The sequence below is a fragment of the Adiantum capillus-veneris genome, chromosome 4, assembly GCF_014529385.1.
Source record: "Adiantum capillus-veneris isolate H3 chromosome 4, ASM1452938v2, whole genome shotgun sequence".
In the NCBI taxonomy this organism is placed as follows: domain Eukaryota; kingdom Viridiplantae; phylum Streptophyta; class Polypodiopsida; order Polypodiales; family Pteridaceae; genus Adiantum; species Adiantum capillus-veneris.
In genome coordinates, this window is record NC_140934.1 from 174,885,569 (window position 1) to 174,957,657 (window position 72,089).

At 43.4% G+C, this 72,089-nt stretch overlaps 1 protein-coding gene across 1 annotated transcript; it reads right to left on the reverse strand.

Moving 5' to 3' along the window:
* Nucleotides 1–50,097: 50,097 nt before the first annotated feature.
* On the reverse strand, nt 50,098–52,997 carry LOC147460384 (polyphenol oxidase I, chloroplastic-like). Its single transcript, XM_086510008.1, has 2 exons — nt 51,530–52,997; nt 50,098–51,402 (listed from the first exon to the last, which is right to left on the reverse strand). The coding sequence occupies exons 1-2, from the start codon at nt 52,366–52,368 to the stop codon at nt 50,487–50,489; spliced, it is 1,755 nt and encodes a 584-aa protein (XP_086366134.1). The 5' UTR covers nt 52,369–52,997; the 3' UTR covers nt 50,098–50,486.
* Nucleotides 52,998–72,089: the final 19,092 nt, after the last annotated feature.

The window sequence follows — 72,089 nt, forward strand, 5'->3', positions numbered from 1 at the left end:
TATAGCTGATGTAGAGAGCGACGAAGAAGTAGAGTTCGATGACAAAGATGTAGAAGTATAGATTGAGATAGACATCTTTGGTGCATCAGATCTCATAGAGGATGAGAGATCAACTAATGAATTTTGCTAGGAACCCTTTTGTAAAGCTCTTTTTATTAGTCTAGAATCACTTTAGATGTTGTCATTTGTGTAGCAGTTTCGTGGATTTGTTATTTGTATTGATTAAGAATTTCCTACGTAAACTAACGTATTTTATAGGTGTTGTATGTGTATGATTAGCCATGGTCGATGATGATGAGCCATACTCTCCTAGTTTTAGTTTTCTTGTCACTCCGGCAGGCATGTCACCCGAGTAGATGGGCTCATTTTTGTCTCAGTTCACACCAGAGCAGATCTCTATGGCACGAAACCTTTGGGCAGTAGGTCCCTATAGACCAACTACGACCGACCCTACACCCAGGACTAGTGTGGTCCCTACACCGAGCGGCCCCACACCTCAGTCTAGTGTGCCCCCTACACCGATGGGTGGTTCATCCTCGAGACGAGGTAGGCATCGTTCTGGAGGTGGTGGTTGTAGTGGTAGCAGTTCTACAGATGCATCCACACCATGGAGACAGCGTCCACCACTCTCTTCAATAGATAGTTCAATGATCGGCACACCACATACACCTTGGGGATCACACGAGCATGAGCCTAGCAAGGTGTACAAGAGCATGGATGGGGCTGTTGTGGCAGATAGGGTCAGAAAGGCCATGCGACAGAGGATTCGACAGCTCTGTATGATTCAATTTGGTCACTCTATGATGGAGATTTGGGATAACCTCAATCTTGAGAGAAAGAATTACATCGTCGAGGCCATTCAAAGAGAGTACAGGCCGGCAGAGGGGCATGATCATGTCTTGAACAACTGGATTTTGAGCGTGGCGAAGTCCACAATGTCACACCATCGGTCAGAGGCGAGAGACAGGTACAATGATGGCAGTCCCAAGCCGACATGGTTGGATGCAGAGGAGTGGGCGGGGATTGCACAAGAGACACAAGACAATCTTGAGAGATTTCAGCAGTAAAGAGATGCAGCAAGAGCACATTTGGAGTCTTCTAGAGAGTCACATCTTGGGAGTGGAGGCTATGATACTCTTTGACATGAGTTTGTAAGTATTATACATATTCTTTAAACTATTGATAATATATATGTTATTTGAAGATTTAGCTAATGATTAAACCATAATTTTGCAGGAAGTTTCCGTGAAGCACCTTCCGACACGCCGAGAGAAGAAGTATGGATACAAGCATGGACTTGTGGCCCTTTTGACCCAGCCGCAGGAGGAGGAAGAGGACATCAACTGGGAGGCATTACCATGAGGGTCTTCTCACTCAGTGGTTGTTTGCATATGTACAATTTTGTAGTGCTTATGTTTATGGTTTATGATTATGTTTATGGTATGGCACATATGTTATGGTTAAGGTTTGACAGTCAACTTAAGATTATGGTTTTCCTATGATGGTATAGCAATCATGTGATGGTTGTGGTTATGGTTATAGTTATGGTTATGGTTGTACAATGATGATATGGAAATCATGTGATGGTTATGGTTTTGCTATGATGTATAGCAATCATGGGATGGTTATGGTTATGGTTGTGCAATGATGGTATGGCTGTTATGGTTATGGTATGACAAGAGAGTTATGGTATGGCAAACAGGTTATGTTTATGGTTTTATAGTTTTCGACTCATGTTTTAATTATAGTAACAGGTTATGGTGTGGCAAACAGGTTATGTTATTCTTGCAATTTTGCTAATTGCCATACACTCGCTCTTTAGCGTCAGCTTGTAGGTGGAGTGTGGTTGATTGTGCACTCTTTCTTTGGGCAGAGAGAGCTATTTTCTGTTGCTGCAAGACATGTATCATTAGTTCCCAGTCCTCTCTGCCCAAAACAAATTTACAGGTTTGGTCGTCGGTATAAAGTACGGTATGAGCGTCTGTACAGACTTCTAAAGAAGCATTGGAATATACTATAGAAATACCAGTCCTTATATCTTAGTCTATTTCGACGCGTATTTAAAGGATTATTCCGATGTTACGTATACCGATGCGCATTCGGGCGCTACGATATAGACGTCTTTTCCGAGCCCTATTTCAGTGCTTTTAATTTTTAAAACTAACTTTATTTCTTCGGTACTTGCACCGATTTCTGCACGACGTGTTGTAGTGTGTTCTCAACACAACATGCAAAAGATGGACATAATGTCAAAAGTTCAAAATTGTTGCCAGAATCACCCCTCAGACATCATACGAGTATGATGTCTGTTGATGAATTTTTGGACAGAATTCATTTGCAGGCATCCACAAGTCTCTAACACTAGTTTTCAAGCACTTCTATCAACTTTCATGCAAAAATATGCTCAGAACCACAAGTTTTCCTTTTTTTTTTGTTTCGGACACTTTGTCTTTTGTCTTTTGGGTGTCGCGGGTGGGTCAAAACACTAGTCTCGATGTGTGCCTAGGGTAAAACCCCCCTTTTGAACACTCTGGTGCAGTCATGTTTTTCAAATTTAGTCTCTAGATATCTCTTAAGACAGAATTGCAGTTTTTGTTCACAAAACCCTTGCACATGACCTCTTACATACTCAACACCAATCAGTCATGCAAAAATATCAACAGAAAGCTGTTTATTGTATTTTTTTCTCAAAAGCAGACTTTTCAAAGATTCTAAATGCAACAATCACTTCAGCAAAATAAATCAATCATGAATATCTCTAGATCACAATCAGATCACTTACCTAAATCTACTCCTACAAAGCATATAGGGTTTTGCATTTATGAGTAGAAAAACTCTTCAATGCCAAAAACGGACTAGCTAACGCTTTTATCACCTCACAAATCACTTGACCACCAACAACTACTCTAATCTACAGCTAATACTAAAAATCCTAACTAAATCTACCTAGTCGCAGATCCTCGGCAAGACACACGCTTTCTTGCTATCCACTTGATCTCGGAATAACCTCTTCCGATTCCACTTAAGAAAATAATTCTCTCTTTAGCCAAAACTAAAGTAATAAACCATCACACGAGTGTCAGTAGAAATACCTACCAAAGTCCTTGTGTCCCGGGCAACGACGCCAATGTTGCAAGAGAGAATCACACCACCCATAAAGTGCATGCAACACAACCTAGATCAACATGTCAATCAAGGACACAAATGACATGATAGGCGCACAGAGGCAATCTCTTTAGCTTGTTAGGCTGAGACCATACCATGAATACAACACTCTAGAAGGCTAACTAAACCACAATCTAGAATCTCACACCACCAACCCACATACACACAAACGAAAAGGAAACTCACTACATCATGCCAGAATCATACAAAACTTAAGGAACACCATGTCCTCACTAGGATACACTGTCCCAAAGCCTCTACACTCAAAACCATCACTCTAGACCCATCTGCAAAAAACGCCTATGACAACAAAGCAGTATTTTGAAAGTGCCCAAAACTGAAATCTATGAGTACCTATGCGTAGCTTATGTAGCCACGATTCTAATGACTACTTGCAAGCAGAAAACAGACATCGCTTGATATACTTATGTCGGCAAATAGCTCGTGGATGCACGAGCACGTATGCTCCGCTTCGCGAGGAATGCTTGGCGTCGATGCGTAGCTCTTGACGAGCCTAGCACAATGGTGTTGTTGGTTCTCCAATGCGATGAGCAAGCAGGGAGTAGCATCAGGATGAAGCTCATGCTCTCTCTCTTTCTCTCACACAACGGTTGACGGCAACTTAAAACTTGATTATGATAAAAGTTCTTTACAAATGACCTAGGTACCTTATATACTAAGGCTACCATAGGTTAAACCTAGAATAGAGTTCAAGGGGTCAAATGGATTTGTATGTACAATCTGGAAGTGCCATTGCACCCCGGATTCTGCAACTAGACTACCTACTTATTACAAATGATGTTTATAACCATAATCCTCAGCATTTCAAAACTCTCAAAAAATAAGGCTTTGTTGAGTTATGTCGTGCTGTTGAACCACGGATGTGAACCACGGATCAACACATGTCAAAAGTGAGAATGAACACTTGATCCTTGTCAAAGTGGGAATATATCATTTGAGAGTAAACTGCAAATAAGCATAAACCGTGGTGAGAATCTAGGAAATCCCGGCAGAGTTTTCCCTGAAACTAAACAAAAACTCAAAAATATCACCAAGTACGCATTGAAATAGACATTCAGTGTCTTAGTAGCAAAATCCACAAATGGCATACATAGCACTGCCAAAACCCTAGCAAAAGAGCTCACTCCTGAACGAGTGGCTCTATGGATGTATACTTGTCCAAAAACACTTGTAAACCGCGAACCTCCTACTTGCGAGCTATAGCTAGCTCAAACTGTATCCACATAATGCATACATAGCATGAAACTGCACAAGACTGTGCAAAAAAGGCTCTTTGAAAAGCTCCATATAGTCGTACATGAGCACTACATGTGCTACAACTGGAAAGACTGTGCAACCTGTGAGCAAAACCACTGGAAAATTGGCAACCACTACCTCATCGATCGTTAAACATGTGGATTGGAAACACCATCCAAGAGCCGAGTGTGCTCGCGGAAAATCTGCTCCGGAATTGTTTGTCAGAGCCGTGTATGTCGGTATGTGCCGTCAAAATCAAAAGATTGGAGAACGTCAAAGTCGATCCTGTCTTCTGCCCCGCTAGATAAAAGCATCAAAACTGCAGAGACAACACTTGATGTCGGCTTCTGCCGCCGGGTGGAAGCGCACTAGTCGAATAGCCGCAAATCAATGTCGAAATCAATGCGCCAAACCGTCAATGCTGAAAGCCGGTGTTGAGCCATCAATGTCAAGGTCAGAGAGGAAAATCACTGAGTTGCCAAGAAAATGCCAAAATCAGTGTTGAAACCGATGCGGAGTCACCGAAAACCGTAGCCGAGGAGAAGCTGATGTCGGGCCAATTTCGGGTGATGTCCGGGCTTACTCGTCGAGGCTCACAATGTCGCAAACTCCTTTGTGTGTGTGTACGTGAGCGCACGCCAAAATAGGGGGCTCTCTCTCTACCTCTCACTTTCTTGCTATCTCTCTCACACACTTTCTCGCTATCTCTCTCTCACGCTCGCTCGCTCTTAATCTCATTCTCAACTATTGAGCTTTAGTCAAATAGTCGGGTTTCGAGGGAGTGGGGGTCGGGTAGTCGCAAGGGGGGGGAGGGTCTGCAGGAATGGACCCTTGCACACAAAGTGTGTATCAAAGTTCTAAGAAAAACTTTAATTTCCTATTTTCTAACGAGCTGTTTATTCTGACAAGATGCAGAGCCAACTGACGAACGACAGTCTCTGGTTGCCCCAATCACTTTGAAAATCTCCAAGTGTTTACCACACTATTTTACCGCATTTTGTAGAGAGAAGGTGTAAATTCAATGAGAGAAACAAGAAAGAGGAGGGCGGGGGGGGGGGGGGGGGGGGGGGGTTTATGTGTTTAAAGTATTACCGTGACTTTCTCCGCTATTATTACTGCTGTTATTACTGCGCTCATTACCATCGTTATATCCGCTACCCAAATTTAGTGCCTAAACTTTCAAATTCTGGCTTAATCCCTCGCCCCCCCCCCCCCCAATTCAAATTTTGTTGTTTCCCTCCTCTGAATAAAAATTAAATAATATTGTATATAATTTTCAAATATAAAAAAGGAGAGAGAGAGAGAGAGAGAGAGAGAGAGAGAGAGAGAGAGAGAGAGAGAGAGAGAGAGAGAGAGAGAGAGAGAGGGGGGGGGGGAAGGAGGCGAGGGATATAAGATTACACTTGGTTACAACTAAAATAATCATTGTCAATTGATTAACATAATTGAGCATATTCTCAGATCTAAAGAGAGGAAGAGGAGGGAGAGAGAGGTGAATGGAGTACACGACCAAAAAACTTCATAACTGCAAAATGTTTATGAATCATCTTCCAAAAGATCTCTACATAAAGCATCATCCAATTCTAAGCTCATGGCTCCTAAATCAATCAAGAAAGAAACGGAATTGTCATTTGTGGATGCATTGCCAGCTTCATCATCTTTGAGTTCGTCATCCTCCATGTCATCATCTTCATCATCATGACAATCATCCTCGCTAAGACTTGCTGCCACCGGACTTGATTCATCGACCTTCCTCTCCTCTGTTTCCACCTCATCCAAAGTCGAAGGTGGAAGAGGGTCAAAGACAGTCTCCACTTCATTAGTGGAAAAACCTAGTTCTCCCCTGAGGTGTTATGAGAATTACAAACCAAAGTTTTGGTTGGTGGATTGTTGGGATATAGATGACCTATAAAATAGAAGCTCAAAGTGAGTAACATTGGTATAACTAACGCTACAAGTAAATAAGAATAAAAAAGGTACATGTCACTCACCTGCTCACAATTGCGCGGTAAAACTAAATTGTCATACCTCCCTGTGTGATGCACACTAGAGTCCACCATGTAGAGGCCATTCTCATGTCGTCTAGACACATTTGCAAACCATTTGCACTCAAAGATGAAGCTATGAAAGGTTCTAAAATTAACCTTTAGTATCCTTAGATCTTCCAACCTTTTAATAATTCCTTGAGGAAGGGGCAAAGACACTGGGTGTCTTTGCCTTCCCCCTACTACCAATAGTTATGTAGTACCTGGCTTCATCATCGTTTGTGTCAAAGCTGCCCATGATGGCACAATCCATGGTGGTTCTACGCTCGTCAATGTGGCGCGTACAAAAGTGATGACCCTTTGACCACATAGAGTTAAAGGAAAGGCACTACAAAATAGAAAAATATATTAATTTATCAAATATATATTAAAGATAATTTCAAAAAATAGCGAGACAATATGGTTTTAGGTATATGAGTACTCTACCTTTGTTGCCCGTTTTTTGTTGGTGATGTCTTCTCCGCGCGCTTTTGCCTTGGTCATTCTCTCATGAATCCACTCTGCACTAATGAGATATGGGAAACACGCAAGGTGTCTAGGCACCACGGTTCCCTCCTTCCTCCGTGTGCTTGTTTCCATGCTTCCCTCTCTTGCAAACGCCTGGCCTTTTCCATTGTCCACAAGTCCACCACTTGGTCATAATCTTTGCATTGAGAATGCAAAAGTTATCGACCACTGGGGATAGATTCATATCCATGTTAAGTAGTTTCCCCTTTCCACTTGTCAAGTGTGAAGTCATCCTTGCATCTTCCTCATCTAACCACATGCAAGGCATTGAAGGATCAACTTGTGCCAAATACTCTGATATGTAAACAAATGCCTCTTGAACAATCCACCCTTCGGTCATACATGCCTCTGGTTGAGACCGTAGCCGCACAAAATCTTTGAGAGTCTTTAAAAACCTCTCTAAGAAGAACATCCATTGTGCGTGCACTACTCCACATATAGCTATCTCCTCCACCACGTGAACCAAGAGGTGAATTTGACTAAGAAGGACCGATCGAGGAAATGCATCTTCAATGGCACACACAATTTCTGTTGCAAGCGTTTGAGCAGTAGGGATAGGATCTATTTTGATTTCCTTGGAGCTCACAAATCTGCAAGAAAACACAAAAGGATACACTAAGTGCTAGTTGAAATTATTGTGTACATAAAAAAGGTGTAGTTGAGTGGAGTCCTGTGGTGTACCTTACTAGCTCTCCTAGTTTGAAAATAGCATCCCTGACTTTCTTGTCCCGACATATACACATACTCACCAGCAAAATGAACTACAATGTAAGTCAGGGAAAGGGAAAGTGAGTGATATACATACACAAAAACTTTAGATAGAATAGGGAGTATGAAGATTACCTGAAGCATCTTGTGCCAATTGTGGGACTTCAACCCATACAATTGAACGCTTCCACCCTTCTTCGCTTTTGTGAAAGCTCCCTTTAGCGACCTCATGTATCCTGATGGTGTGCGAATAGAGGCGATGGTATCCTTCACCTTGTCTAATTTCTCTTTTGCTAGCATCCATGGTGCCTTAGGAAGCACAATCTTTCCATTTGGGGCACTCTCTAGAGTGGCAGAGGCGGGGAGACATTTTAAAAGCCTCAAATCCTTCCTCGCACCCAAAGAGTCCTTCTTGCCAATAATGTGGTCCCATAGTGTATGGCTACATTCTTGAAGATGTGTATGGGATCCAAGAGGTGTTGTATTTTTAAGTCCTTTCAATATGGAAGCCTTAAAAATATGTAATACCTTGACATACCTTTTGGTGGAGTACATGGAGCCAGATTGTTGTTGTGGTGTTCCTCCAAAATGGTTGCCCAATCTGCCATCGTGAGCTTTAGAGGAGCCTTCCCATTTGTTGGAGCCTTGTGCTTGTTATGCCCTTGGGGTAAGAAATGATGGTTGTTTGGATATATTACCTTGTGCAAGGAATCGGGCCTCTCCATCACCAACGATGGCCCACAAGTAGGACATGCATTGTGCCCCGATGTGGACAACCCTGCATACATATCATATGGTTATAGAGATGAGAGAACTAAAGTGAGCTAAAGAGAGAGAGAGAGATGAGAGAAAGAGAGATAGAGGACAGGGAGTTACCAAAAATCTCTCCAAGCCCAGGATAGTCGTGCATAGTCCACATAAGGATTCCCCTCACTTGAGCCGCTCTCCCCCCCCTTTGCAAGTGAGACATCGACAACAGGAATGCCTCTTTATAACTCCTCCAACTCCTCGATGAGGTGCTCGAGGTAAATACCAATATTTGACACTTTGTACTTTCGTGGCACAATCAAGGAAAGAAGTATATTTCCCTTCTTGGTTGTCTCCCATGGTGGAATATTGTAGTTGACGATCAGCACGGGCCAAGTGCTCCATGAAGTAGACTTAGTGCCGAAGGGGTTGACACGATCACTTGCTAACCCAAGCCTCAAGTGTCGAGGCTCCAACCCAAACTCTGGCCATTGAGTTTCGATATGCCTCTATGCATGTGAATCGGCAGGGACACGCATCATTCCATCATTTGAGTGATGGTTTGCGTGCCACGCGAGAAGCTCCACGGTAGAACTACTTTTAAACATGTGTTGGATGCGAGGAATTAATTGAAAATGTCTTAATATGGGACATCAGGTAGCATGTGCATGCTCATTTTGGTATAGCATGCAATCATTGACGCACTCATGGATGCGCTAATACTCCATTACAAGTGTAGTGACATACAATCTAGCTCGCCGACAATCTGGAGGCATGTGGTGATCTTCTGGCAACATTTTGCTCATCAAACTACAACAAACATGCGTATTAGTATAATTCCTAGAAGACGACACCATAAAGAGAGAGGGAGAGAGTATATAAAAGCCACATTCTATACTTACAGAAGTAGTGCATCGATACTTGCATTACTCCAACCGAATTTTGCTTGCAAGTTGAGTACTTCCAACGATGCTCGGAGCACCGAGAACCATGCACCGTCGTAAAGAGGTGTTTGGGCACTCATCATCAATCTATCCTCCGTTTCGGCAGCCCGTTTAGTGCAAGGCTGACAACCCTCCTCGCACACATCACGCTCATGAGCTAGTAACTCATCACACATGTCAAATATTTGCTCATCCTCTACCTCAAAGTGAGACGAAGACGCCATAGGAGCTGCCGACATAGAGCCAACGGGAGGATCACCATGCGGTGCACCCAAATCGCCCAGTTGCTCTTACCTTTGCCGTTCGGCGTTGCACGCAGGTGCACCATTACCGAACACAGACCAATGGGGCACCTCCTCAAGCGACGGGTGAGTCACGCTATCATCTCTCCGAACGCTTTCTTGAGGATGCCAAAGCCCTTCGTTCTCCACGTGCTCCAAAACAATGCGCCTCAAGCGAGGAATTGCCCTTTTTCACTTGGCACAAGGACAATATAGTTTTTCCTTGAGCCAACAATCTCGCTTTGGGCCTCCAGGAGGACCATGATCATTCTAGTTGATGTCCTGCACACACGAAAGGTTGTTTATTTAGTCATGTGTCCTAAAAAGTAAATGATTAGAAAAACACTTAATTCCATTAGAAAAACGACATATAGTTAAAGTCAAAAGGAATAAATGACAATGAGTGTTAAAATTATTTTTTAACTAAAAGAGATTTTAAAAAATTCAATTAATAAACATTTAAAAGTACTACAAAATAAAGTATCCATAAAAAATTAAAAATCTTCATAAAAAAACTCAAAAGGCTAAAAAATGAAATAATGTACAGCTAAGGGTAGAGGGGGTGGTTTGTAACCCCCCCCCCCCTTTGCAACCTCAGATTCGCATGTATCCGTTTGAAATGATTGGCCGCGATAATAAAGGTGGTAATAGGTATGGTAATAACTGGCGCCTAAAAAAGGAAATAAGGCAGAGTACGCTGCGTTTTTGTAGCATACCCTGCGTTCTTGCTCTCCGCCATCGCTCCCAAGCTTCCGTCCCCCTCCCCTCCCCTCCCCCACCCCCCATCTACCTACCCTCTCTTTCATTCAACAAGCCTCCCCCCTTCCCTTCCCCCCCCCCCCCCCTTCTCTAAGCTTCTCAAGTTTCGTCGAAGAGGGTTTCGTCCAAGTTTTGGCAAGGGGGTATTCCACCATCTTCTTTGGAAGCTCAACCGTGCTACAAAGAAGAGGTAAACACAAAAGTACATCCTCCCTCTTCTCCTTTTGTTTTCTACTACACACACACACACACACACACACACACACATAAATAAAAAAATAAGAGAAAATAGAGAATTTATAACATACCTCGTTCATTAGGAAATGGTTGCTTTGCACGGCTTGTTTGAAATGGTTGCTTTGCTATGCATGTTTGGAAATGATTGATTTGTTAGGCACCTTTTGGAAATGATCGTTTGGATAGTGTTAAATAGAAATAGAGAGAGAGAAAGAGATAAATGAAGAGAGAGAGAGAGAGAGAGAGAGAGAGAGAGAGAGAGAGAGAGAGAGAGAGAGAGAGAGAGAGAGAGAGAGAGAGAGAAATAGATAAAGAGAGTGACAGAGGGAGAGAAATGTTATATAGAGAGAGATAAATGTTAGATAGAGAGAGAAATAGATAAAGAGGGAGAGAAATGTTAGATAGAGAGAGAGAAATAGATAAAGAGAGTGAGAGAGAAAGAGCGATAGAGGTAGATAAATAGAGAGAGATAATTAATGTGTGTGTGTGTGTGAGAGAGAGAGAGAGAGAGAGAGAGAGAGGGAGAGAGAGAGAGGGATAGAGAGAGAGAAAGAAAGAGAGAGAGAGAGATAGAGGGAGAGAAATAGATAAAGAGAGTGAGAGAGAAAGAGAAAGAGGGAAAGAGAGAGAGAAAGAGAAATAGAAATAGGAAAAGAGGGAGAGATATAGAAATAGGGAAAGAGGGAGAGAGATACAGAGATAGGGATAGGGATAGAGGGAGAGATAGGAGAGAGAGAGAGAGAGAGAGAGATAGGGATAGGGATAGAGAGAGAGAGAGAGAGAGAGAGAGAGAGAGAGAGAGAGAGAGAGAGAGAGAGAGAGAGAAAGATAGGGAGAGAGATAGAGAGATAGAGAAAGAGAGAGAGAGATAGAGGGAGAGAAATAGATAAAGAGAGTGAGAGAGAAAGAGAAAGAGGGAAAGAGAGAGAGAAAGAGAAATAGGGAAAGATGGAAAGAGGGAGAGATAGAGGGAGAGAGGGAGAGAGAGAGAGGGAAAGAGGGAGAGATAGGGATAGGGATAGAGAGAGAGACAGAGAAAGAGGGAGAGAAAGAGAGAGAGATAGAAATAGGGAAAGAGGGAGAGAGATAGAGAGAGCCTGGGGTAGAGAGAGAGAGAGAGAGAGAGAGAGAGAGAGAGAGAGAGATAGATTTTATTATCGTCCTCGGAGGTCAAATATGACCTATGGGACCAAAGTTACATGTGATGTAGTATGTGTATGGCTGATGAGTGACTCTCGATGCTCCAAAATTGTAGTGATGAGAGTCGCAATGGAGAGCCCACACTTTGGCTGGGAGAGGAAAGTGTGTAGGTCTAAGTTATGGCTGAAAATGTGAGAGAAGCAAGTTCGGATGTGATCAAAAGCTGAGCACTCTAGTAGTGTGTGGTACTCAGACTCTCGAACTTGCAGTGAGCATAATGTGCACAATTGATTTGACTCTTCTCCATTGCCCCAACGCCCTATCTCACATCGAAGGAAATGGGAGCTAAGCCGAATTGCTGCGATAGTGCGTATTGCGGACAAGGGAATAGGCTCAAGCATGTAAGTGTGAGTACGGTTTCCTCTCTCAGCGAAGAACATGGTTTTGTAGTTGGGGGCAATATAGGTGGTGTAATGTATGAAGCGTGACCCACCGGATTTCTCCCAAGCCTTAATACATTGGTGTTGTAGAAAAGCTTCATTCACTTGAGAGTCAATTGAAGCATCATGTAGCAAGTGTAATGCATCCCATCTCCCAAACCACTTCTTTATGTCTTGCATCCATCCCGTGCTCAAGATCTTGCTTTTATGCGTCTTTTGAACTTTTTTGCTTGCTTCCCATGCAATTGTAGGAAGTCGATGTGAGGGGTTTTGACGCATCTTTATCATGTACTCCACAACCCTTTCCATGCCCATAACCTCAATTGGAAGAGATCCCGACTCAAGAAGTAGGAGCATATATGGTGTTTGTGTCTTAACTTGGAGAAAGTTTGTAAGAAAACGCTTTTGGACATTCTCAAACTCTTTCCAAGTAGACTTTGAGATGCTCCCGCCCCACACTTCAACTCCATAAAGAAGAACCGGTGTCACCAATGCATCAAAAAGATACTTCTTGAGAACCCAACACTTGATGTTTCCCGCATTACACATGTTCTCAAATGCATAATATGCTCTCTTTCCCGCTTCCAAACGACGCATAGCACATTCATGCCACTTGTGATTGGATGGAACCTCAAGGCCAAGGTACTTAAAGCTCTCAACAACTTCAAGTGTCTCGTTGTTGTACACAATGCATGGCTTCTCCTTATGGTTGGTTTTCACAAGCATAACCTTTGTTTTGGATTCATTTACAATCAGCCCACTATGCAAGCAAAAGTTCTCAAGGACAACCATAAGCTTTTGTGCATCTTCTAAAGTGTGTGCTAGAAGCACTACATCATCCGCATACAACAAAAGCATGATTACCGCATTGCAAATAGTGACCTCTTCAATGCCTTCTTCTTGCATAAAGTCAAGTACCATTTGTTCCAATTGATCGATGCATAGACCAAAGAGAGTTGGTGACAATGGACATCCTTGTTTAACCCCAATAGTGCTTACAAAAATTTCTGAAATTTCTCTTTCCATGCGCAATTGACAAATCACCTTCTCATAGATTCGAGAAACCGCAAGCATAAACTCACTTGGCACTTGGAGTTCTTCCATTCTTCTCCACAAATTGTTACGTGGAATCATATCAAAGGCTTTCTTAAAGTCCACAAAACAACAATACAATCGCTTGCCTTTCAACCGACTTTCCTTCATGAGAACACGAAGAGTGACAAGATGATCAATGGTGCTATGGCATCGACGAAAACCCGCTTGTCCCTTTGCACGCTTGTCATTTTCTTCAGCCCAATCACTCAATTTCATCTCCATTATGCACCCAAACAACTTTGCCATAAGAGACCCAATCATTATAGTCCGGTAGTTACTTACATTCTTTACATCCCCTCCTTTATGCAAAGGCTTAACCCAATTAGTACTCCAATCATAAGGCATACCATGTTGAAGTGCAAGGTTGAACATATCACATAGAGAGAGAGAGAGAAAGACAGAGAGATAGGGATAGAGAGACAGGGAAAGAGGGAAAGAAAGAGATAGAGAGAGAAAGAGAGAGAGATAGGGAGATGGAAATAGGGAGAGAAAGAGAGAGAGAAATAGAAAGAGGGAAAGAGGGAGGGAGGGAGAGAGAGAGAGAGAGAGAGAGAGAGAGAGAGAGAGAGAGAGAGAAAGAGATAGATAGATAGATAGATTTTATTATCGTCCTCGGAGGTCAAATATGACCTATGGGACCAAAGTTACATGTGATGTAGTATGTGTATGGCTGATGAGTGACTCTCGATGCTCCAAAATTATAGTGATGAGAGTCGCAATGGAGAGCCCACACTTTGGCTGGGAGAGGAAAGTGTGTAGGTCTAAGTTATGGCTGAAAATGTGAGAGAAGCAAGTTCGGATGTGAGCAAAAGCTGAGCACTCTAGTAGTGTTTGGTACTCAGACTCTCGAACTTGCAGTGAGCATAATGTGCACAATCGATTTGACTCTTCTCCATTGCCCCAACGCCCTATCTCGCATCGAAGGAAATGGGAGCTAAGCCGAATTGTTGCGATAGTGCGTATCACGGTCAAGGGCATAGGCTCAAGCATGTAAGTGTGAGTACGGTTTCCTCTCTCAGCGAAGAACATGGTTTTGTAGTTGGGGGCAATATAGGTGGTGTAATGTATGAAGCGTGACCCACCGGATTTCTCCCAAGCCGTAATACATTGGCGTTGTAGAAAAGCTTCATTCACTTGAGAGTCAATTGAAGTATCATGTAGCAAGTGTAATGCATCCCATCTCCCAAACCACTTCTTTATGTCTTGCATCCATCCCGTGCTCAAGATCTTGCTTTTATGCGTCTTTTGAACTTTTTTGCTTGCTTCTCATGCAATTGTAGGAAGTCGATGTGAGGGGTTTTGACGCATGTTTATCATGTACTCCACAACCCTTTCCATGCCCATAACCTCAATTGGAAGAGATCCCGACTCAAGAAGTAGGAGCATATATGGTGTTTGTGTCTTAACTTGGAGAAAGTTTGTAAGAAAACGCTTTTGGACATTCTCAAACTCTTTCCAAGTAGACTTTGAGATGCTCCCGCCCCACACTTCAACTCCATAAAGAAGAACCGGTGTCACCAATGCATCAAAAAGATACTTCTTGAGAACCCAACACTTGATGTTTCCCGCATTACACATGTTCTCAAATGCATAATATGCTCTCTTTCCCGCTTCCAAACGACACATAGCACATTCATGCCACTTGTGATTGGATGGAACCTCAAGGCCAAGGTACTTAAAGCTCTCAACAACTTCAAGTGTCTCGTTGTTGTACACAATGCATGGCTTCTACTTATGGTTGGTTTTCACAAGCATAACCTTTGTTTTGGATTCATTTACAATCAGCCCACTATGCAAGCAAAAGTTCTCAAGGACAACCATAAGCTTTTGTGCATCTTCTAAAGTGTGTGCTAGAAGCACTACATCATCCGCATACAACAAAAGCATGATTACCGCATTGCAAATAGTGACCTCTTCAATGCCTTCTTCTTGTATAAAGTCAAGTACCATTTGTTCCAATTGATCGATGCATAGACCAAAGAGAGTTGGTGACAATGGACATCCTTGTTTAACCCCAATAGTGCTTACAAAAATTTCTGAAATTTCTCTTTCCATGCGCAATTGACAAATCACCTTCTCATAGATTCGAGAAACCGCAAGCATAAACTCACTTGGCACTTGGAGTTCTTCCATACTTCTCCACAAATTGTTACGTGGAATCATATCAAAGGCTTTCTTAAAGTCCACAAAACAACAATACAATCGCTTGCCTTTCAACCGACTTTCCTCCATGAGAACACGAAGAGTGACAAGATGGTCAATGGTGCTATGGCATCGACGAAAACCCGCTTGTTCCTTTGCACGCTTGTCATTCTCTTCAGCCCAATCACTCAATTTCATCTCCATTATGCACCCAAACAACTTGGCCATAAGAGACCCAATCATTATAGTCCGGTAATTGCTTACATTCTTTACATCCCCTCCTTTATGCAAAGGCTTAACCCAATTAGTACTCCAATCATAAGGCATACCATGTTGAAGTGCAAGGTTGAGCATATCACACATCCGCTCATGGGTAAAATCTCCCGTCCATTTGATCATCTCCGGCTTGATACCTTGAAGATCTCCCGCTTTGCGAGTGGCCAACTTTTCAAGCCCACCGCATACATCCTCAATAGTAAAAAAAGATGGCATACATGGGAGTGAACCATAAAATGTCATTTTTTCAGTATTTGCTTGCTCATATAATTGCCTACAATGTGTGTACATATCCACTAGACTCAAGTTACCAAAATTCTCAACCCGCTTGCCTCTCAAGTTTCTCCAAAATCTTCCACATGCATGTGCCTTTTCTTGGACTTGAAATTCTTGTTGCTTTACTTCCCATCTTCTTCTCTTCTTTTGAATCAATGCCTTGTATGTATGCAAATGACTTTGATAGTTGTCTTTGTCAATAGTTGCATCAAGCTTTATCAAGGACTTTCGAGCATCTTGACATTCTTTATCAAACCACCTTTTGCGTGATCTATCTTTGTTGATACCATGGAGATGCTTTATGGCAAAGCATTCTTCCGCACAAGAACAAATAGCTTTCTTGAAAGCTTCCCATTTAGTTTCCAATGGTGCATCACATTGAAGCTTTGTCATCCATAATTTTTGTTCAACCATTTCAATGTACATTGGTGCCCGTTTGAAATCCATACATAGTGATAACTTCTCTTTCCTTTGGCTAAGATTATCATGCTTAGTTGCTTCTCCACATGAAAGGTCAATACATAAGGTGCGATGGTCGGATTCCGGGGTCCATTGACCAAACATAAAACTCTTTATGCGATACATGATGGCTTCAGAGAGTAGCATATAGTCAATCACACTATCCCCATTATGTCTCCTACATGTAAATCCATTGGTTCCACTCCACAAAGATACACCATTGGCAATGAGCATACCCGTGCTATTACACATGTGTAAAAGTAACTTTCCATAGTGATCCGGCTCTTTCTCATCCATTGAAGTACGATCATACAAGTGAACTTCCTCTAACTCCCTTGAAATGTATGGCATATCAAATTGTTGAGTATCATGTTGCAATGTTTTTGTGCGAGCATTCATATCCCCAAATACAATAACATCACCTTCACCTTTGAAATAAGCAATGTCCTCTTCCAAATCAGAAAATGGTTGATCTCTATCCATGCAAGCATAAAAGGGAGAATCATGATGAGGAATGTAGCAACCGGCTACAAAAATGGGTGCTCTTTTTGGTGTCATAATTTTCAGCCATACATAACGTTTGTACTTGTCATCTTTCACAATTGATACAAAATCTTCCAATCCTTTCTTAACCATACATGCTAACCCTCCTTGTCCTCTTCGTTGCTTGAGATTCTTTGACCACATCAATGAATGTACATTGTAATCCTCCAAGCCGTTAATCCTTTGTGTATCATGCTCCCAAGTTTCAACAAGAAGTACAACATCGGCTTTGCTTGTTAGTTCATCAATGCCAACCCCCACATTCCATGGGTATCCATTACAATTCCAAAAGCATATTTTCAATTGTAACTCGGTCTCATAGGTCACGCATCCCTATTTGCTTGAGAGACTTGCCTCCTCCTTGGGCACATTTTCTTCATGAGAGATCTCCTTGTTTTTATTATTCTTTTCCTCATATGCATTGCGACGCATATTTTGTTGCTTAATAGTGCGGTCTTCACATACAAAACATTTTGTATCCCTCAAATAGATCCAACTATTATCAAGGATAATCTTTTGCTTGGTCTCATCCGGCATGGTGCATACAATTGGCCGTTCTCCCGAGCGAGGAGCTCCTTGCTTCCCCACTCTATGTGCTCCATAGACCATAACTCCGGACATGCCAAAGTGGGTTTTGAAGAAATCTTCAATAACAATGGCAAGAGAAGGAGGTGTCTCTAACTTCTATTCGGGAATTCCACGAATAACAATGTTCTTGGAACGTCGCTCCCGTTCCTTCAACTCCTCCACATCCACATTCTCAACATTCTTTGTTTGAACCATAGCTTGCATGAGTGAGGAATTAGAAACCACACTGCTACCACATACATCAGCCCAAGACTTGTTTGTGCATACATTTTTCATGCCGCATAGATCCCGGCTCATAGTGTCAAATTCTCCTCTTTCAATACATGGTCATGCTCTACTTTGCTCATCCGCTCCTTCAAAGCATTCAAGTCCACAAGAGAGCGTTTACATTCCTTGACTTCCTCTTCAAGTTGCATCAAACGTTGTGAGCGGGATGAAAATACACACAGCGCCTCTATAACGACCCGACACACACTCTTGGGAAGATACACACACACACTATGGGGCACCACTCGGCTTAGACAACACACCTGGCCGAGACAGGGAACACACCTCTGGAGTGAGAGGAGAGAGACTATCCACTTGCCCACTCCACACAAACACACACACACACACACACACACCCAAAAAACTCAGCTCAAAAGAGAATAATTTCTGATGTTTAGATCCAAATGAGCTTGGGCCAACACCAATGGGGCAAATAGCTCACACAGTATGGGTAAAATAAGCCAGATACAATCACAAACTCGAGCAGAAACTTCGCTCATAGGAGAAACTTACACAGAAAAACAGTAGGAAAAGAGGGAGGAATTTGGCAAAATGGACAGCGCCATCGCGTCCGGAACGGCCCAAAACCCCAGTCGACAATGTCAAAGTGCTCAAATCCGACCTCGGATGAGCAGTTTACGGCCAAAACATGCTCCAAAATGAGCAAAAACACAGCTACAGCTGTTCCTCCTCTCTTCTCCACGTTTTTTCTGGTCTTTTCTCTGTTTTTTCAGTTCCCACACTTAGCTTTATTAGTTGGGCACCCTTGGCCTTTTAGATGACCTCAAACGGACCCCGAACAGGCCAAAAACTGACCTCACAGTGCATAGTTGTCACCTTTTTGCATCATTCGCACACCTGGCACTCAGCTTTTTTCCAATAATGCATCTCGCCACCACGTGAAGTGGCCCCAGAAAGTGGTCCTCATGATGACCTTTCTGCATAATTATCACAAGGAAACACCTACGTTGTGTCCGTACTCATCCACGTGCAAATATTGACCCCGTTCGCCCTCCTGACGCCACTAGATGCCATCTGACGCACCTGCTTACCTCATGTCGTCGGCCCGCGGATAGCTTCCTCGAGAAGTTTTACGTGCTATAAACTCCTCATTATTGTAGAAAAAACATACTGGTACTGGTGATAGTGAAAATCGATGCACTATGTACATGCTGTCCTACCTGTACACATGTGGGCCCCACGTAACCACCTGGCTCTGCAAAATGGGCAATTCCTTATTTGATGCACCATGCATGTGTATGTACATATGCGCAATTCCTTGCTCGAAGAAACTCCTGACATAATTTTCCCACCCCCTAGCCTGCTAGAGCATTCATGCTCAGCAGTAGCACTAGTAGATACTCATTCCACCTGGATCAAAAGGCCAAAGGCATATTGCCTGATTCACAAGAAGCATCATAACACCACACCTACATTTGTCTACAATCAACCGAAATGCACCATAGGCATATTCAACTAACACATCCGCCCTGCCTGGAGTTCCAAAAGCATAAATATTGCATGCCACATTCATCAACCCAACCGATATAGACAACTCAAGTGACTCATCACCTGGCATCTTGGCTTCACCAGCCATAGCAACAACCTGCAAATCATGCACCCAAGTAGCTAAAAGCATTGTGTGAAGGTAGAGTTGTTGATATCCAAAGCACAAAAGTATCCCCGCAGCACACATATCCCTAGCATAGGCATCCACATAACTGAGATCGGACTCATATATGCCAAACCCCTTCTCATCATCATAAGCATACTCATCATCACACATAAATTTATCCACATCATAATCATGGCTATCACCACTATCCATAGCTTCTAGCATGGGTTCATCAGTCTCCAAGAATACAGATCCCTTCTCTAAACCACAATCATGCTCACAAATTGGTTCAATCACTGCACATACATCAAAATATGGCTTCAAAACAGGCTCCACATCCAACAAATCCACAAAATGGCTCTCAACCTTGCCCTCTTCCCTAATTTCCAAGGAACTAGTATCCAAAGATACATGCTCATCATCAATAACCTCAACCTCACACTCACACCCAGAATCACAAGGTACACAAGTAGCCAATGCATCCTCTTCAAGACTTTTCAATTCTGTATCCAAAGCATTACTCACCTCTTTAGTCTCTTCCATAAACTTGTCAACCTGCAAGACCTCTTTACGCTTCACAATAGACCTTGGGAAGAAACGAGAAACATCATAGGATAGGCTACTTTTCACCTGCTTAGGCTTAACTTCATCTTCCATGTCAAATCCATTTTGCACATGCATACCTGTACTGATACCATGTTCCTCAAGACACTTAAACTTCTATTCCTTGTGCTTTGCAATGCATACCGTATCTTCAAAAGACTCGGGACTCTTCAACTCAACCTCGAACCGCAACCAAGGTGACAAACCATCAACAAAAGAACTTTTCTTCAATGAACAAGGGGGGGTCCTTAAGAGCAACACACCAACGAGTCCATAAATCTGTAAAACCTTGTACATAGGCATCAACACCTTGACAAGAACCTTGCTTAAGAGCATTGAGTTGAAACTTGGAAACGCTCTAAAAAAGCTTCTATAAACTTGTCAAGACTCAAACCATAAGAAGAAGCCACTGCTTCTTTACCTTCCAAATCCATAAACCAAACACGGGCCTCATCTTTGAAAAGGAATTCAAATAGCTTCAAAATATTCTCCTCATCACACATATTGTTGCTTATGCATGCCACCTCGACTTGCTCCAGAAAGTCTTCCGCATCTTCACCACTTCTTCCATGAAATTCCGGATAAGAGAAAGCCATGGCTACCCAAGTTACAATGCTTTGAGAACCCCTTCGAACACACGTGCAAGAACCCAAGAATTTTGACTACCCAATCCCCAGAAACTTCAATGGAGCTCAGCTTTAGATAAGGACAAACACATGCACATCAAATGAGTTTTCATAGTTGATCATCGGAATTACAACAGGCAAAGGACATTCCAGGATCTCTCTCAATCTTCTTGGCCCAAACATAAAGACTATGCGCTGCTGGAAAAAGATCTTCTTGGACACATGAACATAAATCTGAATTCTTTGAGTTAAATGAAAAGGAGTGAACTGAGGGCCATTTTGATCATCCATTAAAGCCAACCATGAAGCTCCCAAGAAAGCACACCTGACTCAACCTCCGATTTTGCCAAAATTTCAGCAGCATAACAGCATAAATGGATCAAAATACCAAAAAACCATCCATCATAACTTGGGAAAATTTCGACAGAGTTTCCCCAGAAGTAGAGCAGTAGGAACCCAAAATATAGACTGTATTTGTATGCATAAACTGCCAACAATAGAACCCAACCATCAAATAGGACTCACTAGTACATAGCCTATGGCGAGGTCACAAAAAGGGTGCTCCAGCTACCTGTATCACCGAAAGGATCTCCACATTTGAGAATCCCCCAGCTCAATAAAACCTCACGCTATCGACCCTCACACGAAGGCTAATGCAAATCGCGTATAGTCAAGTCTCAGAAATGACTATCTTCCAGACCAAGTCTCAGAAATGGTTGGGACTGCCAAATAAAACCATATATGGCTCCACAAAGGCGTACCATGGCAGTTTCCACAAGTAACGTACAATCCAACAGACAATGCGCTCAAACAGGCGCCAAGTGATGCAAACCCACAACAACTGTAAGTGACACCAATGCTAGTATATCACTGTACTCCAGCTACCTGTACCTGTGTGAATCACCTGTACCTGTACCTGTCCATGTAACCTGTAACCTGTAACCTGTAACCTGTAATCTGCAACCTGCAACCTGTAATCCCGAATCTCGAAGCTTGAAGCTAGAAGCAGAAGGTACTCGAAGAAGATCCTCCGTGGGGGCACCAAAAGAATGTGAGCGGGATGAAAATACACACAACACCTCTATAACGACCCGACACACACTCTTGGGAAGATACACACACACACACACTATGGGGCACCACTCGGCTTAGACAACATACCTGGCCGAGACAGGGAACACACCTCTGGAGTGAGAGGAGAGAGACTATCCACTTGCCCACTCCACACAGACACACACACACACACACACACACACACCCAAAAAACTCAGCTCAAAAGAGAATAATTTCTGATGTTTAGATACAAATGAGCTTGGGCCAACACCAATGGGGCAAATAGCTCACACAGTATGGGTAAAATAAGCCAGATACAATCACAAACTGGAGCAGAAACTTCGCTCATAGGAGAAACTTACACAGAAAAATAGCAGGAAAAGAGGGAGGAATTTGGAAAAATGGACAGTGCCATCGCGTCTGGAACGGCCCAAAACCCCAGTCTATAATGTCAAAGTGCTCAAATCCGACCTCGGATGAGCAGTTTACGGCCAAAACAGGCTCCAAAATGAGCAAAAACACAGCTGCAGCTGTTCCTCCTCTCTTCTCCACGTTTTTTCTGGTATTTTCTCTGTTTTTACAGTTACCACACTTAGCTTTATTAGTTGGGCACCCTTGGCCTTTTAGATGACCTCAAACGGACCCCGAACAGACCAAAAACTGACCTCGCAGTGCATAGTTGTCACCTTTTTGCATCATTCGCACACCTGGCACTCTGCTTTTTTCCAATAATGCATCTCGCCACCACGTGAAGTGGCCCCAAAAAGTGGTCCTCATGATGACCTTTCTGCATAATTATCACAAGGAAACACCCACGTTGTGTCCGTACTCATCCACGTGCAAATATTGACCCCGTTCGCCCTCCTGATGCCACTAGATGCCATCTGACGCACCTGCTTACCTCATGTCGTCGGCCCGTGGATAGCTTCCTCGAGAAGTTTTACGTGCTATAAACTCCTCATTATTGTAGAAAAAACATACTGGTACTGGTGATAGTGAAAATCGATGCACTATGTACATGCTGTCCAACCTGTACACATGTGGGCCCCACGTAACCACCTGGCTCTGCAAAATGGGCAATTCCTTATTTGATGCACCATGCATGTGTATGTACATATGCGCAATTCCTTGCTCGAAAAAACTCCTGACAACGTGTTTTTTGCATCTCAAGTGTCCTCTTGAGATTCTCATTCTCAACCACAAGTACCCTTAGTGTGCCATTCTTCATTGCAAGTGCTCGTAAGTCTTCGCCTTGTTTGTTTACGGTCTCTTGCAATGATACCAAGTACGCCATGATCATGGTTTTCGATGTCGGTTGTTGGGTGGTTGTGTTGCTATCTCCACAATTAGGAGATTTTGGATCATTTTCCACAATGGTTGTGGACCTTGTTGAAGAAGAAGAACCCTTGCGAGTGCCGGAAGACATTGTATGTAAAATAGGAGATGAGAATCAATTTTGTTGAACCTGTTCACTTCCAAAATGCTGCTACAGAAACGCCTTCCATAACTCTGAAAATTTTTGTCTTTACATCAATGCGTAGAGGACTTCGTGCTCTTCGATTGAGGCTATAGATCACCCAAATCGGAGTTCGGATGAAGAAGTTATGATCAAAAGAGTGGACTACTGTCTACTAGGTCAAAAAACGGCTGCGTTTTTTGAGAGAGAGAGAGAGAGAGAGAGAGAGAGAGAGAGAGAGAGAGAGAGAGAGAGAGAGGGAGGGAAAGAACGAGAGAAAGAGATAGAGAGAGAGAAATAAATAGAAAGAGTGTTAGATAGAGAGACAGAGGGAAAGAAGGAGAGATAGAGGGAGAGAAAGATAGAGATAGAGAGAAAGAGAGAGAGAGAAAGTAGAGAGATAGAGGGAAAGAGGGAAAGAAAGAGAGAGAGAAAGTATATAGAGGGAGAGGAGAGAGAGAGAGAGAGAGAGAGAGAGAGGAAGAGTGGCAAAGATAGAGGGAGATAGATAGATAGTTCTATTATCGTCCTCGGAGGTCAAATATGACCTATGGGACCAAATGAACATGTCACGTGGTGTGAATGGAGGTCATAAGTGACTCTCGATGCTCAAAAATGGCTGAAATGAGCGTCGCAATAGAGAGTCCACATCGTGGTTGGGAGAGGAAGGTATGTAGGTAGAGCTCATGGCTGAATATATGGAAAAAAGAGGACCTAATGTGATCAAAAACTGAGCACTTAAGTAGTGTGTGGTACTCACTCTCTCGCACTTGACAAGGGCATAAGGTGCAAAGTCGATGAGACTCCTCGCAAGTGCCCCAACGTCCTGTCTCGCAGCGTAGAGAATGGGAGCTAAGACGAATGGATGCAATGGTGCGGATTGCACTCAATGGGATGGGCTCAAGGATGTAGGGATGGGTTCAGTTATTACGTTCGGAGAAGAAGAGATATTTGTAGTTTGGGGCAATGTATGTGGTGTAATGGCTGAAGCGAGAACCTTCGGATTTCTCCCAAGCTGTGATACATTGGCGTTGTAGGAAGGCCTCATTAACTTGAGAGTTGATCAACGCATCCTTGACGAAGTGACATGCATCCCATCTTCCAAACCATTTCTTGATGTCAAGCATGTTAGGTAAAGACGGTATGCCTCACCGTACTTTGCCCGTGTCGGCCGGCCAGTGTCCGGCTGCCCACATTTATCTCTTTATTCTTTATACATACAAAGAATAAGGAGCTCTCACTCACATTCTCACATGGTGCTCACATAGTGAGATTTGGAAGTTCCACCCCACATCCTGTGTCGTGCTCTCTCTCTCTCCCTCTTTTCCCTTTGTACTCTCTATGCACATGCACTGCATCCGCGCACTCACAATTAGTATCAGAGCTTTGGCTTCGCGACAGATGGAGTGCTACAGAGAAGTGAGCTTTCGGCTATGGTGAGCTCGCTTTCGGTGGAAGCCTGAGATCGGTGAGCAACCACCAGATCTGTGCTCATGGAAGCTTAAGGGACATTCTCAAGCTTGAGAGAAGAGTGTATTTGTGCGCTCCTTGCCGCACTGTCGAAGCAAGGGACTTGCCAATACACCGTATGCGAGCCACAAACGGCTCCAAGCACACAACAAGCCTAAACTAGCAAGCTCAAGAAAACAAAGGGTGTGTCACTCATCGCTCTACGCTCGCCTTCGTGGTGGATTCCTCGCCGCGATGAAGAAGAAGCTGCAGTCGTGCCGCGCTCAACCGCTTCGTCGCCGTCGTGCCTTCGTAATGCTCGATCGCACACACACTCTCCCTCTCTCTCTCTCTCTCACACACACACACACACACAAGGAGGTGAAGAAGAAGAAGATGGAGATGGAGCAAGAGCACTCTTCAATTGCACAAATGAGAGAATGAGTAAAAATTAGGTTTAGTTGGCTTTTATAGGAGCTCACCCCATTCACACTTGGGCGCCCATGCTTAACCAACTAATCCCTTGAATGTCCAAGTTAAAGTGCGCCTCTCATCGACGATCACTCTACCTTTCCCTATTGGTCCGACAAGCCCGGTACCTGACTCTACCAAATACATAATACACGTCCATCGTAGGTGATGGGTGTCCGTGTGCCGTGAGGGTTAACATGCCCCCCTTCCTGATGTAGATTCCGTCCTCGGAAGCTATTGCGTTGAAGCTGGTTCGTCGAGGTGGAAGAGCATTTGAGATGAATGTCCTTAGCCTTCTTCAGTCACTGCAAAATCAAACAACATTGGCACAGTAATTGCATTCTCTTAAAAAGCATATGCAGTTTTAGATAGAAAAATTGATTGGTCAAAGAATTTCAAACAATTTGGTAGCAATGAACATTAAATTGCAATGTAATCAAATGCATAAACAGATGTACAGGTAGAAAATTAAACAAGTCTGGGGTCGCTAATTTGACGGTCGAAAGGCACTAGAGATCGAATATTAATACCATGGGTAAGCTTCTTAACTTTCTGTGGTCAATTAAGTTGTTTAATCGCGAGAGCCAAGTATTCATGTTCGAGGGCTGACTAGAGGCTATATCTAGAAAACCTTGTAGTTAAGCTACCATAAAAGGAATTTCTCATGAAATCATCGCCTAACTGATTACTTTTTCTTTGACCCCCCAAAGTCTTTTCACATTGATTCAATTATGATGTGTGTGCTTATTTTGTATGCCTTGGGTTTTTTGCTTCTCAAGGAAAAGCGCCCACACTGGGAACCTCTAGGGCTCTAGTACCATAGGCAATACATGTGAGTGAAGTACCAAATCAAGCTGAGATTTCTCTTCCAGCTTAAAATTTTACATTGTGGCACTTTGATTTTTTGCTTGTTCATTTTCAGCATTTAAATTTTGTAACTTTGGGGGGTCATATAACACTGTTACCCTCCCCAGGCTCTTCACATTAGTAAACTCCCTTTATAATACTTAAGCTAAAGGTCAATAGGGTTAAGCCCACTAGAAAGCCCTAGTACATTTCATACAATGCTGCCTAAATCGGATTAAGAACCTAAGTAACCATTGTTTATTAGGAAGGCATTCCCCATGGTATTAAGAGAAGATTTCTAATACCTAGCTTGGTCAAACTAGCTTAGTCGGACTGCTTGATTTTTACACCTAAACAAGTGACTATGACAAAACATTACATTGAATTAAATGTTTGATACTAAGCAAATGCGCTGAATATTATGCTACCAATCACAATCAAGGCAGACAAACATAGATGCAAAAAGATAACGGCAATGCTAATGGACAAGAAACACCTGTTTGTGTTGATGGTCGCGCTTGATTTGAAGAGTGAGTCGAGATAAAGATTCCATGAAGGTCCAAATCCTATCAATAGCAACACGCTCCTGTACACACTAGGAAACAAAAGGAATACCTCCAGGAGGCACATTAGTGGGAAAAGAGAACTTCGCTAATCTCTCAACTCTAAAACAGAAACACTCTATCGTACTAATCTTACCTACCCTCCATCACTCAAGTGATGAGGATCAAAGGTGTTTTATGGCATAGGTTTCTGTTTCACTGTACCAGATGTGACATGTATAGGTCTGAGTCAATGTTTTGACTTTAATGTGCATACTCGTTTGCTAATTGCTCTTGCTTTTTTTTTTTTTTTTGTGAGTATAAAGCTTTATATGTACATTCCCTAAGATCGGAGATTAAGAGGTCAAGGAAAAAGGTTGAGAGGGAAGCAAGTGAATGATGACTGTCAGCAGACACTCCCCCCTTCCTTGGGTAGATCATACCGTTTGAAATGAGCTTGTCACCCTTTGAAACCAATTGTTCCAGTTGGTAATAGGTGAGGATTTTTGCCAGTAGTTTGTTATTACCCTAGGTGCCTTGTCAAGCTGCAAGGGTGGTAAGGTTCTCTCCCAGGATCGAACTTGAAGTGGTTCATCAGGTGATTCTTGAACACTGGGAGGTGTGGGTTCTTTTGTAGCTTCATGGAGGTCCACTACTATAGATGGAGGTTGTGTAGAAGCTTTTACCTCTATGGATGTATTACATGAGGAGCTAGACGCTTCATGGGACTCCCCCCTTCCTGAGCTAGGTGGAACAAATCGTTCTTTCTTTGGTACCCAAACTAGCTCGGGAGCGGGTGTGTAGCATTCTGTGATTTTCTTCTTTCCACGATCATTGATTCGTTTTGGAGCTACGGCATTGGGCTCACTTGGGCCAGGTGATAGGTAAGAGCACAATCTACGTTTTGGCACCCAGATTTGATCATTTCCTTGATAGTAGCCTTGGGCTTCCAATAGTCGTTTAGGGATCCATCGCAACATTTTCTTACTTTTCTTGGAGCGAGTGGTACGTTTCTTACAAGGCTTCTGTTTTTTAGCACTAGCTATGGTCACTAAAGAAGCTTTAGGGACCCACTTGTATGTTTTCTTCGCTACCTTAGGATGAGTCTTGTCAGAAGCGATATGCATTGCTTGTAGCATATTTAAGGGTACAAGCATTTCATCCCCCTCAGGTGTTACCCAGGTCGTCCCCCTACTTCCCCAAGTATCTATGGTTGATGCTAGGTGGACCCAATCCACATTGTCTGATTCCGTCATACCCGGTAACACATCCATGTAAGGAGAATCTTGGCCAATGTCTGTATCCTTCTTACAAGTGTAACAATATTGTAGTGGGGCCGAGTGAACTGTGGTGTCAGAGCGATGATCAATAATGGTTTTAATCCCTAAGGGGTGTACCTTACCAGTCACCAAATCCACTCTAAGGACAGAGTCTTGGAATTGCAAATAGACATGATTTTTAGACCAATCGTGAACCATTTGTGCTTCCCTCATGAATGGTCGTCCTAAAATCATTTCATATGACATAAGGTGTTTAGAGAAATCCATTACAATGAACGTATGTCGTACCTTGTGTCCTAGAACTTTGATCTTAAGATCCTTGAGCATCCCCATAGGTTTGGCTATGGTACCATTTGCCATCTTTACCACAATGTTAGTAACACTGAGGCGGGGTTTTCCCATGGATTCCCAACAATATTTTGTAACGATGCTAACTCCCGCACCACCATCAAGAATTCCCTTTATAGTTAATCCCTTGGTAGTGATGGGTAGGGTCGCATTAGACTCGTCGCCTTCAAAATACTGCCCTAATTCGTTAATGGGTACCTTAATCACAGACTCGTGTCCATCTAAGTCAAGTGATTGCACATGATTTTCCTCATCAATCATAATCGAGTCAGGCCTATTTGGTTGCACAAACTGCGGTAATCCTGTTCGTAGCTCTCCGTTAAGGAATGCTCGAAGTGCAAGGAATAACTCAGGATCTCCATACAGCTTTGCTATGATCGTGGTTCGGACCTCAGAAGACATGAAGTCCACTAGTTTGGCAACATTCATTGGCGTTTTGCAGGGTGTAGGTCCTTGACTAGGAACTGGTGAGGATGGAATCTCATATTCCTCAATGGGATCAGGTATTCCTTCGTTAAACATCCTTTCCAACAAGAAGGGTGTATGCTCACTTTCTGATGTCCTGTCCTCACTCCCTTCTTGGATGATACTAGATATGGCTAACGGTCTATGGTTCATGTGGGGTGGATGAACTTGCGTGGGAAACACTGTGTCATGAATTTTGTCATGCATGGGTTCTGGTTCTAGTTTCCTTTGAGTCTCCTCCACTAAACCTCTTAGATGTTTCACCTGCTCAATCTCGTCTACTGGGTTTGGGTACGTCCCAATCTTCTTTTTACGATTCTTCCCTTTTTGCCCCTGCGGTTTATCTTGGGGGTCTTGGATTGGATTTGGAAACACTTGTGGTGTTTTCAGAGGCTCTTTATGATTTTCTCTTATTCGGTTTTCATTTGGTTCCATGTTACGGTTTTCTTTGTCGGTCTTTCCCTTCGTGGTATTGGTTCTAGTCTCCATTGTCTCGATTGAATCTGAATCATCCTCGAGGTCATTCATATACACGGGGTCATCTCCTGTTCCTATGTTTGTTTTGGAACTTGGCTTTGAATTTTCCGTATTCTGCGACTTCTTCCTTCGTGTCTTCTTTTTCTTTGCTTGGATAACTGACGCGGTATCTCTCTCTTCGAGGATATGGCCTGGCCCTTGAAGCATGGACCGTGTAATCGCATAAGCGGGTGCAATGGGTAGTATTGGCGATGTCACACTAGCAATTTCGACCAAATTCAGGGGTGTGATTTTAGGCGCATTTGGGTTATAGGGGCATTGGGCAATCAAGTGATCTATGCCACAACGATTACATGTGAGTATTGGCATTGCAGACGTGCTCCCTTGATTCATTTGCATATGTGCAGCATTCTTTTGCAGCCTAATAGGGCACTCCGCTACTCGATGTGGTCCACCACACTCGTAGCATTGAAGAGGTGGCCTCCTAGCCTGGGTGTTGATATTTTGACCTCTGGATGCGAGAGCAGCAGCTTGATAAACCGGCTTGACTTGCCCCCAACAATCTTCCATGTAGTATATAGGACACTCTTCCAATGTATCAAGTCCGTAGGCAATACTAGTGTCTATTTCCTCCTCACAGCCATCTGCATAAGCATTTGATGGCTCGCAACCCACTTGGTTCATAGGGGCGACTCTTGGATGCGGGGGCTGCGGTCCTAGCACAGGAGGTGGTAACGGTGTAGCTTGTACAACATTTTGAGATCTAGGGACCATGTGTTGCGGTAGTTGCTCAACAGGTGGAGTAGGCATCAATACAGGAGCTCGAGGCGCATCCGTCCAGGCTACAGGTGGTCTATTTGCCATCATACGTTTGATCATTAAACAATCCTTAGCTTGGTGACCATACCTACCACATGCGTTGCAAGTTCCATTAAATTTTACTCTAAACGTAGGGCACTCACTAGTGCTATGTGGGCCTAAGCAAATGGAACACCATTGTTGCTCCCTTCTTGGATACATGTGACTATTTTGAGGGGGTCGATTATCCTTAAGAGACTCTTGGATTGCCTTGGTGAGGTCTGTCAAGAATGTCTCAAATACCTTTGGCTCATTGGCAATGGGCTTTGCAGTCATGGGTTCATACTCAATGGCTTGTGAGCTAGTGGATCTCGTGTCAGTAGACACCCTCATGCCTGCTATCATCAAGTTGTCCTCTAATTGGATTGCATTGGCAGTGCCATCTTCCCAGGTTGTGATACCTCTAATCACTAGTCCATTATAGATTCCTTCATTCCTCAACCCTCGAATGAATCGATCAAGCAGTTGGTTATTGTTGAAGCGCTCATTTACAGGGCAACGAGAGTTTAAGTGCTTTAGACGACTAATGAAGTCCCTTACTGACTCTCCTTCCTTACGTTCGGCCTTCTGTAGCTGAGATGCTACACCCCAAAGCACACCTTCTCGTATGTACTCCTTTAGAAACAACCTTCGAAGGGTAGGGTAGATTGTTTTCTCGTCCACCCTTAGGGTCCTATACCAATCTCCAGCCTTCCCACTTAATGTCAAGCTTAAGGCATTGCACTTATGTAGTTCGTTGCGTTCCCCTAAGGAATCACATACTTGTTCAAACACTTCAATGTGTTTCCTAGCATCTTCGTCCCCATTGAATTTTTGCGTGAGTTTGGCAATTTGTACTGCCTTACTTCTAGGCTCTCTATTAGATGCATGACGCATATTTTCCACGATAGATCGACCTATGGTTTGAGCAAACGCTGCCAAGTCACCTATGTGAGGAGGTAGGGCCGGTGGAGGTACTCTTGGAATCATATGTGGGAGAGGGACGGGTGCCGGTCTTGGCATATGTGTGGATGATGCAGGACATGGAACATAACCGGGCATAGGTCCACTCGGATAAGGGCTAGGGAGCGGCACTCGAGGAGCATAAGCAAGTGGTACAATTGGAGGTGTGGGGGCCATGTGTGCATAAGGGGCTAGAGGCACATATGGTCGAGGCCCCATATTAGGTACTACGACACTAGGTAGTGGCACTGCGCTAACCGTAGATGTCATCGGTACATTCTCTATCAGGCTTATCCCTGGAGTGAGCACTGGGTTTTCCTTAATAGAGGGTTGAGCCAAGTTAGGGAAGCTAAAGTTTTCGCTCGGAGGCTCAGATTGCATAGAGACCCCAGGTGAAATGACGTAAGATGGGTCCATGGGGCTCATTAGAGGAGTCTCCATTTGTGATAGAGTAGGCTGTTGAGCCTTGCTCGTATCCAGAAATCTCATGGGGCCAGTTGAGAGTATATTTACCCCTCGGTTTTGCCTTTCTGATTGAATAATGCCATGGATAACATTACAGATCATTTTCTGTTGATCTTCGATGCTCGTGGCACTAGAGGTGGATTGTATAATCTCTATCCATCCTACATGGTAGGCGTGGCCAGAGTGTAGATCCGTCAACACCTCAGTGTGGAGGTCGTATGTCCAATGATCATTAATGAACCATCCTTCTAGAGTCGACGTGTTAACAGTTTCTTGTGAGGTAGAAGCAATGTTGCTCCCCGTGGTTTTACTTGTCACCAACGGTACTCTAGAGGGAACTTCTGAAGGAGGCAGCTCAACAGGGCCTTCTTGGTAAGAAGTTGGCAGGATATCCACATGGACACTCTTTGGGGGTGTGGGGTCCACGTGCGATGTGAAAGGAGACAATAACAGAAATTGAAACTTGACAGCAAATGCAGAAAACGCAAAAAACAGAAATCTCCACACACTCCTTCCCTGCCTTTCCTATGATAGAAATTGCACCACAAGGAAGCGTAAAGTGCTAACCGAGCTTAGTGTAGGGCATATCCCCGGCAGCGGCGCCAAAAATGTGCGCTCCTTGCCGCACTGTCGAAGCAAGGGACTTGCCAATACACCGTATGCGAGCCACAAACGGCTCCAAGCACACAACAAGCCTAAACTAGCAAGCTCAAGAAAACAAAGGGTGTGTCACTCACCGCTCTACGCTCACCTTCGTGGTGGATTCCTCGCCGCGATGAAGAAGAAGCTGTAGTCGTGCCGCGCTCAACCGCTTCGCCGCCGTCGTGCCTTCGTAATGCTCGATCGCACACACACTCTCCCTCTCTCTCTCTCTCTCTCACACACACACACACACACACAAGGAGGTGAAGAAGAAGAAGATGGAGATGGAGCAAGAGCACTCTTCAATTGCACAAATGAGAGAATGAGTAAAAATTAGGTTTAGTTGGCTTTTATAGGAGCTCACCCCATTCACACTTGGGCGCCCATGCTTAACCAACTAATCCCTTGAATGTCCAAGTTAAAGCGCGCCTCTCATCGACAATCACTCTACCTTTCCCTATTGGTCCGACAAGCCCGGTACCTGACTCTACCAAATACATAATACACGTCCATCGTAGGTGATGGGTGTCCGTGTGCCGTGAGGGTTAACAGTATTGCAAGTGTGTATGGTTATTTGCAGCCATACTTGCAGGAAGAATGCAGATTTTCATTTCCGTAGGTCATTTTTCGGGCTCCAAAACAATGTTTTTCGCATAACTTTTGCATACGGAATGAGATTTATGTAAGGTTAGGGTGTAACCTGGGGTTTTGGAACACTTCGGCCGCAATGGTGATGTCCATTTGAGCTAATTTTGACCTCTGAAATTTCTGCAACAGCAACAAGTTTTTGCTACGTTTTTGAGCTGAAAATAGTGATTTTTGGCATATCTTGCATATTCGGACTCAGATCTATATGATCTATGAGTCTACCCCAAGGTTTGTCGACATTCCGGACGCAATGGTGATATCATAATTTTGAAATTTTGATCTCTATATTTTCTGCAGCAACGTGCATTTTTTTGAGACACAAAAGATTTCATAGTTAAGGGCTTGTATACTGCAAATCGTTGTGTAGATTGTGCCTGGGGATATGTACGTCACATTGTGGAGTCCATTGGGTGCTGATTTAACTTGAAATTGTTGATTTGGGATGTGGTTCTCGAACTAAGGCACATCCGTATGCAGTTTCTCGGCACATGGTTTTGTGTTGATGTATACTCTATGTGGGAACATATGTGGAGATGTGGAGCCATCATGGCTAAGTATTTTGGATGCATGGCTGATGCTCGCAGATGAGCACTTGTTTATGCGCATCCATTGAAGCTTGTTTATGCAAACAAGCTGACAGGTTTTGTTCAATATTCCATTGAGTGGTACTCCGACTAGAGCATGCTTGCTCTTTGTATGACTTTGTGAGGTGATTCCGGACGACTACATTCCCGGATTTGGCCATTTGGGCATTTTGTGTTGTCTCCATTTGCGGTTTACTGTTGAGTTTTTGCTCCAGTTACAAGGGAGACTCTGCCAAAATTTTGTCAAATTTGTTTGCCTATTGTAGAGGCTTGTGAGCTTAATAGTTTGCTCACTTTGTCTGCTTGAGATAGTGGTTTGCTCTCAGGTGGGAGAGTTTTGTGATCTCGAGCATTGTCTGTCATTGTTTGGCATGGCCATGAGAGGTGATTTTTGTTCACGGTGACTGACATGTTGGTATTGTGGCCACAAGGGGTATATTAGGCGCCGTTGCTTCAAGCGTATGAGGTAGCAGAAGAGGCAGATGCATGGTGCTACTGTGAGGACAGATGCTAGAGAGTATGCATGTGATAGGCATGTCACTTTTGAGTTTAGCTTGCCTCCAGACTACTTTGTGTCTTGGGATAGCACATTGTCTACGCGTTTTATACTAGACGAGCATGCAGTTTATCATGTGATGCCACATCGTGATTTATTTCTCTCTTTCTCTAGTGGGAGACTTGATTGTGTGCAATTTGCTGATGGTTTAGCATATGAGATAGAGGGTGTTGGAGATGTACGCATGTCTTTACCTAGCAGTGCATTGCTTACGCTACGAGATGTACGTTATGTACCAAGACTCAGTCAGAGTCTCATTTCGATGCGTAAATTACAGAGTAGTGGACATCGTGTACTGCTTGGAGAGTGGTCATTTCAGCTGCATAGGGGATCATGGTGATAGCCAGAGGTGCTAGGAGTGGTCTGGTATACCCTTTGCATATTTCTGACACATGAGGCGGTGTAGTCTTTGTGTATTTGCAGCCATGTTTAGAGCGAGAGACGAGGCATGTCTCTTTTGCGGATGTGTTGCATGGAGAGCAGGTTGTGCATTTGTCTTTTGGTGATGTTCACGCAGACAGTGGTATCTCTAGGGATGCACAACTTTGTCAGTCATTAGTTGAGGTGACATCAATTGATCCAGAGATCGATGCATTGTTCTATGATGAGTCTGATACGTTTGAGGGCGACTGTGTCCTTCAGAAAGCTGTGTGTGATTACAGTGGTGCTGATTTTTCAGTTTTGCAATCATTCTCAGCAGATATGCCTTTGCCAGAGGATGCTGACATGGTGATGCATAGTCAGGTGGTTCCTGATGAGGATGCATATGGCACTGAGGTTTCTGACCGGGATAGGTTGGTACACATAGTGCATGTTTCATCAGCTTTTGGGTCTCTCATGTTTGACCTTTTGGTTTTGAGACCTGATCTTGCTTATGCGGTTGGTGCATTTGCAGTGGGAGTTGTCAATCGTGCAATGAATGACACTGGCATTGTGCATTGTGGAGCCATGCAGGTCGTCACTCGATACCTACATCATGAGTGTCATCGTAGCTCTAGCCCTAGTGGTATGCATGTTGCATCTACACTAGAGCATGTTTGGAGTGAGCCAATGGGCATAGGTTGAGAGTCATCTTCTCTCACCTCTTGTATATACTTGTTGTAGGTTAGTCTTCTCGCCACTTATCGGCACACAGCCTTTAGTAGGAGAATGTTAGGTAAAGATGGTGTGCCTCACTATACTTTACCCGTGTCGGTCGGCCAGTGTCCGACTGCCCACATTTATCTCCTTATTCTTTATACATACAAAGAATAATATTCTTTATACATACAAAGAATAAGGAGCTCTCACTCACATTCTCACATGGTGCTCACACAGTGAGATTTGGAAGCTCCACCCCACATCCTGTGTCGTGCTTTCTCTCTCCCTCTTTCCCCTTTGCACTCTCTACGCACACACACCACATCCGCGCACTCACAATCATCCACCCAAACTTAGTATTTTGCTCTTGCATGTCTTTTGGACCTTTTGACTTGCTTCATATGCGATTCTAGGAAGTCGATACAAAGGGCTACGTTGTGTCTTAATCATGTACTTCACAACCCTTTGCATGCCCAAGACCTCAATGGGAAGCGATCCGGACTCAAGAAGTAAGAGCATGTAGGGTATTTGTGTCTTGACTTGGAGAAAGTTGGTGAGAAAGCACTTTTGGACATTCTCAAACTTTTTCCAATTAGACTTCCCGATGCTACCACCCCACACCTCCACTCCATAAAGAAGCACCGGTGTCACCAATGTGTCAAAGAGGTACTTTTTGAGATCCCAACACTTGATATCTCCAGCATTGCACATGTTCACAAATGCATAATAAGCCCTCTTTCCGGCTTCCAAGCGACGCATTGCGCAATCCTTCCATCTATGATTGGATGGAACCTCAAGGCCAAGGTATTTGAAGCTATCTACCACTTCAAGTTGCTCATTGTTGTATACAATGCATGGATTTTCATCATTGAGGGTCTTTACAAGCATAACCTTGGTTTTGGATCCATTCACAATCAGTCCACTATGTAGGCAAGAGCGTTCTAAGACACTCATAAGCTTTTGTGCATCTTCTAAGGTATGAGAAAGAGAGATAGAGGGAAAGAGGGAGAGAAAGTAGATAGAGGGAGATAGATAGATAGATAGAGAGAGAGAGAGAGAGAGAGAGAGAGAGAGAGAGAGAGAGAGAGAGAGAGAGAGAGAGAGAGAGAGAGGGAAATATTAAGAGAAAGAGAGGGAGAGAGAGAAATAGATAGAAAGAGAGAGAGAGATAGAGGGAGAGAGGGAAAGAGGGAGAGAAAGAGAGAGAGAGAGAAAGATAGGGAAAGAGAGAGAACAGAAAGAGAGGAATAGAGAGAGATAAGGAAAGAGAGAGAGATAGAGAGAGAGAGAGAGAGAGAGAGAGAAAGAGGGGAAAGAGGGAGAGAGAAAGAAGTTAAGGAGATGAAAATTGGGCTCCAAAGGGATATCTGAGCAACCAGCACCAAGATTACCTTAAGGTGAGGACGCTTTGTTGAGCGAAGAGCAACCCATCCCCATGCTTGGAGGGTGTAGGTAGAAGACAAGGGGTTCCACTTGTAAAACATGCTGATGTATGTTTTGCAATAACGGAATGAAGTGGCTGCCTTAGTTTGTGAGGCCAATCCAGGACATGGTGGATGTCCCTGGGGTTTCTCTTGTGGACGTACGCGAAGCCCAAAAAAGTGGTGCCCAAGTCCAAAGCCACCATGACCTTAGCCGAGACCTCCATGCCTCGGCAAAAGATGTCGTCCATGTTTGGCTTCTCATCTCCGAGAGTGCTTGCTTTACATGGAGGCGTAGACATGACTCTGGGATGGAGCTTCCGCTTTGTAGTTCAACTGCATGACCAAGAAGGGGAGAGCGAGAGGGATACTGAGAGAGAGACAGACAGAGTGAGAGAAATAGAATTACTTATTGCATTACATTAGAATTGTAATGTTACGATCAATTGATCACATAGACGTTGAATTTAGGTGCAGCCAACACAAAACGATGGCTACATTTACAACCTTAACATATATATATATATATATATATATATATATATTTATATATATATATATATATATATATATATATATATGTTTATGCATGTATGTAGACACTAAGTACGAGAGCATAGCACCCGAAGGTTAGACGCTTCCTCTTGGGTATAGTCCTTTTTTAATCGTGGCGTTGCGGTCATTGATCCACTCATGCATGGATTACCGCTAGGTACCTTTGGTTTTACCACGGTTGAGACTGCGATGATATCTAAAGAGGTGCAATTGACCTTTGGCACTACTAGCCTTTACTTAGATCTACTAGTATGTGTATGTATCTACGTGTTTGTGTGCTAATCTATATATCCTCTGGGAGAGGATTGTAATGGTATGATCAATTGATCGTTTATACGTTGAATTTAGGTACAGCCAACACAAAACGATGGCTACATTTACAACCTTAACATATATATGTGTGTACATGTATATCTGTTTATGCATGTATGTAGGCACTAAGTACGGAGCATAGCATCCGAAGGTTCGACGCTTTCTCTTGGGTATAGTCCTTTTTTAATCATGGCGTTACAGTCATTGATCCACTCATACATGGATTATTGCAACGTACCTTTGGTTTTACCACGGTTGAGACTGCGATGATATCTCAAGAGGTGCAGTTGACCTTTGGTACTACTAGCCTCTACTTAGGTCTACTAGTATGTCTATGTATCTACGTGTTTGTGTACTAATATACTTAAGTACATATTTATAGATGAGTGAGTAGGGTGGAAAGATTAATCTTATATTGCTCTTTGTAATGTAGATGTCAGACGATAGACCAACTGGTGAGAAGCAGCCAGCTGGCTCTTCTTTTGGTTGGTTCACATCTCAGGTGGGCTCCCACCCGGGGTGGACATCGCCTCCAGTGGACCCGAGTCTTGAGTCGGTGAGAACAAGCAAAGAAATAAATAATGTTTCTACGTAGTTAACCATAAACCATGAGTGTCATAGTTTTTTTTTTTTTTTTGCAGGCATGGCCATCCTACACCTACCCTTCTGAGATTCCTCCACCGGTTGTAGATCCTGACTTATAGCGGGCTATCTCTTTAGAGAGAAGTACCTCCGTTCGATGGAGGATTTGTTTGGTTGCTACACTCTGCAATAGCTTGCGACCTACGGCATTTCTCCGCAGACTACACCATATGGGGAGTCAAGGAGGGACTCCTTACATACAGAGCCTAGCACCGACGGCACCTCCCTCTGCTCTCCCTTCCTATCGTCCTACTCCTATTCCATCGCAGGGTCCTACTCCCTTGGCATCACAAGGTCCTACGCCACTCCATTCCACTCCGGCTTTGCCAGAACATTGTCGGCGGACTTCCTCTGGCAGTGCACGTCGACGTTCGTATCAGGGGAGCAAGCGCCATGAGAGACGAAGCGGTGGCGGATCTTGTGGTTTCGCATGTTTTGGTAGTGGTGGGGGAATGGAGTCCACACTTTCAAAACGTGCCGCCCCTGACACAGAGGACGAGGATACTGACGCACCCGTGCCAGACACGCATGGGCGCTACTACAGGTTTAAATATGGTAGGGAGGTGGATTTCGGTATAGCACAGGGTAGGGCATTTTGATGCCATCTACAAATTCTTATACATTCAACATATAAGAATTGTTTTATAAAGTAGTGTAGAGACCAGCTGCCCGATCATGCACGGTACATTGAGGATGCTTTGTTAGCTAGATTTCCAAACGCTCCCGATCAATGTTTTTCACAAAAATGGTTGGAGGGCTACATAAAGACATTTCTAAAAAACAAGCAGTCCAGTGTGCGGTGCGCAGCAGCCAACTAGGTCTGAGATCTAGACAGGAGTTACCTCGGTGGCAACATGGCAGACGTGGAGTGGGAGTGGGCAATTCAAGAGAAGAGCGATCAAGCTACGACGACGGGCTCATCATACAGACAACAACGCGAGGCCCGCGCAAGACAAACTCCCATGCACTATGGCTCAGGAGGCAAGGGAGCTTGGAAGGATAAATATGTAAGATTATTTGAATTATAACGTCGATCAGTGATTATAAAGATTGTAGTTGATGATTTGGTATTGTTATTGCTAACTTAGGAAAATGACACTCTCTCTCGATCAACCAGAGAGATGGTCAATTATCGAGAGCGACATACAGAATTTGATACTTGGCTATGGTTGTTCAAAAACAACCATAGCTCTTGCGAGCAATTCGACGCGGCAGTTGGACCAGTACAAGCCGTAAGTTTAAACAAGTAATTTCGTATCAATTGTTTTGAGCTGTGGATAAATATTGTTTAATTTGGTTTGGGTTTATGTAGAGTCAAAGTGATCCAACATACGTGCCTTTGGATGACAATATTAATGAGGATTAGATTAAAAAATGTTTTGTCAAAACTTTCGTAAAGTCCCAATGTGGCACAATGTATATACAACTAATTACTTTTTATTGTAACTTTTTTAAATAGCTGATCTTCTACATTTTTAATTGTCAAGGTAAAGTAAATTCAATTTCATTTCTTTGGTATTTCTAATACTCTTCCAGAAAACAATTGATGTTTTAATGTTTTATGGAGGTCAAAAGTAAAGGTGCTCATTTGGGCCACCCAAATTTGGGTGGCTCAAATGTGCACCTTTATTTTTGAATTGGCGTGTAGTGATAATAAGTGCGGTAATAACAACGGCAAAGGTCGCGGTAATAGCAGCGGGTATATTGCCGCAACTATTACCGCGCTTATTGCTGAGAAACCACTACCGCGTTCATAGCTGCGGTTATTGCTGCCCTCGCAAATTTTCTGTCTCCTTTTTTCTTTGTTTTTCTGCGGCAATGTTAGCGGTTATAGAAAAATCCTCTTATAGTGAATGTTGTGGGCTCGCAAAGTTTGTATAGCCCTCATCTGCTTCAAATTTTAGTCGCTACCCGATTGCCTTGCATTTCAAGGATTCAACTGTCCGGTTCTTCCCACTCTCTCGTGGCCTTGTTACCCGGTACTAAGCTGCTCCGTAATTTCATCCAATTATGACTCGCTGCTCAAGCTTTCTACTAACTTAAGCTTGCATTTGATTCAACATACTCAATTGCCCCTCGATTGTAGTGCTTGCACTCAAATTTCCTCTGGCCCAGCTGCTGATATGCTCTCACTGCCCGTCTAATGTTCCTTTGCACTGCTCAAAATTACCCCCAATTCTCCTTTGTCTCTACTTTTCTTTGCTCTCGACCTGTTGCCTTTTCCCCAGTGCTACCCGAGAGTCTTAATTGATTCAATTGCTTGCTTTTGGTGCTCCTGCTACACTTTCAATCAAGCTTGCAAGCCTTTTGATTTTCCCTTCAAGGCTTGCCTACTCCAACCTTTGCAAGGTGCTGAGTTCCCCAATTCAATTGTCCGAGAGCTCTACAGAGCCTCAAGCCCCCCTGTTTGATCACAACCTATAGAGCTTCCAAGCTCCCTCTTTCTTGCAGAGATACTTTGAGAATCTCCAAGATCCACCACACACCCGAGAGGGCCTGCGCGTGCCAAGAAGCCAAGATCTCAAAGAACTACAACAAAAAACTAAGCAACTGTAGTTGTTGAATTCCCAATTATATGATGAAAAAACTAAGCAACTGTAGTTGTTGAATCTCCAATTATATGATGAAAAATGGATACTTACAAAGAGATAAACAAATACAAGTCACTTCTAGATCAAAATCATGCAACTCATGAGAGTTTGAAGCAAGTCCACAATTGTAGCGAAGTAGTCGGTAATGGGAAAATACATATATCAATCACTAGTAGACATAAAAAACTCGAAGGGCAATCTAACTCTCAATCTAGAAGACTTAAAAAACTTGGAGGTCACTATGAAAGAAGATTTAGAGGATCACAAAAGCTCCACCTACACCGATACATTGGCAAATTCGGGACTCATCAAACATTACATAAATAACCTAGATGACGATGAGGATGATGAAGAAAATGATCAAGATGGAACAAGATGCTATAGGGGGGGAGCCATTGCAAAAGAAGAATGATGATGTTGATGATGATGACCAACTCTAATCAGGGAGGGGGTTAGGCTAACCAGACGCTTGATAACTCCCAAGGCCAATGTGACCAGATCCTTGGTAACATTGTTGGCTAAACAATGGGAGGTCAGGTGAACCCGCCTCTAAATGAGTAGACTTGAATTCAATAGCAAATGGTCCTCACATGCAAAGATAAGATAAATTCCATTCAGAAGAAGCCATACTCAGACCATACTTCATATTTTCAGTTCAATGTTTGAGTATGAGAAAATATCTACAAAGAGAGAAGCAACTTCATATCCATCCAAAGGTATTTTTAGGATTATGATGTTTATTTGAATATGAAATGCTATTCCTTACTTGTCAATAATGAGACATGGAACTAGGCCATACCTTGCAAATGGGTTTACAAGAAGAAATTTATATCTAACAAGCAATAGAAGGGAATTGGTTTTGATGAGATCTTCGTGCCCATGGTCAAGATGATTACAGTGCGTACAATGCTTGGACTCATAGCCATTAAGGACATGTAGCTTGCTCAAATGGATGTGAAGGCCACCTTTCTTCAGAGGGATTTTGAGAAGGATGTTTACATGAAGAACCTTGAAGGTTTTAAGTAACCTACTAGGGAGGTGCTTGTATGATGCAAACTCAACAAATTAGTGATAAGTTAGCTGTGAAGTGTTGACATTATTATATAAAGGATCCATCACACCATTCTATTGCTACTAAGAATTTTATGATAACTTGGTTACCACTTTGGCTAATATTTGGTTGTTATCATTGCTGCCTGTAACTAATTGCATTTTAGAGGTGTTGAAATATCATTCATTTTAATCTTATTAAGGATTTAAACTAGTAGTTGCACTTTAGTTTAGTTTGACATTGTGTTGAACTCGAACTAAGCATCATTATACAAATATATGATGGATTTTGTAGTTTTTGTTGTTTAGTCTCACTCTGCCACTTATTGATCTCTAAATCTAAGTCTGAAACTTTTCCCATCGCATGGGAAGCTGAGCATCTAGCTTTCAAGAGCATTGGTCGCTAGTACATGACAAGTTTGTCTATCAACTCTCTCTCTCTCTCTCTCTCTCTCTCTCTCTCTCTCTCTCTTTGATCAATTGGTGGAAGATTTGAGATACATTGATGTACCATTCAGATTGCGGTTTTACATTGTGCGCTAGTTCTATCTCCAACCATGTTGTTCAAGGATGGTGGCCACAAAAAGGATGTATTGAAGCTCAAAGATATTCTAATAGAAGAAGAATATGAAAAGCAATAGTACACCAAAAAATCAAAGAGCTACAATTAAAAATTAAGCTCCTGTAGCTGTTGAATTTCCAATTATATGATGAAAAATGGATACTTACCAAAGAGATAAACAAATATGTCATTTCTAAATCAAAATCATGCAACTGATGAGAGTTTGAAGCAAGTCCACAGTTGTAATGAAGTTGTCGATAATGGGAAAATGCATATATCAGTCACTAGTAGACATCACAAAATTGAAGGGCAATCTGACCCTCAATCTAGAAGACTTAGAAAACTTGAAGGTCACTATGAAAGAAGATCTAGAGGACAAGAGCTCCACGTACACCGACACATTGGCAAATAAGGCCCTCACCAAACATATCATAACACTACAAGAGGTTGTGTGCTCTTGTGACGCTGTTAGCGACGAAAATACACTGGGTTTTTATAACCCCCGGCGTCGCTAAAACCGTTGCTACGAGCGTCGCTATAAGCGTCGCTATATGCGTCGCTATAAGCGTCTCTATATAGAGACGCTCATAGCGACGGTCATAGCGACGGTTATAGCGACGTTTACACAGAAGACTATAGCGACGCTACAGAGCCATAAATAGCGACGGTTATAGCGACGCCCGAGAGAATTTTTTTTTGGTGGCAGGGCATTGAATGCCCTGCCACCCATCAACCATATTGTACTTGATTCACTTTTTAAAAAAAGTGCAAGGGTAGATAATAGACCCAAAATAGTCACCCACAAGACGCATTGTTTGCAAAATTGACAATTGTACACATCATAGGCAAAATGAATTGATTGGCAAATGTAATAATGACAATTGTACAACATCATAGGCATAAAGAATTGATTGGCAAAAGGAACTGCGGTGACAAATGTAATAATATACATGGTTCAAACAGACGTATAAAATCCGTCTCATGATACATAAGCTATGAGAAACCCTAAACTAATGCTATCTAGCTACGGCTAAACTGACGTCGTCTAGTCAGACGTCTCATCGCGTCCAAGCGGCGTATCTGTCGGATTCTGCAAAAAAAGACAATAAGACAGCTTTCAGTAAGTATAAACATATAACGACATTTATAAAACAATACAAAAAATAAAAAAGAGTAAACCCTAATACTAACCATGCCGCCGCGAGAACTGAGAATGTCCATCAGGGCGTTTAAGCCCTTCCTGCCTGCGTACTCGCGCTCGTACGGTGTGGGATCACGTCTTGTCATCGACCACTGTCAAAACATACAAAGATTTCATTATGTTAGAATTAAAAAACTCATAAACCCTAAACTATCGAACATAAAGAGCAATGTGAAAACACTTACAAAATCGGCCTCAAATGATGCCCATCCACCGCTCCCCAAGTGGTGCGAGCTCCCTGCCTCTACTCGCGCTCTGGCTGCATCCTTTTGTTGCTTCCACTTGTCGGGATTCTCGCGCGCTGCTTTCTTCGCATTCTTCCAATCTTCTTTGGCCAACCAATCTGGCCTGTTCCACCCATTCTTGATTGCTTTTTGCACTTTGGAACGCTTGTGTTTGCAGTATTCGCGCATTCGAATCTTCATCAGGTCTTCATTGAAGCGCTGATCCCGTGTTGGAACGGGAAACTCATCATGAAGTATGCTGATGACTCTGTTTTTTAAATCACTTGGTACTTCACTCCATTTGTTTAGTATGTAGTGTCTAAACAGCTGAGAGCAAAGACCACGCATGCGCGAGATCACCTTCTTGCCGTCATCATCCATGATGATGCCGCCGCTGAAGTCGATGGAGTAAGACAAGCCCTCTGGCCGGTCACGCGTGAACCTGGGTGTCCCGGCAGGGGTCTTTAGCGGCGTGTCGATGGGGGTACGGACGTCAGGTGTCTCCACCGGCGTCTGGGCCCCGAAGCGAGGAGTGTCGAGTGGGGTGGCTGCTGGCGGAGTAGGTAGAGGTGTGTAGCTTCTAGGAACAGTCAGCCGTGCAAAACCTGGCGTAGATGGCGATGCTGTGGCTGGTGTGGGGGCGGGCAAAGAAGGGGAGGGTAAAGAGCCTCGTCGAACACGAGGCGGTGTGGAGGCATCGGTGGCGGAATCCCCACAACAACCGCCACCGCCACCACTAGAGCGCCGGTGTCTAGACGATTGTGAAGCTCGTCTCGTCGACGCCGAAGCTTCGGAGCGCGCCGAATGCTTCGAAAGAGAGGGAGATGCGGATGGAGTAGGAACGCGCGATGATGCGCCAGAGCGATGACGCTCCACGTACCACTGTCTCTGCTGCGGTGACAAAGAAGAAAGAAACTCCTCATCATCCATACCTGCATTAAACACACGAATATTTAAACTTAATATTGAATGAATAGAGTAGACAATGACGCAAAGACCATTAAATACAATGACGTAATGACGCATATAAATACAATGACTCAATGAATTGAGTGATAGAAGAGGCAAGTCGAAAACTCAGAATTTTCAATCAAAAGATGTGAGCGTGAGTAGAAAAGAGCGTTATACACCATGGAAGGTACTTAGAGAGCCAGAGCTTTTACAACACGGAGCAAAATTGTTCAAATACAATATTTGTGGCTTTAAGAGATCTCTCTCTCATCCTCGCATAACTCAGCATAACTTCCTATATCTATATAGAGCTCTCCGTTTAAACACATATCCTCTGTTTCATTTTGTAGCTCCTCTGCATGCACCCCATATAGAGTAGTAGCATCTTGATGCTCGTCTGGCACCACCGCAGCGGCTTCTGATTGAGCATCTTCTCTGATCTCCTCCATTGATGCCGTTGTGATTGGCACATGGTAGCCTTCATACGTCCTTGCACTACGAGGGGCTACCTCTATGACGTACCACCAGTTTGATGTAGACTTTGTAGGATGAAATATTACCTGCCAGAGCCACATAACTTACATGAGAGCTTTCAAGCACATAACTTGTAAAAGGGGGATGTTAACTATTTACATACTTACTTGTTCACAATGCTCGGGCACATGACAATCCCAGATATGCGCTCATCATCTATGGTTCGCCATAGCGTGTCCCGGGATTTATCAAATCCGTCTAGCCACTCTCCAATGTACACTAGGGACTCTGATACCAACCAACCTTCTGCCATGCTACCCTCCGGACGTGCCTTTTGACGCACATATCCCTTAAGCGTTTTCATGAAACGTTCTAAGAAGAACATCCATCTGGAATGAACTGTGCCAGCTATTTCCACCTCATCAACTATGTGAACAAGAAGATGCACCTGAATGGTTAGCATTGTAGTAGGAAAATGTTTCTCAAACATGCACACAAGCTCTCCAGCATTTAGTTTGGCGAATGGTATGGAGTCTACGTTGATCTCCTTTTGTGAGATCCATTGCACCAGCTTTGCAAGTTTGTAGATTGTGTTACGGATGTCGAGAGACAAACATCCCTCAATGGCAACCGGTAAAATAAACTGTAAAGTATGTGCAGCAATGATATTAAAGTCCACATTTTATGCAATGATATTAAAGTCCACTATGAACGTACCTGACACATTTTATGCCAATCGTGTGACTTCAAACCGGTAAGCTTTCCTTCTTTACTAAAACACGTTCGGAGCGAGTGTATTACGCCAGTGGGGGTCCGCAAAGATCGAATGGTCTCTTTTACTTTGCGCTCTTGGGCTCCTGTGAAAATCCATGGTGCTTTAGGGAGTTTTATCGATCCATCAGACGCTGTTTGCGGCCAATATTTCTCCATACGATCCACATTTCTAAGGTGAACTCTGGCTCCCAAAGTATCTTTCTTGCCGGTCAGATGGTCCCATAGTAGATTACCCACATTCTTGAATATGTGCATTGGATCGAGCAAGTGATTGATCATGAGTCGGGGCCAGTATGGTAACTCGTACCATAGAGATAGTCTCTTCATCCCTGGAGGCAATCCGTCATCGCACATCTCCTTCTGCTCTAACCATGCTTGTGCAGACATCCTTCGTGGCTCTCTTCCCAAAAAGCCATCGCGTAACACATGATTCTCTGGAAGATACGCTTGATGACCTTCGTAGATTTGCTTCTTCAGTGAGGGTGCCCTACGTGCATTCAGTCTAGGTCCACATGTGACACATGCTCTGTATCCGCTTGTTTGAAGCCCTGCATGTATACACATGATAATAGATCAACTATGGGAAAAAACAAGATTTACAGTGTCTGAGTGAGGAGTGTCAATAGATCACTTGAGCATTCTGTTAGCCCGGGATAGTCATGCATGGTCCACATTAGAATGCCTCTGATCAAAGCATTCCGTCGTCCTGTGTGTCGGCTCATATCCACCACCTCTATGCCAATCCACAATTGTTGTAGCTCTTCCAATAGTGGACGAAGATACACATCCATATTCCCCACTTTATATCGCCCTGGCACAATCAAGCTTAGCCATAGGTGCCCCTTCTTCGTAGTCAACCACGGGGGAATGTTGTAGTTGACGATGACAACGGGCCATACACTGTAAGATGTTGATCTTTGACCAAATGGATTTACACCATCCATAGCCAGGCCTAAGTGCAAATTTCGAGCTTCCCTGGCAAAATTTGACCATGTTCCATCTATATGTTTCCACGCTACGCAATCTGCAGGAATTCGTAGCACACCATCCGAAGATTTATTCTCCTCATGCCATGATGCTAGGGCGGCCATGGACTTACATTCGAAGAAATGCTTGATGCGAAGAAGCACAGGGAAATGTCGCAAAACCTTTTGTGGAATTTTTGTCCCGTGGAGATCTACTCGATATCTTTCGGAATCACATTTCGGACACTTCTCCATGTCTATGTATTCCCCTCTAAAAAGAATGCAGTCATTAGGACAAGCGTGGATAGAATTGTAATCCATCCCCAAGTTTCGCAAAATCTTTCTTGCTTCATCTCGGGAATCTGGCATCACATTGTCAGCTGGTAGAATGTGCTCTTTCAGCAATCTACACAACATAAAAATATGATACAGTCGTGTAAAAATCTATCAGATCATTATACATTTAGAGTTCTATTAAAGTAAACTAATTGTAATAGATCACCTGAAAAGCGCTGTGACGCTAGTGTCACTCCATCCAAACTTTGCCTGCATGTTGAGAAGAACCAGGAGTGCTTTCAATCTAGACATACGTGCTCCATTATACAATGACGTATCGGCTTCACTTTTCATATCATCATAGATAAGCCTTTCTGAATCCATGATCGTCTCGATCATTTCATCAATCTCGGGCTCAAACATTGCCTCGTTGGGAATGTGCTCTGCATGATCATCCCCCGAGCTGTCAGAGGCTACATCTTGTGGCCTCACATATGCTGCTTGACCAAAGCGCCTGCGAATACGTCTATTGGGTTGCAAGATTGCTGCTTGTTGGCCAGCGTCAGAGTCCGACGAGTTATAATTGGCAACAACTCGATCTATAATAGATGGATCGAACTCGCCAAATTCGCGAACGTGCTGCAAAGAAACACGTCTTGTCCGTCGCACAGCATGCTTGCATTGATTACAAGGACATAAGACCCTCGTTGAGAGATAGGTGTTTCGGTTGGACGGTCCCACATCCTCGTCGCTACTCATAATGAGGATAAAAAACTTATAACCTGGACAACAAATTTAATATTCTATTGGCATTCTTCGTCTTATCTCTCTCTCTCTCTCTCTCTCTCTCTCTCTCTCTCTCTCTCTCTCTCTTTACCTCACATTCTCTAGTCATGTCCAATCCCCGCACACCTCGGTCTAGAGGTGCACGGAGATCAGAACCACCGGGTTATAATCTCGTCTTTATTGGTCAATACCTATATTTGTGGGTACAAGAAATCTACACACCCACGTCTACATGATACTGCATGTAGTGGACAAAACCCCTTTGCCTCTTCTCTAGCTGTAGCACTTCACAGCATCTTAACATCTTTTCATAGTAGATCTTTTCACTGTTCGTCTAACTCTAAACCCTAAACCGTAAGTAATTCTTGCGTGGACTCGATCTAACGTAAATAAGCGTAAATCTAAATAAACGTAAATCTAACTAAAAATAAACCTAAATCTAATTTAACGTAAGTCTACATCTAACCTAATCTTTAACGTCTTTTGGGATAGTTTCCTACGATGTTAAAACTCTCTTCTTCTTGTGTGTGTGTGTGTGTGTGGGGGGGTAAACCTAAATAAACCTAAGTCTAATCTAATATAACATAAATCTAAATCTAACGTAAATTATGTTATATTAAAAACAAAGAACTAAACTAACAGGGATTATAAGAACCTTAAAACTGATTAAACACATAATTTTTCACATAACTCGGCAAGAGTTGGCATTCTCATCACTAAAGATGTGAGAGTTAACTTCCGGCGGTGACGCTGCCTCATCTCCATCCACATCTGACGACAGCAATTGGCCCTTTAGACCGTTCTTGCTCTTGTTACTAACTTTGAAGTTGCTGTTGAATGACTAGAGGTTGTCTAGATGGTCATTGTGTTGGGGATGTAGTGACTCTTGCCGCTCTGAAGATCCACCTTCTTCCCTATCTTCTGAAGACATTTCACCAGTACTTTCGGATCGACGGAGCCCACCATGAGTGAAGGTAGCAATACCCTATATTCCATTGAGGGCTTTCTTCACCCGCTTCATGCATGCATCGCAGTCTATGGAGACCTAAATCTAATCTAATATAACGTAAATCTAAATCTAGCGTAAATAAACGTAAATCTAGTTAAAAATAAACCTAAATCTAATTTAATGTAAGTCTACATATAACCTAATCTTTAACGTCTTTTAAGATAGTTTCCTACGACGTTATAACTCTCTTCTTCTTGTGTGTGTGCGCGTGTGTGGATGTGTGTGCCAATAAAAAGAGATAAATGGTATAACCTTTCTATCACCCATGCCAAGTATGATAGATTGATTATGCCATTTTCCTCTTGAATAATAGGTCTTGAGTTCAACTCCTCGTCGGCTAGATCTTTAGGTCTTTTAATTTTAATTAGTTTCCTACGACGTTAAATTAGTTTCTTTCTCTTTCTCTCTCAATGTGTGTGCGTTTTTTTGGATCGTATGCATGTTTTCTCTCTCTTTTCCTCTCTCAATGTGTGCGTTTTTTGTTTATGCATGTTCTCTCTCTCTTTTCTTCTCTCAATGCGTGCGTTTTTTGTTTATGCATGCTCTCTCTCTCTTTTTCTCTCTCAATGTGTGTGTGCATTCTTTGTTTATGTATGTGTGTGTGCGTTTTTGTTTTTGTTTGTACTCTCTCTCTCTCTCTCTCTCTCTCTCTCTCTCTCTCTCTCTCAAAAACACTATGTGTGTGTGTGAGAGAGAGAGAGAGGGAGAGAGAAAGAGGGGAAGGGAACATGAGAATGAGGAGAGGGAAGGAGCATACCTGGCTCTCCTTCCTCTCCTCGTGTGTGTGTGTGTGTGTGTGTGTGTGGAGAAGAAAAAGAGAGAGAGAGAGAGAGAGAGAGAGAGAGAGAGAGTGAGAGTGAGGGAGAGCGTTACCTGCTCCTTGCTTGAGGGCGCCGAAAAACTCAGATCTGAGATCTGAGTTTTTGGGCGCGCTCGGTTATTTTTTTAGCCCAGCCGGCGTCGCTATGAGCGTCGCAAATTTACAAAGAAATTTGCGACGCTCATAGCGACGCCGGGAATTTTTTTTTTGAGCGTCGCTGTGTGAGCGTCGCTAATATGAATAGCCTCTTGTAGTGTAAATAACCTAGATGACGATGAGGATGATGAAGAAAATGTTCAAGATGGATCGAGATGCTATAGAGGGGGAGCCATTGCAAAAGAAGAATGATGATGTTGACGATGATGATCAGCTCCAATGAGGAAGGGCGTTAGGCCAACCAGGCGCCTGATAACTCTTGAGGCCAACGTGACTAGATCTAGGTAACACTGTTGATTAAACATGGGAGGTCAAGTGAACCGGCCTGTAAATGAGTAGACTCGAAGTCAATAGCAAATGGTCCTCGCATGCAAAGATAAGACAAAGGTCATTCAGGAGGAGCCATACTCAGACCATACTTCATATTTTTATATCAATATCGGAGTATGAGAAAATATCTACAAAGAGAGAAGAAACTTCAGATCCAAAGGTATTTTTAAGATTATGATGTTTATTTGGATCTCGAATGCTATGACTTCAATAATGAGACATGGAACTAGGTCTTTCCTTGCAAACGGGTCTACAAGAAGAAATTCACATAGGAGAAGCAAGAGAAGTTGGGAGTTGATATTGATGAAATCTTTGTGCCCATGGTCAAGATGATTACTCTGCGTATAATGCTTGGACTCGAAGCCCTTGATGACATGGAGCTTGTTCAAATGGATGTGAAGACCGCATTTCTTCAATGGGATTTTGAGAAGGATGTTTACCGTATGAAGCAACTTGAAGGTTTTAACTAGACTCGAGAGCATGAGCTCACAAGTGGCTTGGATCATCATTCGTACGTGATCTGGAGTCCTTTGAAAGAGATGCGTTGCTGAATGGCCAGATTGTGAGCCGCGTCGGCGAGGTTGCTGTCAGTTTCATGTGGCTTGGACTTGAGCACGATCGTGATGACCACGCGGTCGTCCTTCTGGAGGCCGATGCGTTTGAGGTTGTCGCCGATCTCGAACTTGACGTTGGTGACGAGGTGCCTGTGCTGGCTGGCCGAGGGCACGATGTTGAAGGTGCCCACGTACTCGGCGCTGTTGGTGGGTGTGGAGGGGCCTGCATCGGGGAGATTGACAAATACCACCAAGGAGATGAAGCTGTCTCTCGACGTGAGCTCGAGGCCTTGTATGACCAGCACCTCCTCCGCCTTGCTGGGCCTAGTCTCACCGATGGGGCGCTGCACGATGGCGGCGAGACGCATGGATGCGAGGTCGAGGTCGATGGTCCCGTTGCTCGGCGTGGCTCCAATGGTTGACACCCCGCTTGCGAGGGCTGAGAAGACGGCGCTGCCGCTGGTGACAGCCTTGGGCGAGTAGTTGATCCACAGGTCGTCGGCCCGCACGGTCTTGTAGCTCACCCCGAGCTTGGCATTGTCGAGCGCATCGCTCACCTTGACCTTCACAAGGTTGGCGTTCTCGTCGTAGAAGAGGAACTCCGTATCCAGGAAGTCGGGATCGGAGTGGTCCTTCCGCGGGCCTCCAGGTAGTTTGAACCTCCACACATCCCAGAGGCGGTCCACGTTGCTGTGGTGGGCGTAGAAGATGGGGTCGCGCGAAGCCGTGCTGAAGGTGCCCATGTCCTGCAAGAGCTGCTCCGCGGGATTGCCCGTCCAGTAGTGAATGCCATTGTGCACTCCGTTCTCCACGCTTCCCCCGAGGGTCGCGCTAATAACGGAGGAGTTGGTCAGATCGCTGCCGGTCCTGCACATCCACAAGATCATCGACATCAGGGAATGGTGATGTTTGTAGAATTGTTAATGCTCTGTATAAAAAACAGGCAGGCGAGCGAAATGTACATACTATTTTATATATATATATATATATATACCTGTAGGCGCCTCCCGCAAAGAGCTCGGCCGTGGAGGCGGTGACGACAGACTGGTACATGGCATTGAGGTTCTCATTTACCACCACTGACGTGTCAGTGCTGTTGTTGGCGGGGCTGAGGCGTACGATGGCGGGCGGCAAGTGGTCAGGGTTGCGCTTGGCATCGTAGAGGGCGGTGCCGTTTCGTGCAAACATCTCGGGCATCATGTTTCCGCCGTTGACCTGGTCGTCCCAGTTCCAGTAAAGGAGGGAAAAGCCCGGGTCTCCCAGGAGGTTGCCCAGGATGCGCTCGTGGAAGTAGAGGAACCAGCGATGCCATGGCAGGAACAACCAAGAAAAGTGCACCTGCAGCGGCACATTCCCGTCTGCTCCGGCTTGCATGTAGGCGCCGTTGCAGAAGGCGCAGTGGATGTCCGCCTGCACCTTGAGGCTCCGCGGGTCGCTGTCGGGCAGGGCCCTCATGAGCTGGTATGCCTTGTTGTATTTGGCGATGTAGTCCTCCTTGGCCGTATGGGCAGGCCGCCGCACATGCTGGCGGATGGGCGGGTACTTGTCGAAGGAGAAGTCCAAAATGCGCGACGCCGACGGTAGCGGGAGGCAGCAATTGAATCGGAGGGTGAGCGGCGGGGTGTCCCCAACCGACTCATCCACCGCAAGGTCGCAGCGGGACAGGTCAGGCACCCGGATCGGAGCAGCATTCACGTCGGAGCTGGACGCAGCGAGGATGAGCAGCAGTGCTACGTTTATAATTATATAAAGTAGCTGGCCGCGGACGCGTCGTCGAGGGGCGCAGTGCAACGTAGCTATCAGTGATGACAAGCCATGAGTTCTACAGCTCATGCCCGTACTAACAATCACCTCCAACTGCAGTACTATGGTTAACTCAGAAACTAACGATATCACAGGATTGAGCTAATGGACACGAAGCAGATTATTGCAAGAGAGAGGCAAGCGAGCGTAACAGGATTGAGCTAATGGACACGAAGTAGATTATTGCAAGAGAGAGGCTGGTTGTCGATGGATGACTGGTTGAGATGCGCAGGCGGTTTTATAGAGGGAAGCCAACGCTAATTGGTGCATGGTCGAAGAATCGGCGGGCGCTTGGACCGAGCCCCCGTGAGACACTCCGCGAGAGAGAGAGAGAGAGAGAGAGATATGGAGCATTGGAGAGCCGCGAGCGAGAGAGCCGAGTCAATGTATTGACTTTTGCCATTCCATTTCTTTTTTGATGACCTGGAAACTCGATTGCGTCCTCTCGATTGTGGATTTGTCAACACAATATTACCAATTTGTCATGGCCAACCCGATGGCATCCCTTAACCTCAGTGTTCTGGAAAAAACATTTATCCAAACCTACAGAATTCCTTTTCTTGATTTTGCCAAGAGGAAATTTTAGAAAATTATATTTAATTTTCAGGTTGTTACACTATTTTTCTCTATTTTGGGACGGAATTTCTCCTTTTCCCCTTGCTATCAACCGGCATTTTTGAAATTGAAAACGACACGATATTAAGTCGAAACACATTTTTCCTGATGGATGTTTAACCTTGTATTTGCCACACTATATACTACTTGAGCTTTTCCTCCTTCTCCCAAGCTTTTCTACATCGTTGCAACCCTCAATGCAGGTAAAGCCGGCTTCCACATCGTAGCGAGCCCCCTCCTCTCTCACTTTCTCAAAGGAAGATCGTCTTTCGTGCATGCGCATTTGGGGGGAGATGGATTGGCTTGCACAGACCGACACGATGTTTGGTTGCCTTGGTAGCTTAAACGAACTTTGCTCAGCATCCTATGGTGCCACAGGTTGGCTCTATTACCACCGATTTCGGTGCTTCTCGAGAAGACCGTCCTCCACGTCATCAACCTCTTTTGCATGCCACATCAATCACGATGCCATGATTGTTGTGAGGGGAAAAGGGGGCAAGGGGGCTTAAAACATGAGGCTTCCTTTCTTAACGAAATAGGGGGAGAAGGGGAGGTAAAATGGCATGCATAGGAGACTTCTGGCATGCAAAAGAAGGGGGAGTTGAAAGTTTGCAAAGAAGGGGAAAGGAAGCTTCGGAGGGCTCGGAAGCGGAAGAGGAGATGGTTTAGCAAGGGTAAAATCTCTAAGCTCTCTCTCTCTCTCTCTCTCTCTCTCTCTCTCTCTCTCTCGATTTTCATCAAGGAAGGAGGCAACCCAAAGCAAACCCTTTCTCTCAAAGATCTCCTCAAAGGGGTAATCAAGCTCGCTCTTTCTCTCGTGCATTCAAAGGTTACTCTCGAGCCCTCTCACGACGGCGTTGAAGAGCAAGAAGGAGAAGGTCATGAGAGGGAAAGTTGTGCTTGTGAACTCTCTCTTTCTCTCTCGGGAATCAGACACAGGAGAAAATTCAAGAGAACAAAAGGTGCTCTCACCCGGCGGCACTTGTTGAAGGACAAAAGGGTAGGCGACGGTTACGAATGGAAAAAGAGCTTTTTTGTAATGGTAATCTTGAGGATTCAAGAGAAGGTGAACCGTATAGGGGAAAGATTTTGTTGAGGTAAGACTTTTAACTTACACTCAATGCACCTCACATGGCTTCCGATCGGTTCCTCATGGTAAACAGTTCGTGGAATCATCGGCTGAGTTATGAGTGACTCTACCGGCTACACATAACGCTTAATGGCCCTATTATCATCAGGCAAAGGTGGTTGTTGTCCCAACAAAGGTTGTGGTTTGTCTCCTCCTTGTACTGCGTTGTTGGGTCCAATCTGATACCTTGGAGGTGGTGGCAATTGTTGTACTGCCGGCGGTCCATATGGACTTTCCCTCACGTAATTCCGGTTATAGAAGCACTCACTAGTGTCGTGGTTTGTGTGTTTTTTCTCATTGCCACACCAGTTCAACACTCTTGGAGCATTGAAGGCTGGTAATTGTTGCCGCCTCATTATGGGGTTTTGTCGGTAGATCTAATTCATCCTACGGACCACTTCCTCGACTAGCTGATCTACATTTTGTGTGATTGAAGCAGGAGCACTACATTTTGCAATTGAGTCACTGGTGGTTGAAGAGGCACTGCTAGTGTTTGTCTCTACGTCTTTTGTTACTTCCCCGTATGTTTCGCAATTGTCAACCAGGTACAATGCTTCCCTAGTGACTTTTTCGAATGTTGTGCATGCCTCTAACTGTAAGACTTTTTTGAGAGTTTCGTTTCTCAGACCCTCTTTAAAGAGAACCGATAAGTGATCGTCCTGTGGTAACTCTTGCATTGGACAGCTTTCGATGTATTGCTTGAAGGGAAATGAGGGTTCTTTCACCTTTTCATTTTCCTTTTGTTGGAAAGCATATATTCTAGAAATTTTGTTGTGTTTGATTCCCCTCTTAGAGAACTCATTGGAAAACACTCGTAAGAGTTGATCGATGTTCAAGAAATCTCTACTATTTAGTGGTTGCACCAAGTCAACATCATCCCTTCCAATGTCAAACGCAACCTTGATACTGTGTGAAAATCCGCTCCCAGTGTTCCTCTCTTAAGACTTGCTTAAAAATGAAAAGATGCGCGTATGGATCTCCCCATCCATTTTACTTCTTTCGCACACACTTAACCACTTGAGAAGGTCGCATTCGTCGCTTTTGTGCTACCATTCTCATCATTCTAGGTTATCCCACCGTTACATCGCTTGTCTCGTAACCACTGATAGGTGCTTTGGAAGGGGTTCAGTCTGTCACCCTTCCCTTGAGTCTTACATCCGGCACCCTTGTGGTGAAAATCGTGTCTGGGATTTCACTACCTTTATGTGTAGACATAGGAATCTGGGAATCCAAGGACCCCCCATTAGTCTCGGTTCAGAGAGATGTGGTCGACTGAAAGAGTCTCCCACATGAGATTTCAGAGGACTCACTCTTGCAGTTTTTGATCGTGTTGTTTATGAGATAGTAGGTTTGTGCATGCTAGGGGTGACATGCATAGTATTGATGGAGTACCCCCCAAAGTACGTATATCTTACAAGTTTGTTACGGCTCCTTGCTAAAAACTTTTTAACATACTTGTCTAACATGACTATTTGCGTATCTCTCTCAACTTCAAACGTAAATGCATACAAGCATTTCTACTCAGTTAACTCCCTCACATTGGGCTTCTCACACCTATAATAGAGAATTTTCTCTTTGTGATCATACTTATATAATACCACATGCGTATCGTCGATGTTGATGCGAGTATCCACATTTACTCGTTTAAGCTTTGCATTAGTAATTTCCAACTTTGGCGGCTTCTCCTCAAGCTCTACATTATCCTTTTCTTTCATGCCTGTTAATGCCCACTTGTCCTCAATAAAGGGATTAAGCACAACTACATACAAGTTTCCGTATTCATTAAAATATCACCACCATAATCTATGGGTACTACGAGTTTAAGCTCACTAATTGTGCATGCCTTTGAGTGTAAGTCTTTTTTGAGAGTTTCGTTTTTCAAGCCCTCTATAAAGATAACCAATAAGTGATCGTCCTAAGGTAGCTCTCACACTGGACATGTTTTGATGTATTGCTTGAAATGAACTGAAGCTTCTTTCACCTTTTCATTTTCTTTTTGTTTGAAAGCATATATTTGAGAAATAGTGTTGTGTTTGATTCTCCTCTAAGAGAATTTCTTGGAAGACTCTCACAAAAGTTGATCGATGTTCAATAAAGCTCTACTATTTAGTGGCTGGAACCAAGACTACATCATGCCTTCCAATGTCAAACCAAAGCTTAAGACTTGCTTAAAAATGAGAACACGCACATATGGATCTCCCGATCCACTGTACTTATTTGGCACACACTTAACCACTTGAGAAGGTCGCATTGTTCACATTTTTACTACCATTCTCATCATTCTAGGTTCTCCTACCATTACATCTCTTGTCTTGTAACCACTGACAGGTGTTTGGGAAGGGGTTCGGTCAATCACCCTTCCCTCAAGTCTTACATCCCGAATTTTGGTTCTCATATCCACAACCCTTGTGCTGAAAATAGTGGGTGGGATTTTACTACCTCTATGTATAGGCATAGGAATCTGGGAATCCAAGGACCCCATTGGTCTCGGTTCAGAGAGATGTGGTCGACTGAAAGAGTCTCCCACATGAGATTTCAAAGGACTCACTCTCGTAGTATACGATCGTGTTGTTTATGATACAATAGGTTTGTGCATGCTAGGAGTTACATAGTATTGATGGAATGCCCCCCCAAAGTACGTATATCCCTCGAGTTTGTTACGGCTCACTGCTAAATACTTTCTACCATACTTGTCTGACATGACTATCTGTGTATCTCTCTCAACTTCAAGTGTAAATACATACAAGCATTTCTACTCAGTTAACTCCCTCACATTGGGCTTCTCACACCTATAATAGATAATTTTCTCTTCGTTGTCATACTTATATAATCCCACATGAGTATTGTCGGTGTTGATGTGAGTAGCCACATTTACTTGTTTAAGCTTGGCATTAGGAATGTCCAACTTTGGTGGCTTCTCCTTAGGCTCTACATTAACCTTTTTTCCATGCCAAATAATTCCCACTTGTACTCAATAAAGGGATTAAGCACAACTACATACATGTTTCCCTCTTCATTAAAATATTTCCATTATAATCTATGGGCACTATGAGTGCACCCTATTTATTTTTAAAGTGATTTGCACGTGCAAAAGTTTCAGGTTTGGTGCAGGTTGCAACGATCCAGCTCCCATATCAGTTATTTCCTTGAAACTCACTTTTTTGGATCCATCAGCCATATAAATATATGATCTCTCTAAAAGAAGTAAAGACTTTCCTCCAATATTGGCTCTAAGGTAGGTATGGTCACTTGATTGATACCCTTTGTTGAAATATAACTTGATTGGTCCCTAATAGAAGGGTTTCTAATTTGGTAAAACTTGCTTGATTGCAAATACATTTAAAAAATGAAGATTACAGAACCCTGACCTCTTACCTTTTATGGTGCATTCAGTCCTGGCTATAGCTTTACAACCTTTGGGTTTAGTCAAAATTTACTGGAATCAAAATTTTATCAAACTTTTGACACAAATACTTGTTTTGCTTGTAACATGCACAAATCAATTCCAAATTGAAATTTGAAAATACCACTATGCTACTTGGGACTAGTGCTAACTCTACTGTCACTCTAGGCTATTTTTGTGTGATAGGGGGTCATGGATTGCGATCCGTGTATCCCTATATCAAAATAGTTTGAAACATGGCCCACAAGTCTCTCACAGTCTCCTGATCCTTGTTATATAATTTTTAGGTGTTTTGATTCCCCTTAGGTCTCCCAAAAGTCACTTTGTATGTCTAATTCACGATTTTTGGTCTTGAATAACTCTGGCCTTGTTTGACCCTCTTCTTGAAGTTGTTTGGTACCCTTGTTTTTGAATAAGTTGTTTGTGTTGGTCTCTGTTACAAGGCTATAAGGTTACAATCCCAAAATCTAGCAAAGAGACATGGATTGTGATCCGTGTTCCATCAAATTTGAACCCCAAACTTGGTATGGCGATTACTTGAAGTCAATACGCGGGGGGTGCACTATGTAATCATGTTAAGGTATAATGTGAGCTCGATATGAGGGGTTTTAAAATGCAAAAAATTTAGAAAATTTAACAGAGATACATTAAAATAAGGGGTTTTCATATTCAATTTTTGAAACTTTCCTAAAATAAGGGGTCATTTTATTCATTTGGACATGTTAAAAGGGCTTTTTAGATACCCCGCGAATGCACGTTATATAGGGGATATTGAACGGTGAACCCCCAAGAGTCTATGGAGTCTACCTATCCACTTATTTTTGGATTTGGAAACCTTTCTCTTTGCTAACAGCAAAGAGAAATTTTGTGCCTGCTAGGCGTTTTTGACTTGCAGCTTGTATTTTGGTGTTTTTGGTCAACTTTTTGTTGTTTCTTGCTATGATGACCTTAACAAAAGTTGTTTCAAATGATGTCAGCTACTCACTTCCTAAATCTCATCCTATGGTAGCTCTCGCACTGGACATGTTTTGATGTATTGCTTGAAGTGAACTGAAGCTTCTTTCACATTTTCATTTTCTTTTTGTTTCAAAGTATATATTTGAGAAATAGTGTTGTGTTTGATTCTCCTCTAAGAGAATTTCTTGGAAGACTCTCATAAAAGTTGATCGATGTTCAAGAAAGCTCTACTATTTAATGGCTGGAACCAAGCCTACATCATGCCTTCCAATGTCAAACCAAAGCCTTCATATTGTGTGCTCCTTGTTCTGCTCTTAAGACTTGCTTAAAAATGAGAACATGCGCATATGGATCTCCCGATACTGTACTTATTTGGCACGCACTTAACCACTTGAGAAGGTCGCATTCTTCATATTTTTACTACCATTCTCATCATTCTAGGTTCTCCTACCATTACATCTCTCGTCTCGTAACCACTGAGACAGGTGCTTGGGAAGGGGTTCGGTCAATCACCCTTCCCTCAAGTCTTACATCCCAAATTTTGGTTCTCATATCTACAACCCTTCACGACAACAAAAAAGGGGACCTTCGACGCAGGTTTTGACGCATCCCGTCCAAAAAACCGTCGATATACGCGTCGCTACAAAAACGTTGCTATATGCGTTGATACACGCATCAAAAGGTAATATTATCGACGGGCTTAGCGACTCATATAGCGACGACCATAACAGAAAAGAAATTTCTTGGGCAGAGGACAGGCAGCCTGGCCTTTGCCCAGTGAAAAGATGGACACAGCCACAGCCAGACTGCCTGTCCTCTGCCCAAGAAAGCGAGAAGCACCAAAATCAACCATGCTCCCGTAGAAATTTTGGCAGAGTTCCCTTCGTTTTTACATAATATTTTCAAAAAAACCATATCATGTATACGCCTCCTACATGCTATCTATGTAGGATCTCACATAAGATTTAAGGCCAATGAAAGAAATGAAATGAACTTTGTGCAAAACCATAACCGTACCAACTTAAAACCATAACCATAACGAACTTAATTTGTGCAAAACCATAACCAAATTAAAACCATAAGCGGCCATAACCACTTTGATCAAAACCTTAATGCAGATAACCATAACCATAAGCATAACCAGAAAGTTAAACATAACCATAAACAAAACAAGAACCATAACCATGTCTATACAAGAATAGGAGAAATAACCATGTCTATACAATGACAATGACAATAACCATAACCATAAGGGAAACAATAAATGTCTGAACAATAAACATAACCATATATGTCTATAAAAAAAAGAGACACAGAAGCGTGTCTGTGTCTCACAAAGCATATATATGAAATCCACTGAAGACTAGGCGTCACAACCTGCACGTAGGACAAGTCACAAAATTAGTATTGATATTACTTCACATATATTTATTTAATTAAATCAACTCACACATATTAACGTCTCACCTCAAGCGATCAGCGAGACGCTAAGGCCTCCCAGTCTACAGGCTCTCCTGAAGCATCAAGATCATTCAATACTTCATAGATACCTCTGCGATATCCATTTGTCTCCTCCTAGCGTGTCGGAGCTCGATGCATCGCAAGATTCTACGTTTATACAAAAATCAACGTAATAAGAATACATGATTCATCACGTTTTAAAAAATGCCATAGCTAGGATTGGATTAGAAACTCACAAGCTCACAGCGAAAGGTGTCGAAGCCTCCGTTGTCAAGATGAGATGTCCCCCTGGTCATCTGTCGTATCTGCGTAGCCTGACGCTCTTGTCTGAACGGCGTGTCCGCTGTCCGCTCATCCTCCCTGATCTGTTGCCACATCTCGTGTGGGATGCCCGAAGGCTTCGACGAGCCGGTCCTGAAAGCCTGCCGAGCTGCATCTCGTCGATGTTTCACGGTGTCCCGTGCAACACCCTTGATCCACCTCCTCGGAACAGCCTTTGAACCCAGAGCAGGCTGGTACTCTCTCATGATGGTCTCCACTATATAACTGACTTTGTCCTCATCCTGGTCAGGCCAAGGCGTCAGAATGCTGGTCGAAAACTGCAGCTCCACGAGCTGGCGAATCTGCTGTCTCATCTCAGTCCAAACTCTATCCATGTCAACAGAACCATCTGCCCGTATAATATAGAGCTTGGAGGCACTAGGATCGTGTGCCCCCCAAGGTATCCGAGGTGTGCCAAGAGGTGTGTCGAGAGGTGTGCCTCGGTAGGATGGGGGTCATGAGTGAGGAGGGTTCGAAGCATCTGTGAACCCTCCTCCACAGCAACCACCACCTCCACCTGACGATCGCCAAGATCGCGAGTGCGCCTGTGCTGCGGAGATGAGGACGTACCCGCCTCTACCGCACCCCTAGGTGTCGAAGCGGCCGTGATTGGAGACCTCACAGGCGTCCCTCCCGCCATAGGCATCCCTCCCATAGGTGTCTCCCCCATAGGCGTTGGACCCTCGGGTGTCAAGCCCGGAGGCGTAGTACCCGTGCCTCTGGCTACCCAATACTGAGAAGCCTCTGCCATCTGACTGGGCGTCATCCATGTGACGAAGCCCATAAATGCATCTGCACTCATAGAAGCGGGATCTGGAAACTGGTCTACCATTCTAAAGTCTTGCACAAAGAAAGTAAAATAAAGCTCAAAACACCTTTGTTTAAATTAACTTTAAGCTTAATTTTAAATCAACATCTTCACACAAACACTTACAGGCCTAGGTCTCGACGAGTGAGGCATCATCGATAAGATCTTGCACCGTATCATGGTCTATCTCTAATTGCAGACATAACTCTGCCCCAACTCGTTCTGGCAGATTGTCTTCATCCATTGCATCTTCATCTACAAGTGTCAATTCTGCCTCGTCTGCATCATCCCTCGTATATTTGTCAGCTTCCTCTGCCATACCTTCGTCCATCTCATCTAATTCACAGTAGTATGGACGTCGTCTGATCGACTTTCCTCCAGGAGATCTTGCCCTTCAAATACTTGTTTATTTCTTGGAGCAACCTGAACCACAAACCACCATTGTCTCTCTCGAGGGTCCGGTACAAAGACCACTTGCTCGCAATGTTCGAGGAGAGCAAATGTGTCGCTCGCATCTGTCCAAACCTTTGTAGAATCTATTTGCACAATCTTGTTTCCATCTCTGTGTACCATTGCATTGCGACCAGAAGTAATCACCTTGAACCACTTCACATCCAACAAAAACATCTCAAACCGCGTGAAGTTGACTTCCAGAATATCTGACACTAGACCACAATAATCCAGGTTGCTAGTGCTCTCATTTGTGTCTCTGGCACTGGCCCTGCTCTTGTGCATGAAACTAACCATTACCCCACTGTCAAACGTGTTTCTTCTGCTGTCAATTTGTTGTGTTCTGAAATGCTTTCCATGCGCGTGCCATGTATGTATGATACTTCCGGTCACATCCAATAGCCAGCTCTTCCTCTTCTAGAGATATGGGTTCTCCGATCTGTACAACTGCACTCACTGTCTTGTCCAACCATGCCATTGTAGGGAATTCAGGTAGAGGAGCGAGATAGTCTCATAAGGGTAAGCCTCTAGTCGTTCGACTTTGCCTGAAATCGTGTCGCTCCCTATTGCGTCTCTCTTTCTCTTCTTCGTACCTTTCAAGCCATTTTTGCATCGGCGCTGAATTTAGTATACAGAACTTCATGATCTTTTCTCGCATGACATCGTTCATTTTCTTCGGCACCCCTTGCCCTTGCGGCTCCTCTCCCACCAGTCTTGCATCCTCCTCATCCCTCCACAGTTGAGGCATTTCTGGGTCAGAAACGGATAGAAATTTGGTCGTCAAGACAAGAGACTCTTGGACCTGCCATCCTTCTGCCATGCTCCCCTCTGGATGCGCTTTTTGGGGAACAAAACCCTTAAGTGTTTTCATGAACCGCTCTAGAAAGAACATCCAACGGCTGTGGACTGTACCTGCCGCTGCATCCTCATCTACTACATGGATAGTTAGGCAGCTCGTGGGTAGATACTTCTCAATCATGCAAACACCTCAATGGAGTTAGCCGTTGCGACTGCAATAATTTCCTCCCGTATCTCCTTGGAAGAGATCCCGTATCTCCTTGGAAGCTGACCTTTGTGCAACTGATGGCCATCTGGAAGATAACGGTGGTGGCCTTGATAAATTGTCTTTCGAAGAGAGGCAAAATAGCGCACATCCAAAGACTGCCCGCAAAATTGGACATGCATTGTATCCCGAAGTTGTTAGCCCTGCATATATTAAAGCATGAATCAGGCCAAGGCAAAGTGCTTGCGAATAGCGAGAATTTTGTAAATCAAGAACCATTACCAGAAGCTTCTCCGTATCTTGGCCAATCATGCATAGCCCACATAAGAAGTCCATGGATCCTTGCATGTTGTTGTCCTACTGGTTCAACCACATCTGCTATGTCGATCCCATGCCATAACTCCTGGAGCTCGTCAACTAGTGGAGCTAGATAAACATCCATGTTTTTTGCCTTGAACTTACCAGGTACAATCAAGCTTAATATCAAATGACCCTTCTTGATGGCAAGCCACGGCGGGAGGTTGTAATTGATAAGGCACACAGGCCAAGTGCTCCATGGCGAGCTTCTCAAGCCAAATGGATTGACTCCATCCATTGCCATGCCCAAACGCAAATTGTGTGGTTCACTCTTAAAACGTGGCCAGGTATCTTCAATGTGCCTCCACGACTTTGAATCAGCGGGCACCCTAAATGTTGCGTCAGTGGATCTATTCATAGAATGCCACCGCATCAACTTTGCAATGAAACCACAACGAAACATGCTTTTTATCCTAAGAATAATAGGGAAATGCCGCAACACTTTAGCTGGCACTGTCTCGCCAACTGCATCTTGTTTGTAGCGCATTGCTCCGCACTTAGGACATGACAGAAAATTTGCGAATTCATTGCGAAAAAGAATGCAATCATTTGGACATGCATGAATCTTGTTGTAGTCCAAGCCAACTGAGGTCAATAGTTGCTTTACGTCTAGCCTGGAGGGGGGCATTTCATTGCCAGCCAGGAGAAGTTGCTTCCGCAACAACCTGTTTAAGCCACATTAAATTAAAAATCTCTCCAAGCACGTCACCGTTGCAATCGGAAAATCTCTTTTGTAAATTATGTACCTAAACAAAGCAGTGACGCTTGCATCTGACCACCCGTACACTGACTGAAGATTCAAAAACGCCAGACAAGTACGAAGCACAGATATTTTGGCACCTTCATAGATTGGTTGACGTGCCAACTTCCTCAGCATGTCTTCAGGAGATAGGCGCACGGCTTCTGGTGTTGTTTCGTTAGCGTTCTCCTCGCTTGTCTGGAAGAAGGCATCCAGCATCTCCTCCATGCCGTCGTCTTCTGTCTGTAAGCCATTTTCTGCTTCCATCCTTGGCTCTATATTGGTCGGACCTTCACACATAATCCTTTTTCTCTCTCTCTCATATGTAGGTGCTATGTCACGAAAATCAATGCCCGTTCCGTAGGAGTCGTATCGTAGATTCTGTACGGTTTCCTCTATGTTAGTTGATGATGTTGCCATCTACAATGATTATGAATGTTGTTTTAATATATATACTCCTCACAATGTAAACTACCTCGCATTCTCTAGTCTTGCCCAATCTCCGTACACCTCGGTCCAGAGGTGTACGGAGATCAGGACCACCGGGTCAAAATCTCGTCTTTATTGGTCAAATCCTATATGTGTAGACACATACGTGCACTCCCAAGTGTACATGGCAATGCATGTAGTGGGCAAAACCCCTTCGTCTCTTTTAGTTCCATAGTTTCTTCTAGAGGGAGAGAGCGAGAGATTTTCTGTCCTTTTCACACAATTGGTCAGCCAACCTAACCCTTTCTCTATCTACTATCTATCTCTCTCTCTCTACCTCTGTAGCTATCTCTAGTTAATTCTCTCTCTCTCTCTCTCTCTCTCTCTCTCTCTCTATATATATATATATATATATATATATATATATATATATATCACTCTCTATCTCTTTATTTCTCTCTCTCTCTCTCTCTCTCTCTCTCTCTCTCTACATACCCTATCTCTCGTTCTTTCTCTCTCGATCTCGCTCTCGCTATCTCCCTTTATCTCTCTCTCTCTCGATCTCGCTCTCACTATCTCTCTTTCTCTCTCTATTTCCCTATTTCCCTATCTCTCTCTCTCTGTCTCGCTCTCCACTTCCCTCTCTCTCTCTCTCTCTCTCTCTCTCTCTCTCTCTCTCTCTCTCTCTCTCTCTCTCTCTCTCTCTACGCATTGATGTAAAGACAGAAATTTTCAGAGTTATGGAAGGCGTTTCTGTAGCAGCATTTCCGAAGTGAACAGGTTCAACAAAATTGATTCTCATCTCCTATTTTACATACAATGTCTTCCGGCACTCTAAAGGGTTCTTCTTCTTCAACAAGGTCCACAACCATTGTGTAAAATGATCCAAAATCTCCTAAGTGTGGAGATAGCAACACAACCACCCAACCAACGACATCGGAAACCATGATCATGGCGTACTTGGTATCATTGCAAGAGACCGTAAACAAACAAGGCGAAGACTTACGAGCACTTGCAATGGAGAATGGCACACTAAGGGTACTTGTGGTTGAGAATGAGAATCTCAAGAGGACACTTGAGATGCAAACAACACGTTTGATGCAACTTGAAGAGGAAGTCAAGGAATGTAAACGCTCTCTTGTGGACTTGAATGCTTTGAAGGAGCGGATGAGCAAAGTAGAGCATGACCATGTATTGAAAGAGGAGAAATTTGACACTATGAGCCGGGATGTATGCGACATGAAAAATGTATGCACAAACAAGTCTTGGGCTGATGTATGTGGTAGCGATGTGGTTTCTAATTCCTCACTCATGCAAGCTATGGTTCAAACAAAGAATGTTGAGAATGTGGATGTGGAGGAGTTGAAGGAACGGGAGCGACGTTCCAAGAACATTGTTATTCGTGGAATTCCCGAAGAGAAGTTAGAGACACCTCCTTCTCTTGCCATTGTTATTGAAGATTTCTTCAAAACCCACTTTGGCATGTCCGGAGTTATGGTCTATGGAGCACATAGAGTGGGGAAGCAAGGAGCTCCTCGCTCGGGAGAACGGCCAATTGTATGCACCATGCCGGATGAGACCAAGCGAAAGATTATCCTTGATAATAGTTGGATCTATTTGAGGGATACAAAATGTTTTTTATGTGAAGATCGCACTATTAAGCAACAAAATATGCGTCGCAAGGCATATGAGGAAAAGAATAATAAAAACAAGGAGATCTCTCATGAAGAAAATGTGCCCAAGGAGGAGGCAAGTCTCTCAAGCAAATAGGGATGCGTGACCTATGAGACCGAGTTACAATTGAAAATATGCTTTTGGAATTGTAATGGATACCCATGGAATGCGGGGGTTGGCATTGATGAACTAACAAGCAAAGCCGATGTTGTACTTCTTGTTGAAACTTGGGAGCATGATACACAAAGGATTAACGGCTTGGAGGATTACAATGTACATTCATTGATGTGGTCAAAGAATCTCAAGCAACGAAGAGGACAAGGAGGGTTAGCATGTATGGTTAAGAAAGGATTGGAAGATTTTGTATCAATTGTGAAAGATAACAAGTACAAACGTTATGTATGGCTGAAAATTATGACACCAAAAAGAGCACCCATTTTTGTAGCCGGTTGCTACATTCCTCATCATTATTCTCCCTTTTATGCTTGCATGGATAGAGATAAACCATTTTCTAATTTGGAAGAGGACATTGCTTATTTCAAAGGTGAAGGTGATATTATTGTATTTGGGGATATGAATGCTCGCACAAAAACATTGCAACATGATACTCAACAATTTGATATGCCATACATTTCAAGGGAGTTGGAGGAAGTTCACTTGTATGATCGTACTTCAATGGATGAGAAAGAGCCGGATCACTATGGAAAGTTACTTTTACACATGTGTAATAGCACGGGTATGCTCATTGCCAATGGTGTATCTTTGTGGAGTGGAACCAATGGATTTACATGTAGAAGACATAATGGGGATAGTGTGATTGACTATATGCTACTCTCTGAAGCCATCATGTATCACATAAAGAGTTTTATGTTTGGTCAATGGACCCCGGAATCGGACCATCGCACCTTATGTATTGACCTTTCATGTGGAGAAGCAACTAAGCATGATAATCTCAGCCAAAGGAAAGAGAAGTTATCACTATGTATGGATTTCAAATGGGCACCAATGTACATTGAAATGGTTGAGCAAAAATTATGGATGACAAAGCTTCAATGTGATGCACCATTGAAAACTAAATGGGAAGCTTTCAAGAAAGCTATTTGTTCTTGTGCGGAAGAATGCTTTGCCATAAAGCATCTCCATGGTATCAACAAAGATAGATCATGCAAAAGGTGGTTTGATAAAGAATGTCAAGATGCTCGAAAGTCCATGATAAAGCTTGATGCAACTATGGACAAAGACAACTATCAAAGTCATTTGCATACATACAAGGCATTGATTCAAAAGAAGAGAAGAAGATGGGAAGTAAAGCAACAAGAATTTCAAGTCTAAGAAAAGGCACATGCATGTGGAAGATTTTGGAGAAACTTGAGAGGCAAGCGGGTTGAGAATTTTGGTAACTTGAGTCTAGTGGATATGTACACACATTGTAGGCAATTATATGAGCAAGAAAATACTGAAAAAATACCATTTTATGGTTCACTCCCATGTATGCCGTCTTTTTTTACTATTGAGGATGTATGCGGTGGGCTTGAAAAGTTGGCCACTCGCAAAGCGGGAGATCTTCAAGGTATCAAGCCGGAGATGATCAAATGGACGGGAGATTTTACCCATGAGTGGATGTGTGATATGTTCAACCTTGCACTTCAACATGGTATGCCTTATGATTGGAGTACTAATTGGGTTAAGCCTTTGCATAAAGGAGGGGATGTAAAGAATGTAAGCAACTACCGGACTATAATGATTGGGTCTCTTATGGCAAAGTTGTTTGGGTGCATAATGGAGATGAAATTGAGTGATTGGGCTGAAGAGAATGGCAAGCGTGCAAAGGGACAAGCGGGTTTTCGTCGATGCCATAGCACCATTGATCATCTTGTCACTCTTCGTGTTCTCATGGAGGAAAGTCGGTTGAAAGGCAAGCGATTGTATTGTTGTTTTGTGGACTTTAAGAAAGCCTTTGATATGATTCCACGTAACAATTTGTGGAGAAGGATGGAAGAACTCCAAATGCCAAGTGAGTTTATGCTTGCGGTTTCTCGAATCTATGAGAAGGTGATTTGTCAATTGCGCATGGGAAGAGAAATTTCAGAAATTTTTATAAGCACTATTGGGGTTAAACAAGGATGTCCATTGTCACCAACTCTCTTTGGTCTATGCATCGATCAATTGGAACAAATGGTACTTGACTTTATGCAAGAAGAAGGCATTGAAGAGGTCACTATTTGCAATGCGGTAATCATGCTTTTGTTGTATGCGGATGATGTAGTGCTTCTAGCACACACTTTAGAAGATGCACAAAAGCTTATGGTTGTCCTTGAGAACTTTTGCTTGCATAGTGGGCTGATTGTAAATGAATCCAAAACAAAGGTTATGCTTGTGAAAACCAACCATAAGGAGAAGCCATGCATTGTGTACAACAACGAGACACTTGAAGTTGTTGAGAGCTTTAAGTACCTTGGCCTTGAGGTTCCATCCAATCACAAGTGGCATGAATGTGCTATGCGTCGTTTGGAAGCGGGAAAGAGAGCATATTATGCATTTGAGAACATGTGTAATGCGGGAAACATCAAGTGTTGGGTTCTCAAGAAGTATCTTTTTGATGCATTGGTGACACCGGTTCTTCTTTATGGAGTTGAAGTGTGGGGCGGGAGCATCTCAAAGTCTACTTGGAAAGAGTTTGAGAATGTCCAAAAGCGTTTTCTTACAAACTTTCTCCAAGTTAAGACACAAACACCATATATGCTCCTACTTCTTGAGTCGGGATCTCTTCCAATTGAGGTTATGGGCATGGAAAGGGTTGTGGAGTACATGATAAAGATGCGTCAAAACCCCTCACATCGACTTCCTACAATTGCATGGGAAGCAAGCAAAAAAGTTCAAAAGACGCATAAAAGCAAGATCTTGAGCACGGGATGGATGCAAGACATAAAGAAGTGGTTTGGGAGATGGGATGCATTACACTTGCTACATGATGCTTCAATTGACTCTCAAGTGAATGAAGCTTTTCTACAACGCCAATGTATTACGGCTTGGGAGAAATCCGGTGGGTCACGCTTCATACATTACACCACCTATATTGCCCCCAACTACAAAACCATGTTCTTCGCTGAGAGAGGAAACCGTACTCACACTTACATGCTTGAGCCTATTCCCTTGGCCGCGATACGCACTATTGCAGAAATTCGGCTTAGCTCCCATTTCCTTCGATGCGAGATAGGGCGTTGGGGCAATGGAGAAGAGTCAAATCGATTGTGCACATTATGCTCACTGCAAGTTCGAGAGTCTGAGTACCACACACTACTAGAGTGCTCAGCTTTTGATCACATCCGAACTTGCTTCTCTCACATTTTCAGCCATAACTTAGACCTACACACTTTCCTCTCCCAGCCAACGTGTGGGCTCTCCATTGCGACTCTCATCACTACAATTTTGGAGCATCGAGAGTCACTCATCATCCATACACATACTACATCACATGTAACTTTGGTCCCATAGGTTATATTTGACCTCCGAGGACGATAATAAAATCTATCTATCTCTCTCTCTCTCTCTCTCCATATATATATATATATATATATATATATATATATATATATATATATATATCACTCTCTTTCTCTCTCTCTCTCTCTCTCTCTCTCTCTCTCTCTCTCTCTCTACTTCCCTATCTCTCTAATGATCGAACAAGCGACTGAGCTAGGGAGATCCAGACGCCCATGACTGCGGAGGCCAGACTACACAACATCGACAGAGGCTACATCAGAGGATCCAGGTCACTTTGGCTCGACATGCACAATGCCCGGTCAGACTACTGACCATGGAGGAGATTGATGAGGTCTGCCAGCGACAGATGTTGGATCTCCTATGATCTACCTATCCCAGCTAGCTGTTTTAGCTACTTAGTCCACACCCAGTAGTTTAGGATTCCATAATATTTTATTTTGTCATTTTGTCATCTTGTTATTCTGACTTTGTATCAGATCCACCATTGTAACTTTCTGGTCTCATAGGTCACTTTGGCCTTTTGAAGACGTTAATATAACATTTCATTTCATTTCTCTCTTTAATTTCTCTTTCTTTAATATTAATTTCCTATGCATACATTAATTCTCTCTCTCTCTCTCTCTCTCTCTCTCTCTATATATATATATATATATATATATATATATATATATATATATATATATATATCTTTCTACACACACACACACTATGTAGAGAGAGAGAGAGAGAGAGGTTGGGGGGGGGGGGGGGGGGAGAGTTCCATAATAATTGCGCAACAGGTTTCGGCCAAGATCTGCTGAGCGTATGCGTTGAAGGCGAAAATGGCCCCTGCGGGCGGGCTCCCCTTTTTTTCCCCAATTTTTTAGCGTCAAAATGTGCGTCGATATACGTGTGGTAATGTCTGTCAATATATGCATGTAAAAGCATGCCTTGCCACGCGTATTTCCATGCGCATATCGACGGCTATTCCGACGCGTATATCGACGGGATAAAAGAACGTCGATATCCGCGTGGAAAGGTACGGCCGTCAATATATAGTGCGTAGATAACTTTGGGTTATGTTGTAGCGCTTGTGTTTAAAATCGTGAGTGGGATTTCACTACCTCTATGTATAGGCATAGGAATCTGGGAATCCAAGGACCCCATTGGTCTCGGTACAGAGAGATGTGGTCGACTGAAAGAGTCTCCCACATGAGATTTCAAAGGACTCACTCTCGTAGTATACGATCGTGTTGTTTCTGAGACAATAGGTTTGTGCATGCTAGGAGCTACATAGTATTGAAGGAATGCCCCCCCAAAGTACGTATATCCCTCGAGTTTGTTACGGCTCACTGCTAAATACTTTCTACCATACTTGTCTGACATGACTATTTGTGTATCTCTCTCAACTTCAAGTGTAAATACATACAAGCATTCCTACTCAGTTAACTCCCGCACATTGGGCTTCTCACACCTGTAATAGATAATTTTCTCTTCGTTGTTATACTTATATAATCCCACATGCGTATTGTCGGTGTTGGTGTGAGTAGCCACATTTACTCGTTTAAGCTTGGCATTAGGAATGTCCAACTTTGGTGGCTTCTCCTTAGGCTCTACATTAACCTTTTTTTCCATGCCAAAAAATCCCCACTTGTACTCAATAAAGGGATTAAGCACAACTACATACATGTTTCCCTCTTCATTAAAATATCGCCATTATAATCTATGGGCACTATGAGTGCACCCTATTTATTTTCAAAGTGATATTGCACGTGCAAAAGTTTCAGGTTTCGTGCAGGTTGTGACGATCCAGCTCCCATATCGGTTTCTTCCTTGAAACACACTTTTTGGATCCATCAGCAATATAAATATACGATCTCTCTAAAAAAGTAAAGACTTTCCTCCAATATTGGCTCTAAGGTAGGTATGGTCACTTGATTGATATCCTTTGTTGAAATATAACTTGATTGGTCCCTAGTAGAAGGGTTTCTAATTTGGTAAAACTTCCCTGATTGCAAATACATTTAAAAAATGAAGATTACAGAACCCTGACCTCTTACCTTTTATGGTGCATTCAGTCCTGGCTATAGCTTTACAGCCTTTGGGTTAGTCAAAATTTATTGGAATCAAAATTTTATCAAACTTTTGACACAAATTTTTGTTTTGCTTGTAACATGCACAAATCGATTCCAAATTGAAATTTGAAAATACCACTATGCTACCAGGAACTAGTGCTAACTCTAGTACCACTCTAGGCTATTTTTATGATAGGGGGTCATGGATTGCGATCCGTGTATCCCTATGTCAAAATAGCTTGAAACTTGGCCCATAGGTCTCTCACAGTCTCCTGATCCTTGTTATATGATTTTTAGGTGTTTTGATTCCCCTTAGGTCTACCAGAAGTCACTTTGTATGTCTAGTTCACGATTTTTGGTCTTGAATAACTCTGGCTTGTGTGACCCTCTTCTTGAAGTTGTTTGGTACCCTTATTTTTGAATAAGTTGTTTGTGTTGGTCTCTGTTACAAGGCTATAAGGTTACAATCCCAAAATCTAGCAAAGAGACATGGATCGTGATCTGTGTTCCATAAAATTTGAACCCCAAACTTGTATGGTGATTACTTGAAGTCTATGCGTGGGGGGTGCAGTATGTAATCATGTTAAGGTATAACGTGAGCTCAATATGAAGGGTTTTAAAATCCAAAAAATTTAGATGCATAGTGTTGACCAAATTTCATGACCAGATGAGATGGAACATGGATCACGATCCATGACCCCCTGAAGCATTTGGGGCTGAGATTTAGGAAGTGAGTAGCTGCCATAATTTGAAACAAATTTTGTAAAGGTCATCATAGCAAGAAACAACAAAAAGTTGATCAAAAACACCAAAATACAAGCTGCAAGTCAAAAACCCCTAGCAGGCA

Excerpts from the sequence above, each read along its gene's own strand:
- LOC147460384 (XM_086510008.1), bottom strand. The coding sequence starts at position 52,368 with ATGAGCTGTAGAACTCATGGCTTGTCATCACTGATAGCTACGTTGCAC. Across the intron at positions 51,403-51,529 it reads TTTGCGGGAGGCGCCTACAG|GACCGGCAGCGATCTGACCA; the intron begins GTATATATATAT and ends GTGGATGTGCAG.